At 43.2% G+C, this 65,046-nt stretch overlaps 2 protein-coding genes, 1 non-coding gene and 2 pseudogenes across 10 annotated transcripts; 3 read left to right on the top strand and 2 right to left on the bottom strand.

The window, feature by feature from the left end:
• Window positions 1-19,084: 19,084 nt before the first annotated feature.
• MGME1 (mitochondrial genome maintenance exonuclease 1) lies at window positions 19,085-37,701 on the bottom strand. 4 transcript variants are annotated; one of them, XM_045445389.1, is made up of 5 exons: window positions 37,489-37,701; window positions 36,264-36,843; window positions 31,774-31,990; window positions 20,844-20,976; window positions 19,085-20,453 (listed from the first exon to the last, which is right to left on the bottom strand). In XM_045445389.1, exons 2-5 carry the CDS (start codon window positions 36,775-36,777, stop codon window positions 20,292-20,294), a joined length of 1,026 nt encoding a protein of 341 aa, XP_045301345.1. In that variant the 5' UTR covers window positions 36,778-36,843; window positions 37,489-37,701; the 3' UTR covers window positions 19,085-20,291. The 4 variants fall into 4 exon arrangements, with proteins under 4 accessions (XP_045301345.1, XP_045301348.1, XP_045301346.1 ...); XM_045445392.1 differs by having other exon boundaries at window positions 36,264-36,846; window positions 37,181-37,700; XM_045445390.1 differs by having other exon boundaries at window positions 36,264-36,846; window positions 37,489-37,700.
• On the bottom strand, window positions 25,210-25,853 carry LOC123580540 (annotated as a pseudogene).
• LOC123581807 lies at window positions 33,998-34,095 on the top strand (annotated as a pseudogene).
• A 58-nt stretch (window positions 37,702-37,759) lies between the features above and the next one.
• Window positions 37,760-63,917, top strand: SNX5 (sorting nexin 5). Of its 5 annotated transcripts, none has more exons than XM_045445384.1 (14): window positions 37,760-37,913; window positions 38,160-38,235; window positions 49,470-49,574; window positions 50,712-50,822; window positions 51,608-51,729; window positions 52,901-53,024; window positions 54,389-54,484; window positions 55,666-55,771; window positions 55,859-55,934; window positions 57,132-57,171; window positions 57,259-57,345; window positions 58,703-58,862; window positions 61,868-61,953; window positions 63,724-63,917. In XM_045445384.1, the coding sequence occupies exons 2-14, from the start codon at window positions 38,188-38,190 to the stop codon at window positions 63,772-63,774; spliced, it is 1,212 nt and encodes a 403-aa protein (XP_045301340.1). In that variant the 5' UTR covers window positions 37,760-37,913; window positions 38,160-38,187; the 3' UTR covers window positions 63,775-63,917. The 5 variants fall into 5 exon arrangements, with proteins under 5 accessions (XP_045301340.1, XP_045301344.1, XP_045301339.1 ...); XM_045445385.1 differs by having other exon boundaries at window positions 37,807-37,913; window positions 38,156-38,235; XM_045445388.1 differs by lacking the exon at window positions 38,160-38,235.
• LOC123581787 lies at window positions 43,778-44,014 on the top strand. The gene has a single exon (XR_006704016.1). It is a non-coding gene; the product is annotated as a small nucleolar RNA SNORD17 (small nucleolar RNA).
• Window positions 63,918-65,046: the final 1,129 nt, after the last annotated feature.

Here is a 65,046-nt window from a genome sequence, read left to right as displayed (position 1 = left end):
TTGGTCACTCTTTGTGGCCGTGGTGTTACTGTGGAGATGCCTCTGGCTTTCTGGGGCTGGGACTTGCTGGCTGCAGGCACTTGTCCCTCCCTTGAGTCTGGCACTGGGGGAGAAGTGGAAAACACTGGACCGTGAGGAATGCTCGCTGGCCTGGCCCACGTCCTGCTCGTTTGGGAGGCATAGCAGTCTCTTTCGAGGCATGTGACTGCTGAGTGCTGTGACCTTTGGCTACCTGCACCTCCTCACCTGGGAGGCCTGGCCCCAGAGGCCCAGGAGGTTAACAATAAAGCCGACCTGAGACCTAGGTAGGGCAGAAGAGAGGCAACAGCCCATGGGGGTGAGGGGGCTGGCAAGGTGGTTTCCAGGGTCCTTCTGTGACTGGAGGGCTAGCAGGAAGGGCCCGAACCCTCAGGGCACCATGGTGGCCAAGAGAGAGATTCTCCCCAGTCCTGGAGCTGCCAGCACTGAGGGTTCAACCTTGGCTCCAGGACCGATTGCTGGCATCACATTGTGTTTCCTAATGCTTGACACAGAGGAGAGAGTCTAGAAAGCTTTTGATTTGCTTTTATCTGGGTAATTTTGACAACAAAAATGAGTATTCCTATAAGGGAATCTCTAAATGAGTAGTTATTTAGGGGCAGCTGGCCTGTGACACGGAGAATTGTGAACTAGCTGACACGACATTCTCTTTTAGCGATAGATTTTTATTTATTTTTAAACTTTTAAAAAATTTTTAAAAATTTTCAAATAAGCCAACATGGGGCTTAAACTCATGACCCCGAGATCAAGATCTGCAGGCTCTACTGACTGAGTCAGCCAGGCGCCTGGGGCAGATTTTTATTAAACAGAATTCTCTGGGTTGCAAGTGACAGAAACTCAGTTTAAAATGACTTGAACAGGAGCGCCTGGGTGGCTCAGTCGGTTAAGCGTCCGACTTTGGCTCAGGTACGGTCTCACAGTTTGTGAGTTGGAGCCCCGTGTCAGGCTCTGTGCTGACAGCCCGGAGCCTGCAGCCTGCTTCGGATTCTGTGTCTCCTTCTCTCTCTGCCCCTCCGCCACTTGTGCTCTCTCTTTGTCAAAAATAAATAAAATATAACAAATTTTTTCTTTTTTTTTAAATTTCAACGTTTATTCATTTTTGGGACAGAGAGAGACAGAGCATGAACGGGGGAGGGGCAGAGAGAGAGGGAGACACAGAATCGGAAACAGGCTCCAGGCTCTGAGCCATCAGCCCAGAGCCCGACGCGGGGCTCGAACTCACGGACCGCAAGATCGTGACCTGGCTGAAGTCGGACGCTTAACCGACTGCGCCACCCAGGCGCCCCTAAAAAATTTTTTCTTAATGACCTGAACAGAAAAGAGAATGTATTGGCTGGTAAGTCTAGGGTTGTCCAGCTTCAGGGGTGGCTGGATCCAGGTGCTTAAATCATGTTATCTTCACTCATCTTTTTCTCTTTTATTGGTTTTCCCACAGGTGACTTTTCTCAGGCAGCTTCAAGTGGGGGCCCCATGGCCACCCTGTGCTCTGGATTTCTGTCCCATAGTGCAGCAGCCCAGAAGAAGGGTTTGTCTTTCAGCCAAAGATCTTGGGCTGGTGCTTCTTGTCTGTGATTGGTCCGATTTGGCTTTCGGGTCCACCCTGAGCGGGTCAGCTATACCTCTGGTCTGGGAATAGGAAAGTGGTTCCCCAGCAGCAGAGCGGGTGCCATGACCAGAGAGGAAATGGATGTTGGGCAGGTTGTTGTCCTAGCTAAGACAGGCACAGCTGCTGTAACAAAGGTCCCCTACAAATTCTGGGGCTTAGGGAAGAAGGCAGATCATTTCTCACTTAGCAGCCCTGGATTGGCGGATGGTTTTCCTCTTGCCGTCACTCAGAGACCCGACTTCTCTCCTTTGTTGCTCTGCTGTGTCCTAGGACGTTTTTAACATAATGCCTGGGTGAAACTGGGTCTCTGTGGGTTTGGGCTGTTAGGAGGGTTGTCTTGGTTTGCTTTCTCCGCAGATTCTGAGGCAAGGGTTCAGATTCAAGTCAATGGGTTAGGAGGCGATCCCAGGAAGCATCTGTAGTGGGAGTGGGGAAGTGTGACAGGAAAGAGCAGACAGCCAATAAAGGGAGTTACTGCGGTGGCGCCTGGAGCTTAATCCTAGTGGAGATCTCTAGGAAACAAACAGGACAGATAATCTCCGTGCTGCCTCCCTCGAGAACATAGGAAACTGTTTGTCCACGAACCTCCCCATCCCTCTGGATTTAGTTGAGGGTGCTGGCATCGGGGGCATTCATTTCTGGGCCCTTCCAGTTTGCCCTGTGCATTGGCCAAGCATGTTTCCCACGTCAGGAAGAGCCCTCAGGTTACAGGGGTTGGCCATAAGCAGTCTCCAGCACGTAGAGCTGAATGCTGAGGAGACCTGAGGTGGGTGGTGCCGGGTCTGGAACAGGCGTGGAAGGGTCACACCTACTATGTGAAACTGCTGGCCCGGACACGGCACAGAGCCCTTCCACTCCTGTTCCGGGGTGAGGATTTTGCCATATTACCTTCTTGGCCATATGCCCTCATATGCTGGGACCCGGGAATGGAACGAGGTGGACGTCTCACAGTCTCTGCTATGGCAGGCAAAGCCAGCTGACATCCACCTTGGCCTTTGGCCCCCTCCCCCTACCAGTCCTGTCTGCGTGTCCTGCTCTCAGCCAGTTGTCGGGGAATCCAGCTAATGTGTCCAGGATCACGATTTAGGGGGCACTAGTTCTCAGGCTGGGGGCCTCGGGACCTTAGGTCCATGGATAGTGGGATAGCAGTACATGCGTTATGGTCAATATATTTTTTTTTTTTTTAATTTTTTTTTTTTTCAACGTTTATTTATTTTTGGGACAGAGAGAGACAGAGCATGAACGGTGGAGGGGCAGAGAGAGAGGGAGACACAGAATCGGAAACAGGCTCCAGGCTCTGAGCCATCAGCCCAGAGCCCGACGCGGGGCTCGAACTCACGGACCGCGAGATCGTGACCTGGCTGAAGTCGGACGCTTAACCGACTGCGCCACCCAGGCGCCCCATGGTCAATATTTTATATCCCTCACTGGAAACCACATATGCACTTGTACAAAGTCTCCCCAACAGTCCTTGCTTTGGGTTGGTACTAGGTCAGTACAATGTGGAAACTCATGCATCTGCTGGTCAGAAGTGCCTATTGGTGGTTCCTTTTGGAGAAAGGCATCTGTTATCAATTAATGGGCGTGGTTTGGATAAGTTTCTAGAAGTAGACCCTGAGACAGGGATTCTGGGCTAAATGATTTCCCTGGAGGAGGCTCTCAGGAGAAACCAGTAAGGAGGAGATGGAGCAAGTTACAACAGAAGAAACCAGGCGAAGATGTGGGCTCGGCTGGAGTCTAGCCTCAACCTGATCCCAGGGGAACTCTGGAGGGTGAATGCCACCATAGACGCCATCCCGCCTTGAGGCGGGGCGCCAGTCATTGGTTTTGGGTTATCTCTGGTGGGGAGGGGGAAAAGGACATGACCACTGGGCTGTGTAGCTGCCAATGCTCTCAGCAGCTGGGGGCTTAATCACAGGAATGGATTATTAGGGGTGAAAAACTTTGAGGTCCGTAGGTTCTAGCTATTTCTCCATGGACTATTTACTTTTAAAAAAATTGGTTTAAAAAAAAATTTTTTTTAATGTTTTTATTTATTTTTGAGACAGAGCATGAGCAGGGGAGGGGCAGAGAGAGAGGGAGACACAGAATCCGAAGCAGGCTCCAGGCTCTGATCTGTCAGCACAGAGCCCAACTTGGGGCTCGAACTCACGAACTGTGAGATCATGACCTGAGCTGAAGTCAGTCGCCCAACCAACTGAGCCACCCAGGTGCCCCCCGCAAAAATTGTTTTTTTGATGTTTATTATCTAGTTTTGAGAGAGAGAGAGAGAGAGCGCAAGTGGGGGAAGGTTAGAGAGGAGACACAGGATCCGAAGCAGGCTTCAGGCTCTGAGCTGTCAGTACAGAGTCTGATGCAGGGCCCAAAATCATGAACCGTGAGATCATGACCCAAGCTGAAGTTGGATGCTTAACTGATTGAGCCACCCAGGCACCCCTATTTACTTTTTGATAAGGGAACTCTTCTGGAGCTAAAGGAGCGAATCACTCATTGCAAATTATGTCATGTTTTGGGGAGAAATAAAAAACATATTAAAAGGCACACAAAGGGGCGCTTAGTGGCTCAGTCGGTTAAGCGTCCAGCTTTGGTTTCGGCTCAGGTCGTGATCTCATGGTTTTGTAAGCTCGAGCCCCACATTGGGCTCTGTGGGCATCAGGCAGTGCAGAGCCTGCTTGGGATTTTCTCTCTCTCTCTCTCTCTTCTGCCCCTTCCCTGCTCACGCTGTATCTGTCTCTCTCAAAAATAAATAAACTTGAAAAAAATGTATACAGTCTTCCTTCCGGACCTCTGCCTCATCTGCCAAGCCTCTCTACCATCATTTTTTAAAACACATTTTTGTAATGTTTATTTATTTTTGAGAGAGAGAGAGAGCAGCAGAGGAGGAATAGAGAGAGAGGGAGACACAGAATCCGAAGCAGGCTCCAGGCTCTGAGCTGTCAGCACAGAGCCCGACACGGGGCTCGAACTCACAAACTGTGAGATCGTGACCTGAGCCGAAGTCAGATGCTTAACCAGCTGAGCCACCCAGGCACCCCACCTCTCTACTGTCATCATCAACCACTGTTAGCTTCTTGTGTAACTTTTTAAAAATGTTTTTATTGATTTAAATACTCTCTACACCCCACACGGGGCCCAAACTCACAGCCCTAAGGTCAAGAATTGCACGCTCTTCTGACTAAACCAGCCAGGCTCCCCTTCTGTAAATGTCTTGAGTTTCTTCACTCACATATAAGCAAACAAGAATACAAGTATTTTTCTCCAGGTGTTTTAGAATTAGTAGATAGCATCATGCATCCTGTTCAGAACCTTGCATTTTCCTTTCAATAATGCATCTGGTAGGTCCTCCCATAATAGTACAACAAAGTTCTCATTCTCCGTTACGGCCATCCAGTCTTGTGTTGTATGCACGTGTCATAATGTAGGTCATCCCGTCTCCTACTGATGGGCATTTTTGTTGTTTCCAGTGGTTTGCTACTTTGAAGGGTGCTACAGAGAGTGATTTCATATGTATGTTATTTCGCATGTGTGCCAACCTATCCATGGGATAAATTCCCACAAAGGTACTTGTCGGGGCTAAGTCATATCCACCATAACACTGATTGACACGAAAAAATCTGCAGTCCCACCGGTGACATGTGAGAGCAGCCCTCTCCTCATTGGCCTGCCAGTCCTGGGTCACCATGGTTCAGGATTTGGGCCAATGTGATGGGTCTTACTTTACATGAGTAAAGTTATGCGTGAGAGAAAGAGGTTGAACGTTTTTGCACATGGTTAAGGGCCGTTTGTGGTTCCTTTTTCTGTGAACTGCCTTGAATGGCCATGTTTCTACTGAGCTGTTGGCCCCCTTTTCTGTCTAATTTCTAGGCGTTTGCTTGTTTGTTTATATCAGGAGGTTTAGCTCTTTGTGATGGAAGTTGCTGGCTTTCCTCCCAGGTTGTCATTTATCTTTTGATTTTGCTCATGCTGCTTTTTCTTGACCAAACAAAAGTTTTGTGATTTTTATGCAGTTTGCATCGGTCCATCTTTTTCTTTTATGGCTGCTAGAGATTGAGTCGTCGTTAGAAAGGCCTTCCCTCTCCAAGGTTCCATCGGAATTCTGTCGTGCCTTTTTCTAGGACTTTAATGGTTTCATTTTATCACGTATAAATCTTTGATCCGTTTGGACTGTTTCCTGGCGCATAGTGGGAGGTATAGATCCAACTTTATCATTTTCCAGATGGCTGACAAGAGATATTTTTTAACAGGGAGCTGGTCCAAAACACACCAGAGACGCTTTCTTCAGGAAAAGGTCGCGTGCCTCAGCAGAAGGTGTTGCAATTATAGTACGGAGCAGTTTTCTTTAATTAGCAAAGATTCGTTTGTTCAACAAGTATTTACTGAGTGCCTGCTGTGTGCCAGGTACTTTTCTAGATACTGAGGCTGGGGAAGAACGGACGCAAATCCCTGCCCTCTAGGAGCTCCTGTTTTCTTACGGGGAGACACAAGAAGTAAGCAAGTACATATACACAGTCTTAGCTAATATACAGAAAAATCAAGTTTGATGTTTTAGCTGCTCTGACCATGTAACAGACTGTGCCAAACCTTAGGGGTTCTTGGACCAGGGATTTGGGCAGGGCACATAGCAGGGCAAGGGGGTGGCTTTTCTCTGCTCTGTGATGGCCAGGGCCAGAGCTGGAAAACTCGAAGCCTGGGGCCTATGAACCACCTGAAGGCTTGTTCACTCATGCAGCTGGTGGTGAATGGTGGCTGGGGCCTTGATTCCTCCTCACATGGGCCTCCCCTTACGGTCTCTCCATGTGGGCTAGTTTGGGCTTCCTTTGACGTGATGGGCTACCAGGGAGAATACCCTAAGAGAGACAGAGAGAGAGAGAGAGAGAGAGAGAGAGAGAGAAGGCTGTATTGCCTATGAAGAGCCCACCCTAGAGTCCTGCAGTGTCCCTTTTGCCACATTTTATCTGGTAGAAGTGAGTTCCTAAGGTTGGTCCGTATTGAACGAATGGGAGGGGAGTAAGACTCCCTTTGGAGGGGAGGAGTGCTTCTAGAAGAGTCTGTGGGAGCATACACATTGCTATGGCCATTTTTAAAAAATGTGGACTGTCACATGTGGCAAGGAGGGCTGGGATGAGGATGCATAGGTGACGTTGGTGGAGATATTTGGCGTTTTAAATAGGGGGCAGGGGCGTGGCGCGTGGCTGGCAGGAGTGAGCACGCCCAGTGGTTACCTGGCAGAAGCCTTCCAGGCAGAGGGACCGGCAAGGGCACAGCCAGGAAGCAGGAGCCAACCTGACTAGTTTGAAGAGCGAGGATGAGTGTAGCTTAAGCGGGAGTGAGAAGAGATGGGGAGATAAACCAGGTCAGAAACTGGGGGAGCAGCCCCAGTTGCAAGCGTATTGTAAAGGCTTAGGCTTTTCCTCTCAATGAATTGGGAGACCGGTGAGAATTTTCAGCAGAGGAGTAACACGATCTCACTTACGTTTTAATGGGCTTGCCGTGGCCGCTGTGAGAACAGATTTGGAGGTGGGAGGCACGGGTGAAGTGGGGAGACCAGTCAGGAGGCCACTGCAAAAATCAAGGCAGGGCAGGATGCATACTGGGCCAGGGTGATAGTGCAGGGTCGGGGGAGGCTGGCCGGATGCTGGATGGGTACTTAAAAATAGAGCTAACTGGGTTTGCTGATGAATTGCATGTGGGTTGATGGACAGACCACACATCCAGGTTTGTCTGGGACAGTTCTAGCCTATACAATGAATGACACGGCACCCTAGTTATGAGAAGCAAGAGAGCAGGCAGGACCGGCTTTAAAGTTTCTGGCCTGGGCCATGGGGAGCATCGTGGTGCCATTCACCGAGATGGAGTGACCGAGAGTCGCTGGTCAGGGAGGAGCGGAGTCAGGAGGAATCAGAGACGTCCAAGTGCCTCAGGAGCACAAGGACAAGTTGAGCAGGTGGAGGGGTGTCGTGGGCGGGTCTGGGGTGGAGGCGGAACGTGAGTGTTGCTGGACCAGAGAGAGAGGAATAAAGAGGAATCCAGGAGGCTGGCTGTGGTCACACTCCAGCGATGACGAGAGCCCTGGGCACGCCAGGGCAGAAGGTGAGGTGTGCGGGAGCCCCGTGGAGAATAAGGAGCTGCCTGGGAGAAGAGGGGCCGCGGTGAGAGGCGGTGGGGGTGCTGTGAATGAACGTCTTTCTCAGGTAGGTGTGCCTCTTCGTCTCAGGAGACAGCGCAATCTGATCTTTTCAAAGTGACTTAGTCATCCTCATACATGTGGCCTGCCGTCATACCATTTGTAGGCATGGCATCCGTGGCCCATAGGTCTACGTTGGGGACTGCTCTGCTCTGTACCTTCCGTGTTCACTTGGAGTTTTCTGCCTCCCCTTGCTGGCAGGTATCGCTTTCCTTCTTGTCCTATCATAGCCCCCCCCCCCCCCCCCCCCCCTTAATCCAGGTCTTTCCAGGCCACAATTGCTCGATTGCTCGATAACCGGCTTATCGAGCACACTAGAATCATAAAACGAGGGGCTGTCCTGTGACCTTTAGTCACTATTGAGGCTGCTATGAAGGATTTCTTCCTTTCTTCTTCATTTTCCCCGGCTAATTGCTTACTGGAAGGTAACTTCTAGATAAGCATAGTGGGATTATAAAAGTTGTTTTGTTGCCAAATTAATTCAATAGTTCAGTATTTACTGGGCACACCCTCCCCACTGGACCTGTGAGCTAGACACGCCTGATTTCTCATTCATACAACAAACATTAGGGGGGCCTGCAGACAGAACAGCCCCAAAGCCCAGCCTGTTTCGAGTTTACAGTCTAGAGGGAAAAGGTAGACCCTAGAAAAGATAAATTAGTAAATAGCACGTATGGAGTCGGTGCTGAGTGCGTGGAGAAATCATCAGAGGAGGCGCAGGGAGAGAGCGAGGGGTGGAGGGTGCAGTTTAAATAGGGTGACCCTGGGAGGTCGGAGTGAGAAGAGGGAGTCTTGACCCGCAGTTGGGACCCGGCAGCGATACCAGGTGAGCACCGTGTACCTCAGCACATCCCGGGCCCCCCTCCCGGGCCAGCACGTCCCGATAACTCCCAAATCCTTCTCTATGGCCTGCGTCGCTGAGGCGGTCTGACGCCCGGCTGCCCCTTGACCTCATGGCTCACCGCTCAGCTCCTGCCGCAGCGGACTGTGCTCTCCTCACACACCCCAAGCACACTCCTGTCTCAGGGCCTTTGCATGCCCTCGGATCGCGCCATATCACTCCTCCACTTGATGCCGGTCTCTGCTCAGATGTCACACAATCAGTGAGGCCTTCTGGGTGGCTGGCCCCCAGTGAGCCCTGCCTCCCAGGGCCCACTGCCCTGTGCAGTCCCTTGCATGCACACACTGAGTATATGCTGGCCCTGTGACCCACTTGAACCAACAGAATGTCAGGAGTGAGGCTGTGCCAACTCTGGGCCTGAGCCATAAGATGGCCTGGCAGCTTCTCGTATTGAATTTGGGGAGCCCTGGGCTGCCATGGAAGAAGTCTGGCCACTCTGCTGGAGAGGCCATGTGCAAGGGCCATCTGGACAGGCCACCTGGACAGGGAAAGGGACCACCTGTCCCGACATTCCAGCAGAGCCCAGCCTCCTTGCTGTCCCGGCCAAGACGCCAGACATATGAGTGAGGCGTCTTGGATATTTCTGCTCAGTGAGGCCTCAGCCGACTGCAGCCCCAGCGAAAACCTGTGGGGAACAGCAGAACCCCTAGCCGGGCCCAGTCAGTCCACAGAATCTCAGGAGATCATAAAATGATGGTTGTTAAAACAACAGTCATCTTGAGGTGCTTTGTCACCCAGCTGTAGATCCTGGGACACTCCCTGACCACTCAAGCTGTAGCACCCTTCTGTTTCCTCTCTTCTGCTTTTGCTTCACCGCATTTCAAGTTTCTGGACACTGATACATACATGCGTTTGTTTATCACCATCTCTCCCACCGGACTGTAATCTCCATAAGGTGGGGGAATCGTCTTTGTTCTGCTCACTGCTTCCTTCCCGGAGCTCAGGACAGTGCCCAGCTCGTAACAGGCACTCAAGTGTATGAGTAACTCTTGAATGAATGAATAACAATGAATGAACGTGTTGAATGGATATAATAAATAGCCACTCTTCTACGATCAAAATAGCCTTGGTTTTAGAAGGACCCTTTTCTTCTGAGAAGAAAACAGCCAATCCCCAGCTCATAAAGGCACACACTGTTCCATGCGGTACCTCCTGCCACTGACCTTGGGCCTGAAACCTACATGTCTTCTACATGGAATGCTGATTGGAAAAGTAAGCTGAACATTTACAAATAAACAGCAACTTTAAGCAGATCCAGTTCTGTGTGTGGGGAGCGCCCCGTGTCCCCGAAGAGGGGGCAGGAAGCAGTAGCTGACACTAAGCCAGGCTCAGGAAGGGGCAAAGAGCACCCGGGTGCCAGGAGGAAGAACGTAGGGCCCTTCCCCCACTCCTCCTGATTCCCAGGGCCCACCTGCACCCCCTTCTCCGTGACAACTCCCCAGGAGTGCCTTCCAGGTGAAGGGGCAGATCTGTGTGGTCCCCACGGTCCGCACAGTTGCTATTTCGGTTCCCCCCTCTCTTCCACCGGCCTGACATTTTCCCAACTGATTCCAAGCCCAGTGCACCATTTTAGCTGACGTGGGTGAGCGTTTCGTGGGGACAGCAGATGGATGGGATGACAAATAGCAGGATGGTGGGGACAGCTGAGAAGTGCTTTTTCCTGTGCCAGAGCTGTTGGCTGTGCACGTGCTCCAACGTAGTCTAGACACTGCGGAAGCAGCAGCATGTGCTAAGGGACAGCGGGCAAGCTGGCTTCCATTTCTTTCTTTGCTGCTAAGCATCCTTAGCTACATCCAATCAACCAACTCACCAACTGTCCCAGAAGCGGACCCCGAGACAGTAGTTATTTGGCCCCAGGGAATGTGACAGGGTGGCGAGGAGGTGAGATAGGGGAGAGAAGAAAGGCAACACGGGGTGTGTCAGTGAGCAAGTGACCTCGACGGGGCTGTCCCACCTGTGGTGTGAGGAGGCGGGGCTGTTCATCCACCAACTCCTGTGTTTCTCCTGTTGGCTGAGGGTGGCTGCAGGGGACTTCCTCCATGGAACCTCAGCCTGCCCTGCCGCTGGACAGAACCTTCAGGCAGCTCTCAGCTTCCTAGGAGACATCTGGCTTAGTTCAGGCTACTCTAACAATGCACCATAGACTGGGTGGCTTATAAACTATGGAAATTCATTCCTCACAGTTCTGGGGGCTGGAAGTCCAAGATCAGCGTGTCGGCATGGCCAGGTTCTAGTGAACGCCCGCGTCCTGGTTGTGGACTGCCATCGATCTCATATTCTCACATGGTGGGAAGACGGCAAGCTGGCTCTCTGGCTTCTTCCTAGAAGGGCACTAATAATTCCACTCATAGGTCTCCACCCTCGTGACCTAATCACCTCCCGGAGACCCGGCCTCCAAATACCATCACACTGGGATTAAGGCTTCCACGTGTGAATTTGGAGTGACACAAACATTCAGTCCACCGCACCGTCATGTGGAACAGTTAAGTGCTGAGGGTGTACGGGTGGGGCGAGACAGGGTTCGCTCCGCCAACCAGCCCTGTCTGTCGTCTGCCCCAGTCGGGTGCTGTGCTAGCACTGGGGCAGAGGACTTTTTTAAGTTTTTATTTATGGATTTTGAGAGAGAGAGAGAGAGAATCCCAAGCAGACTCTGCACTGTCTGCGCAGAGCCCGATGCGAGGCTGAAACTCACAAACCATGTGATCATGACCTGAGCCCCGCAGTCAAGAGTTGGATGCTTAGCCAACTGAGCCACCCAGGCGTGGAGCAGAGGGCATATTAAACCAGATCCTTGCTCGTAGCCTAGTAGGGGAGATGGTTAGAAAGTAGACGAGGTGAACAGGGGCGCAGAGGCCTGCGTCAAATGCCGCGAGACACAGATCACCGCTGAGGGTACCGGGAACCTTTGCAGAGCAGGGAAGATGAGTGGGGGCTTGAGAGCAGATATGAATGCAGGGTTACATACGTGTAGAACTGCACTCACATGGCGGCTGCCTTCTGTGATGCTGAACACGTGGGATTCCTCACTAGCAAACTCTTCCTGGGCGTTCAGCACAGAAAGCTACACGGCGCAGGAGCGGGCGGAGGCCTCTCAGTCCCACATGTTCAGTAACACCTGAGGTGCCAGGCTAGGAGGGAGAGCTGGCTGATGGCCCTGGTGACAAATCAGAGGGTCCTGGAGCTGGAAGGTGGTTGGAGAGGCCACTGGCCCTGTCTCCCCAACTCATGTCCTACAACTGGCTGGGATTTGAAGACCGCGTGGGAGGGGAGCGTGCCAACATCTTGTAAGCTGTCCCAGTGGCTAGTGAGCGACCTCTCCCTTCCTCTATGGCCCGCCTCTTTGTGAACTTCTTTATGCCTAGCCTCGGGGAATATTCTCCTAATCTGCCCCATTTGTATACTACTTTACAGACTGAGATGCACTGTGATTTACAGGCCCTTGATTAGTTCTTACAGCAACTCAGTGAGGCAGGTATGATGATCCTAACTACGTTCTTCAGTTGAGGAACCCAGGGTCCCCCAAACGTCCCTTTTCTCTCCCTCCTCTTGCTACCCTTCAGAGGTCTCCTGGGCCTTCATGAGGGTGGGAAGTGATTCTCTCCTCCTGTCTCTGGTCTGGCCTTGTGTTTCCTAAATGACTTCAGACCGTTTCTGTACTGCATATTTTATGTGCTGCTGTGGAGAGAACACTGGTGAAAGTGTTAGCACGCGGTCAAAGTCTTCTATCCTGCTGGTTATATGGAGAAGAAAACGTCAGGTTTTCTTTGGCAACTTTTACTTGAAGACCCTCTTCTAACAAAGAGGTAGCGGGCCTCGGATCTGGCCTAAATAAGAACCTCAGTGATCCTCAAACATGGCCAAAATCCTGGCACAAGAGTGAAGTTTAGGAAATACTAGTCCCTAGTAGAGATTATTAAACTTGATCATTATTCGTTATCATAATAAAACAGTTACTATTGAATATCTGTTATATGCCAACAACTTTACATTTGTTATTTTTAAAAATTATTTTTGAGGGGCGCCTGGGTGGCGCAGTCGGTTAAGCGTCCGACTTCAGCCGGGTCACGATCTCGCGGTCCGTGAGTTCGAGCCCCGCATCGGGCTCTGGGCTGATGGCTCAGAGCCTGGAGCCTGTTTCCGATTCTGTGTCTCCCTCTCTCTCTGCCCCTCCCCCGTTCATGCTCTGTCTCTCTCTGTCCCAAAAATAAATAAACGTTGAAAAAAAAAAATTATTTTTGAGACAGCGGGAGAGAGAGCAGTGCGTGTGCCCGCGTGGGTAAGTGGGGGAGGGGCAGAGACAGAGAATCCCAAGCAGGTTCCGCAGCAGAGCCAGAGGCAGGGCTGGATCTCACGACCATGAGATCATGACCTGAGCTGAAATCAAGTCAAACACTTAGCCCACCGAGCCACCCAGGCACCCCTACATTTGTTATTTCTAATCCTTATAAAAACTTTATGAAGTCGTTGCCTTGCCTATTTACAGATGAGAAAACCAAGGCCCAAAGACTTTGGGTAACTTGCCTGAGTCACACCATCAGCACGGTAGATTGTAAACATGCCCCCAGTTCTTCCCTTCCCTGGATCCACACCCCTTTGCAGTGTGACTTTTTGGCTTTTCTCGTCAAGAAGTGATGAGTGGAATTAACGGCCCCCCGCCTCCTGAGAACTGGGGCTTCAGTGAATGTGACCCAGACAGGCTTGAAAAGCACAGTGCACTGGGGCTTGTTCTTTTGCAGCTCCTGGGAACCCCTTCCAGCACTGCCTTCTGAGCGAGCCCAGGCTAGCCCACTGGAGGATGGGAGGTGCAGGGCCAGGCATCTCCGTGGCCCCGGCTGATGTCGAGCTACCCTAGATCGACCTCAGCTCGGTCCCCAGACCAGAAGTGCCTAGCTTGTCCTCAGACTCAGGAGAAATAAGTTTGAAGCCACTAATTTTGGGGTGATTTGTAACTGCAAAGTGAGCTAATGATGCTGTCGGCAAGAGGAAGAGCTAGGATTTCACCTGGTTTGTTCTCTCTCTTGTCTTTCCCATTCTAGCAAATGACACCCACCTGCTCAAGCCCCGAACCCAGGAGCTACCCTTCATTTATACTTCGTCCTCACCCTGCTCATCCAAATGGCCAGGCAAAGCTCCCAAAGTATATCTCGGATCTGGCTCTTGCCCGGCATTTCCTGCCACCTCTCTTGCCGAAGCCACCATCAGCTCTCTCTCATCCAGACCAGGAGATGGCCAACATTTTCTGTAAAAGCCCAGTTAACAAATACCTCACACTTTGCAGGTCCTACAGCCTTTGTTGCAAATATTTAACTGCAGCCACAAACAATATAAAAACAAGTGGGTGTCGCTGTGTTCCAATAACACTTTATTTTTAGACAATGAATTTAGAATTTTTATAATTTTCTTGTGTCACTAAATAGTCTGCTTGTGACTTTTTTCAAACATTTCAACAATTTTTTTTTTTTACATTTTATTTATTTTTGAGAGAGAGACAGACCGACCACAAGTGGAGGAGAGGCAGAGGGAGAGGGAGACACAGAATTTGAAGCAGGCTCCAGGCTCTGAGCTGTCAGCACAGAGCCCAACGGGGCTCGAACTCAAAACCCGTGAGATCGTGACCCGAGCCGAAGTCAGACACTTAACTGACTGAGCCACCCAGGCACCCGTCAAACATTTCAAATGTGAAAACAGTCCTCAGCTCACAGACTGTACAGAAACAGGCAGCAGGCCGGATTCGGTGTCTGCCTGATGCTGAGGCCCCTGCTTTCGACACCACAGCATCTTCTTTCTTGCGGAGTTGGGAAGACTTGAGGGAGGATTGGGTTTAGACCCGAACACTTAGAAAATTAAGATCTGGCTGAACAAAGGGAGGAAGGGAAGTTATTTGAGGCAAAGGCATTCGCAAAATAACAGCTTAGAAATGGGCGTGAGCTGGGGGCACCTGGGTGGCTTAGTTGGTTAAGCGTCCGACTTTGGCTCAGGTCATGATCGGGCCATTTGTGAGTTTGAGCCCCGCGTTGGACTCTGTGCTGACAGCTCAGAGCCTGGAGCCTGCTTCGGATTCTGTCTCTCTCTGCCCCGCCTCTGCTTGCACTCTCTTTCTCTCTGTCTCTCAAAAATGAACAAACATTAAAAAAAAAAAATTTTTTTTTTTAAGGAAATGGGCACGAGCCTGCTGCTAAGGGACAGTCTAGATCAGCCCGAGTGGCTGTTTCTAATCACAGCTGACCTATGCTGCTTGTTGAGACTTTTTCTTTTAATATCCCATTAATTTAGTAACAGTACTTGATTAAATGCCTAAGGTTATATAACCTTTCAGTAACATTGCTTTATTTATACCTTTATCTTTCATGGAACATTTTTGTACAGATCTTTAAAAATGTACCTATGCCTTTGATGATTAACCACTAACATTGTCACACACTCTTAAATCTTTGTAGGCTATGATTTTAAAAGTCTTCACAGCAGACGGTCCAAGTGCCTGATTTGGAAGGGCGATAATTGGGACCCTGGTCACCCCTCTGTGGTGGTTTGAGGGAAGGAGGCTGATGCAGGCCCTTACTTGACCACTTGCCCAGGGGGGAGGTTAGGATCGCTCAAGGAAAGCCCACCCTGCTGGGAGCCACAGTCTCCTGCCAGTTTGTAAATAGCCTCGTTCCTAATTTATCTCACTCCTCTTTTCTGAGCCAGTGACCCAGATTCATTGGGCTGTGAGGCCGCGCTCACGGGGTTGAACAGACAGGTCTCCATGTTGCTGTGCCAGAGAAGAGGAGAAAAATCACGAGCTGCTTAAAAGTGGGGAAAGATAACAGAAGAACCCTCACACAGTTGCCTCAATTCCAACTAGACCTGTGGTAGTGATGCAAATGCCTAAATTAACCCCAAGATACAGGTAGGTTCACCGGTATTTGGCTTGTGCCACATAACTGCAGTCTGCTTTTCCCACCACTAGATGGCAACCCTGCTTTAAAGCAAATTTTATTCAAACAATAACGCTGTTCAAAATAAAAAGTAACTATTCTCACCCCATCATGTTGGCACAAAAAAGTCCTAGAACTCTTGGGTTAGTGAATGTGTGGGACAGCAGGGAATTTCAGAAAGCACCGGTGGAAGAGTGAGTTGATAGCACTATTTTGGAGGAATTTGGCGGTAATGTTCATGCTGTGCACATTATGTGACCCAGCCACGACACACGGAGATTTGATCATCTGATTATGACGATGACGGCTAACGTTTACTTTGTCCCCACTATGTGCCAGGCCCTGCCCTAAGTGCTTACCTCATTTGCTCCTTACAACTCTCCCGTCCCCGCCCCCCCCCCCCACAACTTACCAAGGAGGAATCCAGGCACACAAAGGTCAAGCACCTTGATCGAGGTTACAGAGCTATTAAGCGGCAGAGCCCCAACCTTCGCCCTGCTTCCACTACACTGCACGTGCCTCGTGTGCACCCGGAAACACACACCACACACATATAGGAGGGAATCCACTGCAGCAGTGTCTGTTAGCCTAAACAGTGCGTTAAGAGACAATAAAGCACGAGGGAATGCTGAAGAGCCGTTAAAGCCATGCACTAAGACCTAGAAGCGGTCAACTGGTACGCATCTCAAAATCAAATGCTGAGATAAAGTAAGCAAAAATCAAAACGAGGAAGCAAAACTGTATATAATTCATGGAGACCAACAAGGGGAGTAAAACTATAAAAGGACACACCAGAAAGGTATATACCAAATTTACGATGGTGTCTCAGGGGCAAGGGTAAATGGGATTTGGGGAACAAAAAGACAAGGGCTTTTAAATTCATCTGTAATGCTCTGTTATTTTCTCTCTAACCTACCTGTCTCTTGAGCAAAGAGGCAAAAGCTCAAAGCCTAGCCTGATCCAGAATATCATTTTTTATGATTGGATCTTTACAAATGCAATCCTCAAGCCTGATAACTGCTGTTGTCAAGCCACCACACAAACCTTTTCCTCCATCAGGGACATCTCCCCAGAGAGCTTTTCTCAAGCTCCCTTCTAGAGTAGAAATCACCTAAGAGGTTCCGAAGGTGAGACTTCCAGCGGCAGCAGCATATGGTTTTTGCTTAAGGTGCAGGACCCTGAGGCTGGAAAGAGGGGAGGGAAGAGGGAGACAGGGAGAAGTCAGTTCTAACTTGTACTTAGTGATTGATTTAAGACAGCGGTTCTCTTTAGGGCACCAGCTCCAAACAACTTAAGTGTTTCTTTTATTTAAAAAAATTTTTTTTCTTTAAGTTTATCTTGAGAGTGTGTGTGCATGCAAGTGGGGGAGGGGCAGCGAGGGAGAGAGAGGAGAGAGAGAGAGAGAGAGAGAGAGAGAGAGAGAGAATGAATCCCAAGCAAGCTCCTTGCTGTCAGCGCAAAGCCCCTCATGGGTTCCATCTCCGGAACCATGAGATTACCACCTGAGCCGAAACCAAGAGTCGGGCGCTCCACCAACTGAGCCACCCAGGCGCCCCTGAAGTGTTTCTTTTAAAGTTCAAACTATTCCCTTGCTTCACTGTTTCTTGTGTGTGTGGGGGGGGGGGGGGGGGGGGAGGGGAGGGGGGCGGAGGGCAGGTTATAATCAAATGTTTAATTGCTCAGGTGGAAAGACACAGTGATTCCAACAAATTACCTCCCTCCAACTCCATTTAAAGCCAGTAGGCAAACTGGTTACCTAGAAACACAATGACTTACAACTAACCCTCTTCCTGTATTTACCAGAGTCAACACATATGAAACCACAGGTCATATGTTGACAAGTTTTCCTAGAACTCTAATAGGTTTATAGAGGTTAATGCTCTCAGATTAAACAGGGATAATGGCTCCGAGCAAGAGGCCAGGTCTGGGGGTGGGGACGGGGAGGGCAGAAGGCATAATTTTAGAAAGATTTGAAAATTGGTTTTTAGTGCCAGCATGGACCTTTTGTCAGCAGCTGAGTGCACTAAGAATGTAAATTACGGAGGAGAAGGCTATGTGGGTAGCTTTGAACCTAATGGATTGTCTCAAAGCCGAAGACTGTAATACTGTGTCCTGTACTGTAAGGAAGCCTCCTCACAAAGCAATTTATACCTCCTTTTAAAAATATTTTAAGCATCCTCAATCAGAGAATCCCTCATCACAAATCTTGTTTCATTTCACTGGAGTTAAATATGCCATATCACTTAGGGGAACAATTGGTATCCACAGTTCAGTAACATACATAGTAAATTATTTTTTTTAAGTTTATTTATTTAGAGAGAGAGAGAGCATGCGCGGGTAGTGGAGGGGCAGAGAGAGGGGGAGAGAATCCCAAGTAGGCTCCACTCTGTTCAGTGCGGAGCCTAACGCTGGACTCAAAGTCACAAACGGTGAGATCATGACCTGAGCCAAAATCAAGAGTTGGCTGTATAACCGACTGAGCCACCCAGGTGCCCCCATAGATGATAATTCTTGAAAAATTATCTAGTTAAGAGACGCAGATTTGGCTTTCTCCTCCTATGTGTTAGTGGGGAAACAACTTTTCATTGACATTTCCCTCTCAAGAGGACTGCGACTTCTTGAAGTAGTGACATCTGAGGAATATCAGGATTGTAGTGAGGAACTGGTGTGTCCCTGGGTTTTTCAGGGAAGCCTGCCCAGGGATCAACCCTCATTGTTCTCATAGAACCGTCTGCCTGGTCAGACTCGGAGTCTTTCATGGAACTCTTCGCGCCATTAGCTTGGGAGACTCTTGATGCAAAGTGATAGGTCCAAGGTGCATTTATAGTAACCCAAGAGAACCGTATTAAATGAAGTCTTGCTGGGCCCTGGTCTCACAGGGTGGCAAAATCTGTTATAACTTTTAATTAGCTCACTTGATTTTTCATTTTGGAAATGACAGGCTACGTGAGTATCTGCTGCTTGGAAAGAATGCAGAGGTGTATAGAGTCAGTGAAAGGTCTCTCTCAACCCTCCTCTCTCCTACCTGAACCTTACTTTCCTTGCCAGGTGACCATGGTGGACAGCACCTCCTTCTTGTGTGCACTTACAGAGGACACATACCAAAGCTACTGAGCCAGTAGCAAACATGTGAATTCTGGGCGCGCCCGGGTGACTCAGTCAGTTAAGCGTCCAACCCTTGACTTCGGCTCAGGTCATGATCTTGCAGTTTGTGAGTTTGGGCCCTGGCTCTGCGCTGACAGTGCGGAGCCTGCTTGGGATTCCCTCTCTCCTCTCTCTACCCCTTTCGTGCTTTCTCTCTCAAAATAAATAATTAAACCTAAAAAAAAATTGTGATTTCTGAACTTCTAAAACCAAATCTAAACAATTTCCAGGTTTATGAAATTACTCTAGAAACACACAAATCTAAATAAAAAGAAACAGAAACAAAAGCTTCATTACTTTACTCACATCTTGTATTTTATTTCTTACAATTAATAGCTAAGAAAAAAGTGATTCTAGCACCCTATTATTTTAAGACCACAGCTGTCACTTAAATGCTAACCCATCCCATAAAACAGGGAACCTTCCCCCAAAGCTACACTGGCCATTTATTCAAGTTTCCTGATCCCAGTGACAACTAATAATTTTTATTACTTATCAAACACAGAAAAATTAGATTATTGTTCTCCCTAGCTGAAAAATCTCACAAATGATACTTTTTCTCTGTGCACATGGTTCACTGACTCAAACCAGAATAAAGCTACTAAAATATCTATAGTTACGCATCTCAGACTGGGGTCTGGATACCTGTGGGAGTTATTTAGTGTATGCTAGGGGGGCCTGGCAATGATGCTCCATCTTCCCAGAGAGCAATGCTTATTTGAGGCTAAGGACTCACATATTTATTTTCCAAAAAAGTTAAAAGGAAGCTTTTTTTTCCCCAAATGAAATATATAGAAAACTTCAGGGGCGCCTGGGTGGCTCAGTCAGTTGAGCGTCCGACTTTGGCTCAGGTCATGATCTCATGGTTCGTGGGTTTGAGTCCTGTGTCAGGCTCTGTGCTGACAGCTCAGAGCCTGGAACCTGCTTCAGATTCTGTGTCTCCCTCTCTCTGCCCCTTCCCTGCTCATGCTCTGTCTCTGTCTTAAAAATAAATTAAAAAAAAAGAAAGAAAACTTCAATATATAAAACCAGTTTTAGGAGGCTGCACTGGCAGTAGGAGTTGGCTGATGCAAGTTCCCCCACCCCACACATAGCCTGGGGGCGTGTGGCCCCTTCCCTCCCAGGGTACCCTGAGGGAACTTCTTGCACACCAAGCCTCACCCTCTCCAATCTCAATTCAATGACTGGGCATCCTCCTTGGGATAACAGAAAGTTTGCTGGGGAGTCCAAGGGACACCAATGCTGTGTGAGTCCTGCTTGCCCTTTTCCAGGTAAGTGACAGACCTTACTTCCTTGTACTTTTTTTTCATATGCTCAAGTCCAACCTTTAAAATCTAAACTCTTCTGGCTTTTCAATCTTTTTGGCTGTACTACATTTCAACAAATACTTCCACTTGTGTAATGAAGCTCTTAGATCCTGTCACATCTCTACAGTAAATAACAATATATCTTCCCAAACTGTGAGGAACTACTGAATGTTCCCAAACAGTGTCCTGTCCTCTAATCTGGTTTCTGAATATTCTGGTTCTTTTCCTTCTTCGTATATTCTTCTAGTCGAAGAAGCCACTTGGCCCAGTACTGGGAACAGAGCTCAGTGTCCATGAAATGGGGGTGAGCAGGGGATCCATCCTTGTAGGCAACCACAATTAAGCCACACTGAACCTAGGAAGAAACACAGGGCAGTTCCAGTATTTATACGGTAGGGCCAGAGTTGATGTTCATTTCCGTTTTGCTTCAGGGCAAACTCGGAACAAAACAATCTACAATAATATCTCCTAACGGTTTCGAAGATGGGTTGATGAAAGATTGTATCAGGATACATAAGAACACAAAGATGACAAATAAGATATCCAAGAATGGACTGTAAACACTAAAGCACTATTAGCAATGACAGAAAGCTCAGGAACAGAGGGAAGTGCTTCTTAAGGTGGTAAAAGGACAAGGAATGGAGTAAACAGTGGGACACAAACAGAATAAAAATCATAAGGAGTTAAATGGCCATACATAAGCATTGACCAAGGCTTTACATAAGCAGAGGTGCAGTGTCCTGACCTGAAAGCTGTAGTTGGCATCATTATTTATGGCACCAACGTAGGCCACAACCTGCAGCGGGTTGTCAAATGTATTTCGGATATAAGGTTTTGGTTTCTCTGATGTTTTCCAATCAATCACACACAGCTTGCCCCTAAAGAGGAACCAAAGGAAGTCTTAGTAGGTAACCGTCTAAACTGAGAAACCCTAATAGGTTAAGCCTCTTCTCAGGTATAGTTTATTATCACTCAATGACCTCTCCCCACTTTTCTTTAAAAAAAATTTTTTTTTCCTTTAATGTTTACTTATTTTGAAAGAGAGAGAGAGAGAGAGGCAGAGGCAGAGAGTGAGAGGCTCCCAAGCAGGCTCCGCGCTGTCAGCACAGAGCCTGACGTGGGGCTTGAACTCAGGAACCGTGAGATCATGACCTGAGTGAGTCAAGATCAAGAGTCGGACGCTTAACTGACTGAGCCACCCAGGCGCCCCTTTCTCCACTTTTCAAAAAGACAGCGGCCCTGATCTCTACTTCTGAGGATTAGAGAAGTGTGATGTTCTCTTTCCGATGAGCCCTATACTCAGCTCAGTGCCGGGCCTGCCAGGGGTGTGATGGGAAGTGCTTCCTGAAGTACCCGGCTGACAACGACAGGGGCAGGCCCATGTGGAAGTGCTAGGGGACTTTTCCACAGTTCTAGTTTCTAAACTTTCTCGAAATTCCTTTGGACCCTCATGGCTTCCTTTTCTTTAACAGTTGACAGGGGAATTGAAACTATGTCTCTATCACTATCTCAGTTGATGAAGCACAACAGATCAGTAGCAAAGTCCCCATCATGAAGGATGAAGCATAGTGCTTCAGAAATCCTCTTGCTCAGAAACCAAAGCTGAGGCTAAAATCTGTTAGCATTTAATAGGCACCAACTATAAGCAGAGATACAGATAAGAAGACCTGGTCCCTGCCCTGAAAGTTTACACACAGGGCAGGGTGTCTTCCTAGTAGGGATATTGGGAGGGGGGGGGGGGAATTCCTGCCAGTTTCTAAAGAAAGTCAAATAACCAGTGCATTCTCCCCATTACCCCTCTCCTGGTGGGATTTTATACTTGCCAAACACAGAAATCAGAAGGATCACAGGGACAGTAGACTGACAACTGGTGACTCCTTGTTCAATCTTTCATGATTTCAATTTTTAAAAAATTTTATTTATTCTGAGAAAGAGAGTGTGCACGAGTGGGGGGGTTGGGGATAGAGATAGAATCCCAAGCAGGCTCTACACTGTCAGCACAGAGCCCAATGTGGGGCTCGAACTCACAAACTGTGAGATCATAACCTGAGCCAAAACCAAGAGTCAGCTACTTAACCGTCTGAGCCACCCAGGGGCCCTTCATAACTTCAATTTCAAAACCAGCGGTCCAAACAGAGATTTTGTACAAAGTATGCATGTTACGTACCTGTGACCATAGCTCTAGAGTTACAACCTATGCAACGTATTTATAAGTCAGCCTAGAGTAGCATTGTCTAAATGAAATAAAATGCAGGCTACGTGTTATTTCAAATTTTCTAGTAGCTACATCAAAAAAGAAAAAAGGAAACAGGTGAAATTTTAATGTCTTATTTAACCCAACATACCCCAAATTTGATCATTTCATTATGTAATACGAAAAAAATTATTAATGGGATACCATACCTTCTTTTTTGTACTAAGTCACTGAAACCTACTTTGTCCATTTACAGCATACCTCAGCTGAGATTGGCCACACTAAGTATTTAAAGGCCATATGTAGCTAGTGGGTATTCTCTTATATAGTGCAGGTCTAGAGGTAGTTTTACTATTTCTGTCAAACTTTGTAATATTACAAAACGATTATAATCTATGCAAATGAAGAGAGGGCCCCAGTAACCCCAGAACCTCAGTTCTCAACCTGGAGCAAATCAAAATACCCTAAAATAAAGATTTCTGATATGGACCACTGTCTCTTGCAAAACATACTTCATACTATAACTTGCAGAACTTAATAATGTGGAAAAGATTTTTAGTAGTATAACTCCAAATTAAAACTGAACAAAGACAGTTCATAACAAATGAAAAGATGTTCAGTCTAACCTAAGTGAAATGCAGACTGAAATTATGAGATACAATGTTAATAAGTTATATCTAACACTGTGTCATTAAAACTGTGCAGAAATAAGCACACCTTCATCTGGGAAAACTTACAATGCACATACCCTTTAACATAGCAATTTCCTTTTTAGGTACCTGCTGGAGAGAATGGTTTGATACCCTGGGGATAAATGCCTGGGAAAATGTCATAAAAGTGACAAATGCCTGGAAAATTTAAGTATTCATATCCAGGCCTACTTCAGACTAACTGTATATATCATCCACCAGAACAAACCAGCAAATGAACCTGTGCGCCTGCCTAGAGAAACTCTCACAACAGTATACAAGGAGACACGGTCACTGCTGCAGTTCGTGACTGTGGAAAACTGTGACAGTTCAGACTGGGAAAACTGAATTTCCCCAACAGGGAAATAGATGTGGTTCATTAGTAAAAAGGAATACCAAATAAGTTAAAAACAGAGAACAAGATCAAAATAATCATGCTAACAGCTACTGAGTAGATAGTATTCATTTTAAGTACTATACAGAGAATGTCTCATTGAGTCTCTATAACAACTCTATGAGATAGATCCTATCTTTTGTCTTATTTTATTTTTTTCTTAAGTAGGCTCCATGCTGGGTGTGGAGCCCAACACCGGTCTTGAACACACAACCCTGAGATCAAGACCTGAACGGAGATCAAGAGTTGGACGCTAAACCAACTGAGCCACCCAGCGCCTGTCCTATTTTACAGATGAACAAATTGAAGTACAGAGAGCCTAAGTAACTAGCCTAATGTTAAGATGAAAAGCCAGAAATGAAACCCAGCCAGCCTGGCTCTCGACTCTCGTATCTTACCAGCTTTGTGATAAGACATATCTAGAAACTTCTATGTATTGTGACTATTACAGACGTGTATGTAACAATACACAGTGGTGTGTGTATGCAGAGTAGACTGGCAGTGTACCTGTGCATGCATTATACAGTGTTGTGGGTGTGTTAAATAATATAGGAAGTAGCCTAGAAGGACACAGTAGCAAACTTATCACAGTGATTGTCCTTGGCCAGGGGTCTATGAGAGGAGATAAGAGGTGGTTATAGGTGATGCGAGCTTAATTTATGTTATATTTAAAAAAAATTGGAAGCAGATGTGACGAAGTGTTAATAACTGCTAATTCTGAGTGGTGGAAAATTATTAAAAGAGAAAAGGATGTTGCAGATCATATAAACTCTAATAAGGATCTCTAGAATGTTTTCAGAATGAAAAAAGCAGGGTTTGGCACTGTTAGTAAGTGGGGGTGGGGACCAATGATAGTGCATGCAGTCATAAAAATATCTCAGGATCACAAGAACTTTTAACCAAAGGTTAAAACCAGGATGGGGGTAGAGGATTCTAGGAGGATGGAAGAGTAGGACGCACCAGAAATCTGTAGGCCCACCTTGACAACAATTGCAATGGCAGAATCTGTCTGACCCAATTATTGGAAATCCAGAGGCTACTGAAGGCTTGGATGGTAAACTGTTGGTGAATTTCGGTCAATTTCAGCTCTTAGCAGCTACCCATCCCCCTCCTCCTCATGAGGCAGGCAGCTGTGCACATGATCCTGGAGCAGGGCGCACATAGCTCGTGGGAATGGGAGGGGACACAAAGGACCCCTTCTCCGTGTTATCAACACGGACTGCAGTTTCTGTTCACAGAGGTGTAGACAAGAGGAGGGTAGCTATTGTTATTGCAACTCCACCCACTGCTGCAAGCCCCTCTCCTTCCACCTGCCTGACTTCCTGGGGATTTAAAGGGCCAACGCACATTTTTTCCACCCCTTCATTTTTCTCTTTTTTCCTTTTTGGGAATTAGATGCTAAAGACTACAACATCCAAAAGCAACTGCATATATGCGGAAAATTAAAAAGTGACAGTAACTGTGCATGTCCAGGGAGAGGCACAGGCTCAGAAAAGACCTGAGAAGACCTAAGTTTATACCTCAGACTGATCCTTAGGAAAGAACCTACAACAACACCCCCCCCCCCCAATAAAAACAATGAACAAAATCTGGCAAACCCAGGGGTAGAGGGAGAACCTGATTTCCAGAATTACATACTAGATTCAAATGCCCAGTTTTCAATAAAAAAAGTCACAAAGCATACAAAGAAACAGGAAAGTATGGCCCATTCAAAGAGGAAAAAAAGCAATCAACATAAATTGCCCCTGAGAAAGAGGTGATAGCAGATCTAGCCAAAGACCTTTTTGGTCTTAAAGATGCTCAAAAACTTCAATAAAGGTAAATATACGGGCAATTATAAAAGCAAGTATTATTGTAACAATGGTTTGTAACTCCACTTTGTTTTCTACAGTTTAAAACAAAAAACTTGAAGCAAGCAGACAAATTTATTCTTCTCAGGTTGGTTGATCATACAAATCCTGATCAACGTTTAATGAAACATCAGATAGCATTGGCTCATCATGTTCTTCCACTCTGCTCAAGTGAGGTGCCCCATACAGATCATTAATTTCAACTTGTGTTTTCTGGGGTCGGCTGCTGTATCTATCCTCTGAATGTGAAACATCTTCACTCTTATTTTCTATACACATCCTCATCTCCTTCTCTAATTGTTCTTGAGCTCTCTACAGTTCTCCTGTTCATTTTCTTGCATTTCCAACTCCAGCTGAACTATCAGCTATTGCTGCTGAAACATGAGCTCCTTTTACTTAAGTCTCTCCCCCACTTCAGGCTCCATTGGAGCTAGTTCTCATTCATGCTCCAAGTCGGCCATTTTCTTTTGTCTCAGCTGCTCCGTGGTTACATTTTCCTTACACCTGTAAATCCCAATACTACGTATTGTATTGGATCCACTAGGCAAATTCTTGCCACTTCTACTAGACCACGAGTTAGACATGTTCCAAGGTACTTTTGATGGTATGTTGACTCCCTCTCTAACTCTTAACCTTAACCTGCCAACTGCACATATATAAAGACAATTTTGTGATATCAACAACTGAAAGGGTTAGGGACAGAGCTGTCAAAGGAGCATAGTCTGTGTATGCCATTGAAGTTAAATTGGTATAAATTCAAATCCAAGCACTATAACTGGGATGTTAAATGTAATCCCCATGGTAATCAAAAGGAAGATAGCTATAGAATATACACAAAAGGAAATGAGAAAGGATTTGAAATGTTTCATTACAAAAAAGGAAATAAAACACAAAAGAAGACTGTAACATACAGGAAATGAGACCAAAAAGCTATAAAGCATGTAAAAAATAAACAACAAAATGAAAGAAGTTCTTCCTTGTAACTATTTTTTTTTTTTTTTTTAATGTTTATCTATTTATTTTTGGAGAGAATCCCAAGTAGGCTCCATGCTATCAGCACATAGCTAGACGCAGGGCTCGATCTCATGAACTGTGAGATCATGACCTGAGCCGAAAATCAAGAGTCAGATGCTTAACTGCCTGAGCCACCCAGGCGCCCCATTTACATTTGGCAGAATGGATAAAACATATGATTCCACTATATGCTGTCTACAAGAGATTCACAGTATAACCAAAGATACAAATAGGCTGATTGTGAAAAGATAGAAAAAGATATTCCATGCACATAATAACTGAAAAAGAGCAAAGGTGGCTCTAAAACCAGACAAAACAGTCTTTATTTTTTATTTAAAAAAAAAATTTTTTTTTCAAGGTTTATTTATTTTTGGGACAGAGAGAGACAGAGCATGAACGGGGGAGGGGCAGAGAGAGAGGGAGACACAGAATCCGAAACAGGCTCCGGGCTCTGAGCCATCAGCCCAGAGCCTGACGCGGGGCTCGAACTCACGGACCGCGAGATCGTGACCTGGCTGAAGTCGGACGCTTAACCGACTGCGCCACCCAGGCGCCCCAAAACAGTCTTTAATAAAAGGTTCAATACATCAAGATATAACAATTATAAACATTTATGCATCTAGTAACAGACTAACAAAATATATGAAGGAAAAACTGAAAAAAGTTGAAGGGAGAAATACATTTCTTTCTTTCTTTTTTAAATTTTATTTATTTAAAAAATCTCTATACCCAACATGGGGCTTGAACTCTGACTCTGAGATCAAGAGTCGCATGCTCTTCCGACTGAGCTAGCCAGGTGCCCCAAAAACAGTTCTATAATAATAGTTGCAGACTTCAATATCTATTTTCAATAATGGGTAGAACAAGACAGAAGGTAAGTAAGGAAATAAAGGACTTAAAACAACACAATAAACCAACTAGATTAACAGACATATAGCACTTGCTCCCCAACAACTGAATATGTATCTTTTCAAGCACACACAGGAATTTTCCAGGACAAACCATATGTTAGGCCATAAAGAATAAGTCTCAATATATTTAAAAAGATGCCATACAAAGTATCTTCTCTAATCACAAGATTAAGTTAGAAATCAATAACAGAAGTAAAACTTGAAAAAAAGTCACAAATTTGTGGAAATTAACACAATCAGCCAAAGAAAAAAATCACAGGGGAAATTAGAAGATACTTAGAGATGAATAAAAATGAAAATACAGCATACCAAAACTTAAAGAACACCATCCTTTTAATACTGTAACAGTATTACAGAAGAAGTATATAGCAATAAATACATTAAAAAATAGGAGAATTAAATCAATATCTTAACCTTACAACTAAAGGAACCAAAAAATGAAAATGTACACCCAAAGCTTATAGAAGGAAATAAGAGATTTAAGATAATTGAAATACAGAATGGGAAAACAATAGAAAAAAAAAAGCACTGAAACTAAACATTGGTTTTTTGAAAAGATGAACAAAATTGACAAACTTTTAGCTAGATGGATTAGAAAAAAAGAAAGACTCAAATTCCATAAATCAGAAATGAAATTGGGGACATTACTACTACTTCAGAAATAAAAAGGAGAAGAGTACTATGAAAAATCATATGCAAACAAGTTGGATGAACTAGATGAAATAAATAAATTCCTAGAAACATAAAACCTACTAGGACTAAGTCATGAAGAAACAGAGTATCTGAATAGCTCTATAATTAGTAAGGAGATTTCATCAGTAATCAAAAATCTACTAGCAAATAAAAGCTCTAGACCTGATGACTTTATGGGTGAATTCCACCAAACATTTACATAACTAATACCAATACCAACACTTTTCCCCAAAAATTGAAAAGTAGGGAACTCTTCTTGACTCACTTTATGAATCCAGCATTACTGTGATACCAAAGCCAGACAAAGACACTCTGACTGCAGAACAATAATCCTTATGAGGGGTGCCTGTGTGGCTCAGTTGGTTAAGCATCTGACTTTGGCTCAGGTCATGATCTCGTGGTTCGGTTTGTGAGTTCAAGCCCCACACCAGGCTCTCTGTTGTAGCTTTGGATCCTTTGTCTCCCCACTCTCTGCCCCTCCCCCACCCTCTCTCTCAAAAATAAATATTACAAAAAAATAATCCTTATGAACGCTGATGCAAAAATCCTCAACAGAATACTAGTAAACCAAATTCAACAACATACTAAAAGGCTTATACACAATGACAAAGTGGGCTTTATTCCTGGAATGCAAAAATGATTCAACACAATGAAAATTAACCAGTGTAATATACCTTAACAGAATGAGGAAAACTACATAATTACCTTAATTGATGAAGAAAAATTAAATATCCTTTAATGAAAAAAATACTCAACAAGCTAGGGATAGAAAAAAACTACCTCAACATAGTAAAGGCCATATATGAAAAACCCACAGTAAACATCATACTCAATGGTATGAGACTGGAAAGTTTTCCTCTAAGATCAGGAACAAGGCACAGCTGTCTGCGTTCACCATTTCTATTTAACAGCATCTGGATATTCAAGCCAAAGCAAGTAGGCAAGACAAAGAAATAAAAAGCATCCAAACTGATGGGGCTCCTGGGTGGCTCAGTCGGCTGAGCGTCCGACTTCGGCTCAGGTCATGATCTCATGGCTCGTGGGTTTGAGCCCCATGTCGGGCTCTGTGCTGACAGCTCGGAGCCTGGAGCCTAGAGCCTGCTTCGGATTCTGTGTCTCCCTCTGTCTCTGCCCCTCCCCCACTCGTGCCACGTCTCTCTCAAAATAAATCAACATTAAAAATCTTAAAAAAAAAAAAAAAAAAAGCATCCAAACTGGAAAGGAAGTAAAATTATCTCTGTTTGCAGTTGACATGATCTTTTATATTAAAAATTGTAGGAGCGCCCAGGTGGCTAAGTTGGCTAAGCATCCGCTTCTTGATTTTGGCTCAGAACGTGACCTTGCAGCTGTGGGATTGAGCCCCATGTCAGGCTCCGCACTGAGGGTGAGGCCTGCTTGGGATTCTCACACTCTCTCTCTCTGCCCCTTCCCTGCTCATGCATGCACTCTTTCTCTCTCTCAAAATAAATAAAAATAAGTTTAAACAAAAAAACTCTATAAAGAATTGACACAAAAACTGGTAGGACTATATAAATAAATTCAGCGAAGTAGCAGATACAAAGCCAACACAGAAAAGTCAGGAGCATTTCTATACGTAAACAATGAACAATCTGGAAAGAAAATTACAAAACAATTCCATTTATAATAACATCAAAATGTATAAAATACTTGAGAATTAACCCAGGAGACTAAAGACTTCTACAATGAAAACTACAAATCATTGCTGAAAGAAATTAAAGGCATAAATGGTAACATATACCATGTTCATGGATTAGAAGATTTGATATTGTTCAGATGTTCATACTACCCAACGTGATATACAAATTTAATATAATCTCTATAAAAATCTCAACAACAATTTTTGCACAAATAGAAAAACCCATCCTAAAATCCATATGGAATCTCAAGGGACTCTGAACAGCCAAAACAACCTTGAAAAAGAAAACTGGAGGACCCATACTTGATTTCAAAACTTACTACAAAGCTATAATAACTAAAATAGTGTGGTGCTGGTATAAAGACAGATATATAGACCAACAGAAATGAATAGACAGCCCAGAAATAAACCCTCACCACACACAGTCACATGATTTTGGACGATGGTATCAAGTTTATTCAATGTGGAAATGGCACTCTTTTCAACAAATGGCCCTGAAGAGTGTGGCTATCCACATGCAAAAGAATGAATTTGGACTCCTACCTAACCCCATATACAAAAATTAACTCAAAATGGATCCATGAACTAAAGGTAAGACTTAAAACTACATAAAACACTTAGAAGAAAACACAAGGCCCAAGTTTAATGACACTGGATTTGACAATGATTTAATGGATGTGACACCAAAGGCACAGGCAACAAAAGAAAAACTACAGGAAAATTTTTTAAAAATTGTGCATCAAAGGATAAAGATAAGTCAGTCACAAAAAGACAAATACTTTGATTCTACCTACATAAGGTACTTAACAGTAGTCAATCAAATTCATAGAGACTGAAAGTAGAATGGTGGTTGCCAGAGGCTGGAAATAGAGGAGATTACAATGATTACTTTAACGGGCCCAGGATTTCAGTTTTATAAAATGAAACGTCCTGGAGATGGGTGGTATTGATGGTTGTACAACATTATGAATGTATGTAATAATACTCAACTGTATACTTAAAAATGGTGAATTTTATGGTAAATGTTATGTTATATATACTTTACCACATTAAAGACCTTTTTTAAAAGAAAAAGTGGGGATGGGAGATTTACTTTTAATAGCTTGGATTAATCAAATGCATATATTACCTATTAAAAAGTGTTTTTAAAATTTCTGAAAACTTAATTTTCAGAAATGTTCAATGTTCATATTCTTAACGTTGATGCTTTTCACTTAAAGAGCAGAAAACAAACGTCAGCACTGTGTACAGCGCGATTAAGCGTTTGGCATCATGAACTTCTTGTAGGCCTTGGGTAGAACTGATCGAATGGCGGCCTTGGTTAATCTAAAGGGCAGCTAAAAATAGCTTATTAAATTTCTAGGCACATAGGCCTCCTTACAGATACAAAGCAGCTATGGCACAAAACTGGTTGCCTAAACAGTTTCCAGACTTAATGAATGCTCTGTCAATTTTTTTTAATTCAAATTTTAACTAGAATTCTAAGAGTTATACTCACAAGTTTTTCCCTATCCTTGTGTATTGCATCCTTTTTTTGGAATAGGGATATCTGCAGGTTATACCTCCCGTTGGAATATGGAATAAGTGGGAAAAACAGTAACACAGCAGCAATTTAAAAACCACAGGAAGCTTTAGGAAGCTCAGAGTTCCTATCTATGTCAAACACTGCCTGGAAGCCAGGAAAAGAGTTAATTTTCAGGGCCAATAGATAAAGGTGCTATTTTTAGGGGAATGGGGAAACAGAATGCAGGAATCAAATTGGATGTTGCAGCTGGTAGTTTGCTTGGGCTTAGGGGAGGCGGAACATGCTGGATATTGAAAACTTATACCTTTTCTCCAGCAAATACTTTGATTTTGGAACACAGATTTACAAGAATTAGGAGGCTCTTCCTCCTATATCTGTCCTTACTTCCTGCCCCATACCCAATTCTTTTTTTTTTTTTTAATTTTTAATTTTTTTAGAGAGAGAGACAGAGGGAGAGAATCTCAAGCAGGCTCTGTGCAAAGCATGGAGCCTAACACAGGACTTGATCTCATGACCCTGAAATCACGACCTGAGCTGAAATCAAGAGTTGGATATTCAACTGACTTAGCCACCCAGGCGCCCCCTGCCTCCAGTTCTTTTACGTATCATATAGGTTTTGACTTCACAAGACTACACCTTGGAGCAGGAATTCAGAGGAAGAAACAGTATTTGATAGGCATCATCAGTTCCACCCTGTGTTAATTTATCTCCACACTTCAATGGAAAAAAAAAAAAATCTAATACTTACTGATACTCAGCCACACAGTCCAGCAGACCTACATACTTTAAGGTCTCATGTTGAACAGCACTTTCAAGAGCTCGCACTCCACTGACATCTTTCAGAATATGCTGGACACTTTCGACATATCCAGATTCAAGATTCTCGTCTCTCTCTTTCAAGTCTCCTTGGGGTGAAAGTATGCTTTCCAAGGCTTTATGGAACCGTTTCCCTTGTAAAAATATGTCTGAAAAGAAAATCAGGGGAAAAAGAAAAACAAATAAGAACAAAGCTAGTACTAAAAGACAAATGCCTTAAAACTTGTGAACAGTAAAATTAGAAATTACATAAAGTACCTTTAAAGTGACAATCCCTAAAATACACATTTCAGCCTCTTGTGAAACCTGAGAATCGTGCTTTGAAAACCAAAGGGACTGAAATAGCTTGAACAATAAAATTCATTAAAATAAAGAATTTCAAGGATTAGGCCAAAGCTGTAATTGAAGATCTGGGGGCAATAGGACCACACCTAGTTTAGGGTACTGTGAATTTAAGTATCCATTAGTGTAACTTAACTGGTTGTGATAAGTAATTATTGGAAATTTAAGGAACTTTGCTTCTGTTCACAATTCTTTTTACAATCAACACTTAATGAATACAGGTGGGGGAATCCTTTTACTAAGGCTTAATGAATGGCAAGGAATGAAATCAAGGCATATACAAATTAAAAACAACAAATTGGATGTTTTGGAACTTGGGGGTGAGGAGAAGAAATATGTAACACTCTTCTGCATTTTTTTTTTAGGGCAAGAAGAGCGTAATTTTTTCCTGAATTTTTTTCCTCATATGCTTAAAAAAATTTGACCTATAGTTGCCATACGTTATATTCATTTCAGGCACACAACATAATGACTTGCTATCTGCATATCCTCATACACTTTCAAGAAAAGAAAACCAAACATATTTAACAAACCCAAGAAGTTCTATGTATTCACTTGACTCTTGATAAGGGAAGGAGACAAAGAAGAGGCACTGTGCTAAGCAGTGGCCTTGGCACTTTCAAAATATTATTTAACTTTCAAACACAACAGCCCAGCAAGATAAGAATCATTACTCCAAGTTAATGAATGAAGCCTACACAGTGCTGTTAATTTGCCCCAAAGCAAAAAGGTGGACTAGCAGCTTGGCACCAGAGTCCATGTTCAATTCCGGTCTGTTATACAGCACAGTGAAGAAGGCAAAATCAGGGACCATCATTTAGATACGCACAGGAGCAGAGTAAGAAATATACATGCTTGGAGACACCCATAGAAAATGAGGAAAACAATCTCATCCACTAAGGTAATAGCAAAACCATATTACATTTGTCAACTATTGTTTTACCAGGATTTTGAAAGGTCAGTTTTACCACTGACAAAAAAAATGGAATCACTTCTGGGGAATTACTTGGAGAGTTCAATGAAATTCAACTGAGAAACTTGAGTTATTACACTCCAAATGTACTTGGCTCAATTGGACTTACTAGCATATGAAAGGCCTACAAGAAATTTAAGACAGATGGAATTAAAACCTAGGTAAGAGTACAGTATTCATCTATACATTAGCTTAATGAAAAACACAAACATGTTAAAAACAGGAAGAAAAAAATCCTACTTTATCAACTGCCAAGCAAATAAACTCATTCTCCACTGCAGACTTAACCCCTGGCTGGGTTCTTCACACAGAAGAGGCAACGAACATCGGAAGCTAGATTACAGGATCCCTTAGATTGTAAGGCTCAGAAGTCAGCCAGTCAGAGAAAATTAATATGTAATTTCACTCATACATGGAACTTAAGAAACAGAACAGACGAACATAGGGGAAAGGAAAGAAAAATAAGAGAAAAGAGAAAGGCAAACCATAACAGACTTTTTTTTTTTTTTTATTTTGAGAAGGAGAGAGAGCAAACGAGCACGAGCAGAGCAGGGGCAGAGAATCCCAAGCAGGCTCTGCACCCGCAGCTCAGAGCCCAAGTAGGTGCTCGATCTCACCAACCATGAGATATGACCTGAGCTGAAATCAGGAGTTGGACACTTAACCAACTGAGCCACCCAGGTGCCCTGAGACTCTTAAATACAGAACAAACTGAGGGTTGCTGGAGGGGTGTTGGGCTAAATGGGTGATGGGCATTGAGCAGGACACTTGTTGAGATGAGCACTTGGTGTTATACCTAAGCGATGAATCACTAAATTCTACTCCTGAAATCATTATTATAATCGCTTCTCGGCCTTTTGGCTAAGATCAAGTGTAGTATCTGAAATCATTATTATACACTGTATGTTAACTTGGATTTAAATGAAATTAAAAATTTTTTAAAAAGAAAAAAGATTGTAAGGCTCAGAACATTAAATATGATTGATTTTGTCAAAGTAAAATTTAAAAGGCATACATTTACTGCAGAAAGCATTAAGTCAGAGTATTCATTAAATTAAAGGAACGAAAGAAAAAAAATCCATGAGTCTCCAAGATTCTGACTGATAGAACCAGCAGGATTAAAAACTCACTGTAGCAAAAAAAAATGAAGAAACCCATCTTTTCCACTATGATCAACACATATAAATCAAAGTCAAACTTTGTTACCCTTGGCAATCTTCAAAAGGTAAATTGATGCTTGAGAAACTGACCAAATGTTTGACAGAATGCCAGCTCTGGGCACTTCTCTATGCTCTAGCCTTTGGGAAGACCAGGCGGAAAGGAATTTATCAATACACTACTTAAAAACTGCCTCTCCTGACGCATTAATCAATTTAGCGGGTTAGGATATGCTCTTTTTCTTTCTTTTCTTCCTTTCTTTTTTATTGGTTGAGAGGATCAGGACACTAATCTTCATGTGATTGCCCCCTTGAGGAAAAAAAAAAAAAAAGCAATCCCCCCCACCCCGTTCTTTTTTGTTGTTGTTTATTTTTTTGAGAGACAGAGTGCAAGCAGGGGAGGGGCAGAGAGAGAGAGGGAGACATAGAACCTGAAGCAGGATCCAGCTCTGAGCTGTCAGCACAGGGCCCGAACCCACAAACCGCAAGATCATGCATGACCTGAGCTGAAGTCGGATGCTTAACCAACTGAGCCACCCAAATGCCCTGATTCTGTTTCTTAAAACTGATCCTGAGTTAACTGAGAAACACATCCGAGTAATAATCTAGATCAACAAAGTTGATTATATGTAAAACCACCAAAGTTTTCTCTCTGCTTTGGGATGGTGGAGCTCGTTCACATTCCCCACAGAAATTCCTTTCCTTTATCAAGGAGGCCCCAGAGCACTTTTTTACTCTGCCAAGGGCTACAAGTTCTAGGTTCCCACAAGTCCTAGCAGGTTTCTGCGTTTGCTTTTCTGATTCAGTAATTCCAGGATTCCCACAGCTATGACATTCCAGATTTAAGGAAAATGAAAAACAACTTCCCATGTGGAAACAACGTCAATTCTAAATTCTTGTGGTACAAATAAAAAACTTAAGATGTCATTAAAAGATGTTTTTATGTTGCTTGTTTAGAAAACAGAGAATAGTTTAGATGTTGTTACTTATTATCTAAAGGCAGGTGGCCCTTGCATAGATTCTTGGCCCCACACAGCTGAGGAATGTTTTAAGAGATTAGGACCTTGAACATTTTTGCCATATGCAGGTACAACCTATATAAATACTTAACAGATGTGACCACATGTTTAATGTGATACCCACACACAGTTTTTCTCTAAGGTGCCTAAAAAGAAGTACATTACTCCTAAAATTAAAAATGGACGTGCTCTGTACCACCTACTAGGGGTACACATAACTGCTCTGGGAAGCATCGGCTAAGGAATGATCGATGTAAAACATAGCTCTAACAAAAAAAAACAACTATATAATCTTGATGGGGACCGGAGAGTTCACCTGTGCCAATGGTCTTTCGTCTCACCTTGCTTTTGAATGGAACCTGTTTTTAAGGAAACTATTCTCCTCACTTGTCTAAGAAGTTAATAAGTTAGGAGTTGAATGCTAAAGTTTACTTATTTGCAATTACCAATCAAGAGCATCTATTATCTCAACTTGCCGAGATCTAAACAACAAATTATGTGTTTCAGCTTATTGCCAGTCTTTAAACTTACATGTCAAAGAGGAAAAGTAGAGCAAGGGGGTATTTCCTAGATTCTGAATAGCATGCCTAGCAAAGTAGAATTGTTATCAGGTGACTGATTCCTTAATCAGAGAAATCAGGCAACTCCAATACTCAAGTTTGTAGCTTATGAAACAAAATAATTTTCTACATAATTTGGTCAAATACTTGATCCCTGTGCTTCAGTTTCATCTGTGAAATGGGAATACTAGTATCTATGCTTCACAGGGCTGTCATGATTGAGTTAATATAGAGTGCTATTTAATGCTAATTATCATTTTAAAGTAGCGCCTCACTAGTTCAGGTCAAAAAATACCCTCATTCTTTTGATACCAGTGCTCTATTTTCTAGAAAACATAGTAACCATACAGAATCAGGATTGAGAAAATTACTTGAAGAATATTCTGCAAAGCCATCTTCTCCCAATTCCAGAATCATCCGCTGTTTCCACCTCTCCAAGTAGAAAATCTGTTCTGATGTCATGGTCTGTTGAAGGACCTTGGTCACACTTGGAATCGTGTTTCTTTGCAAAGGGATTCTCAAAGGAATTGTAGGAGTACTTGTTGCATTTGGTTTCATGCTTTTCTCTGGATTGAAGAGAGGACACCAGTTTCCTGGAACTTTTGCCGCCTCATCTTGCTTTGGGGGCTTACACTTACTCACAGGTCCATACAGTAAATTATCCTCCTCGAACAATGATTCTGGAGTCTGAGCAAGGCCTCTGGATGACAAGACAGACTGTACTAAATCAGAATACCTTCCTTGGTCCACTTCTTCATAAGGGTTCACTTTTTTCTTCCGGCTACAGGAATAAGAGGAAGTGGAGAAATCCACACGGGTCCTTGGTTCTACAGAAAACCCCTTTGAACTTCTGAGCTGCCGGCAGATGGTCTGAAACGCCTTCATCTTTAGATGCTTTTTCACTTCCCTCTAGTCTACTAGCAATATTAAGGGCCTTTTATTTTTGCACTCCTACTAAAAAGAAAAGTGGCATTAGATACCAAACGTATTAAATATTTAAACCGCCAAAATGAAAGCCGCATTAGCATAAAGCATATCAAATTGTATTCCATTAAGCTTTTTCGACGTATTTGGACAAAGCTATTTCCAAAGAAAGACTCTCTTTGCCAGGAAGGACAGTACTTGTTAAATGTGAAACGCTACAGCTTGGGGCAAGACGTCCCCGATATTCAATCATAAGAAACGGGACGCCTAGAAAGGGAGGTGTGTGTGAGACACACAAAAGCAACGCTCCAGCCCGTCCTACAGCGGCCACCATGGTCACGGTTAATCACTGATCCCTACATACCAGGCTCTCTGCTAGGTATTCCGGGCGGAGACTTCTCATTTAAGCCCTTACACGCTTTAAGGTGGGTACTACTGCGACACTGTTTTACAGATGTGGAAACTGAGCTTCTGAAGGGTCCCACCAGGTCCGAGCGGGTAAGCGGTGGTCAGCGGGGCCCACCAACGTGATCCCCAAAAGGCGGCCTCCGCCTCCGCCCTACGTGTGGAACCACGGGGTGGGGACTGGACGGCTGCGGCCCCTCGTGTGGAAATCGAATTTAAAGAAGAGAAGGCTTAAATAGAAGCCCAGCTCACGCCACCGGTATGTACCTCTGAAGCCACCACACTTCGCTGAACTTCCAAAGCGCCGACAACCACTCGGGACCCGTACTTTCCTCGATCCCGCGCTTGGATCTCGAGTTTGGCTCCGCCCAAAGGGCGGTGGTCCCGGCATGCACTGCGAAGCTCCTACTCCCGCAGCTAGCCCCTCCTTCACTGCCATAGACTCTCCCGCGATCCGTGGGGAATCCCTCCTCTCAGGCGTTAGCGCGGGCTCCTCCAAATCGCGCCTTTACGCTCTCACGATATCTTGTTACGTCACGGATGGTCGCCATCTTGGACTCTGGCTGAGTAATAAATTCTCCCGCACGAGAGAGCGGGCTTTCTTGACACGTGCTTTGCTGGGAGAGCGTCTGCTTCTCCGCGTCCTTCTCGCGGCCCTGCGGTCGGTGGTTTCCGCGTGGCCCGGAGCGAGGGTAGGCCCCGAGTAGCTTTTTTGCCCGGCTCCAAGATGGACGGCAGCGGGGACGGGGGAGGCCGTTCTGGGGGAGCACGTGGCGCGCCGCTGGCCTTTCCCGGGGCTGCTGGGATGGTGGAGGAGTCCGGAGGCCTCCTGCCGCCGTCGGTCAGGGAGGCTGGCGGAGGCGGGGCCGCGGCCGCCCCTGAGAGGCGCCCCCGAGGCGGCGGCGGCGGCCCAGTCTCTTCTTTCCTCGCACAGCCAGGCGGCCCCCGCTCGAGTCCCGCGTCGCCATGGCCGCGGTTCCCGAGTTGCTGCAGCAGGAGGAGGACCGCAGCAAGGTGAGGCCCTCCTCGCTCTCATGCTCCAGGACGGGAGGCCCCGCCGACCTCCCAGACCCCCACATTCCTTTCCCTGTCCCCCGGGGACTGCTCGTGCCGCCGTGTCTCCCCGCGAAAAGCCCTCCACGCGGGGGTACTCGCCGGTCACCGCGCGCCCTCTGTTTCGTCCCCTTTAAGGGCTGTGCCGGCCCTCACTGCGGACCCGAGGCTACAACCAGAGTCTCGAGATCGGTGTCGGTAGCACGAGCCCGGGTGGCGGGTACCGAGAGCGCGCGGCGAGTCCCCGGAGCTTCTCTCTGGAGACTCGGGAATGTGCTCTCACGTGTAAGGTTGTGAAAACTCTTAGCAGAGACTGAACAGTGAAGGTGAAATCCACCTGACATGCCGCAAATGGCATAATTTGGTGCCGTTGCCTACAAACTGACCCCTCTTCCCCGCCCCCCTCACTTTGGGAAAGGTCTCTTTGGCCCAAATACTGGGGAAATTCCGTCAAGTCCAATCTGACGCTTGTTCCTCACAACTTTGTAAACGCCAAATGCGTCACTAAGGGAATTCTGTGATTTTTAGTAGGCGCTCTCCAATACTTACTGAACTTGGTTTTTTACTTTTAAAATCTTGCGCGTTTATGTAAACCGTCCCCGTGCCCCCTAAATCTTGAGGTCTGAAGGGTAACTGTTGCAGTAAATTCAGGGTATTATGGCCAAGTAAAGATTTAGAGGCCAGTCTCTGCTTATTACTGGCATTTACACTTAAGATAGTTTGGCAATTTGTAGAGGTGGGTGCGAGCCGCGACGTTATGTGCAGATGAATCATCACCAGGAAAGTTTTTCTGACCGAAAACGAAAAAAAAGAATACAAGGCGCTTTCAAATGTAGGTGACCTGGAAGGCACCTTAGAGTTACACATACTTAAAAGTCAAAGACATTCTTTGATCCACAGCACGTTTGGAGACACTTTCATGTAGTCAGTAGCGAAGTTAACACAGCTAGCTGGATTCTTCCAACAAAGTTCTTGTTGTCGTGTGTGTTTAGTTTTTTCCTCTTCTTTTTTTTTTTTTAATGTGTACATATTTTAGTGTTTATTTTTGAGACGGGGGGCAGAGGATCTGAGGTGGACTCCAGGCTGACAGCGGAGAGCCCCTAGGGGGTCTGGGACTCAAAGGTGAGATCATGACCCTAGCCACCCAGGTGCCCCTCACTGCTCTGTTAGTTATTGAAATGTAGCTTTGTGTGTGACAGTAGAGTCTTGATTGGGGTAGTTTTTTTTTGAAATTTGAAATAAGTAAACTTACCTTTCTTTTTCTTTTTTTTTTTTTTTTTTTTAACTAAGAGGTAAGTGGGAACTTGAGACCATGATTCTTTGTAAAATACAGCGGTAGTTTTGTCTATAGAAGTTTAGGTGTTGAATAGGAATTTTGACAGCAATTTGACTTTATTTCTATCACCTGATACCTCTTCCTCCAAAATCTGTTTTATTACAGCATTTTAAAAGGAGTTAACTCCTTCAACTATCTTCCTGTTACCACACTAGATTGTAGCTGGCTTTTAAAATAATTTTCCCACCACGCTGATGTTCCGGCAGAATTGGAAGTTTATAAAGGCTGTTTCCTGCCTGTTGGTTTTAGTGGGTGCAGGCGAGGATTATACGGAATTTTCCTGATTTTTTTTTTTTTTTTAATTACAGAAATTGGGAAATAATAAAGCTTAGTAAAATGCTACTCTAAAACTCAGTTTTATTTTGCTTTTATCTGTGATGCTTAGCCCCGTGCTGTGGATCAAGTCTAGGTGGTTTTCACTATTGAGCAAGAGGGAGTTTGGGACAAGTGTAAAAAAAGCCCAAACAAACAGGAAGTCAAATCTTAGGCAAACTATCCTCTTGCCATAATACAGCCTTGTTAGTCAATTGAAATTTTTTACATTTAAAACAAATTTTTTTTTAATGTTTGTTTATTTTTGAGAGAGAGAGCATGAGCAGGGGAGGGGCAGAGAAGGAGGGAGACACAGAATCTGAAGCAGGCTCCAGGCTGAGTTGTCAGCACAGAGCCCAATGTGGGGCTCAAACTCAGCGAGCTGTGAGATCATGACCTGAGCCGAAGTCGCCGCTTAACGGACTGAGCCATCCAAGTGCCCCTGAAATATTTTACATTTTTAAACTGAAAATGTTCTAAGTTTAAATATTCTGATTATTTTGGGATTTACATGAGGATAAGGGTTCATGGGGTTTAGGTCCACTAGTTAAGTAGGGAACGTAAATGATTCTTGAGGGTTTTGAATGCTTGTACAGCAAGTGCTCTTTTTGGCTTGTTCAGCAAAACTAAAAGGAGTATTGGTTTGTATTTGGTAGCCTGATATTTCCGTTTAGTTACATCCGTTAGCTGAAGGTTTTGGGATTTGTCTCCTTTCCCCGAAAGTAGTTTAGGAGAAGAGATACATGATTAATTTTGTTTTTTTAACTAGTCCTCAACTGATAGTAAAGATTATATCTTGGTCTTTAAATTCAGGAAAGTAGGTTTTTCCCAAGTTTAGTTCCTGAAAAAGTCAACTAAGGGATTAACACCATTAGGCCTTCTCTTCATGATAAACTAGTAATGAGCTTCCCTGCTCCCCAGAGATCCCTGGTGTCTGGAGTTTTCTGTGATGGGTAGAGGAAAATAATTGGAGATTATGCGGAACCTTTTTTCTGCAACAATGATAGTTAACCCTGGCCTTTAGTTATTCTGTACTTTCTAGGTTCTCTGAGGCTTCCCTTTGCCAAAAAGTCATTAAAATAGCTGGGCAGCATGTTTGAGTTTCTACTCAGGTTCAGTGTGTATCTTTCTAAGGGTCCTCATTGATCTTGGATTTTTTTTTTTTTTTTTTAATGATTCTTAAATTGCTACTGGACTGAAGCTTAACACAAAAGCTTTGCAAGAGCTAGGTGATACCCCTCCCCACCTACTGCTGTTACAACTTGGTCTTTCACTAGTTGGTTATATGGACTTTGGGTGGATGGTGTCTCCTCAGAGCCAGTCATTAATATTTGAGGTAATGCTCTGGTTTGCAGCGAGTTTTTCTTTAAACTGTTGTGGAAGTTGTAGGGATGCTACTCTGCTCCAGCTTGGATGGAAGAATGACCTACAATTTGTGTTAGTATAGGAACAGTCTTGAACTTTTAACAATACTATAGCAAGTCCAAACTTAGTAATTTTTGTGGACTGGAGTTTATACTAAATGACTTCATTTTTCCTTTAATTTTCTAAGCTTGGGAAGCATGACTTATCAGAGCTGCCCACACCTTAGTTCTGGATCAGTAACTTGCACACAGTGTCTTAGGATCCTCATTTGTGAATGCCACTTTAGTAGGTCATAATCTCACTTTTTTTTTCTTTTTTTCTTTTTCTTTTTTTGTGCTATGGGAAGAAATGGCCAAGGGAGAATTTTCTAGATTCTGAGGTTAAATTTTCGTTTGGTGAGACTTAGATTATGTCTAATATAGAGCTTTAGTTTAAGGTGGGATTTCTCAACCTGAGTACTATGGCCTTTTTGGTCTTGGTAAGTTTTTGTTGTGGTATGTACATAGTAAATGTGTGTTTAGCAATATCCCTGGCCTCTACTACTCCCTTCTCTCGAGTATCGAGAGTAAAATTACACATTGCCAAATGTCCCTTGACTGAGAATCACTTGTTAATTCTTCTCTCTAAAATGGTGTGATATGAGTGGGTTAGGTCGTGTTAGAGGCTAAATACTTAGTAAGCCTATTTCAAATCTTGTCAGATCTAGGACTGATAAATTCTAAGGCAACAATATGCTATATAAAATATAAGCGTTGTTGACCATTTTTGAAATTAACTTTCCCCCCAGTATTGAGGAACCAAAGATGGTTAAAGGTGGTTTTCTTCAGCAGCTTCTGGACAATTAAAGGTTACAAAGGGGCACATAAGTGTTTACCATGATGGAGTTCAGTGCCACTTTGGACAGTGGAAACCTGAGGCTCTGATGACAGCACTTGCAGGACATTTTGGGCTGGGATCGATTGAGTTACTTTTTTTTAATTTTTGAGAGAGAGAATGAATGGGGGAGGGGCACAGAGCATTCCAGGCAGGCTTCTCCTGACACAGTGCAGAGCCCAACACTGGGCTCAAACTCACCACTGTGAGGTCATGACCTGAGCCGAAATCAAGAGCTGGAGGATTAACCGACTGAGTCATGCAGGTACTCCGGTTATTGAGTTACTCTTAAGAGTATCTTTCTCCTAAAAGAGGGATGTGGAAATCATCAGCTGTTTCATATCCCAAATGCAAGCCATAAATACACAGAGGGGAGTGTGTAAGTTGTAGTTGAAGGCACAAAGGAATGACTGAACTACCTTTGCTTTAGAAATTGGGTCTTTGGCTTGACTTCCCTCCCACTTCTCCTTTAACAAATTTGTTGTGATATTTTAAGGTACTACTGTGTGGTCTGGAGAGGAAGGGTAATTTTCTCAAGATAGTTGCTTATGTTAACCTGTGGTATGCGTTTTCTGCCTGAAGAGTTTACGATTTACGTCTCTTGGTGGGTCAGACCCATAAGTTTTCATTCTGGTCAGTGTGAATCATGAAAAGTACAAATGTAGGTGTTACCACTTGCAAAGCTTTTATTTGGCTTTTCCATGGAGGGCAGTACAAAGCTTGAACATTGGTGCTGATGGGTCCCAGGGAACTGGTGAGTTATAAAAGTGAAGAATTGAAATCTTTGTATCAGAATGATCTGGGAAACATGTCCTACTTCTGACACAAAGCAGAAGAAATCCCACCATGAAGCAGGCGACCTCTTTATATGCTTTTTGTGTCTCAAATTTAGATGACACAAGCTTAACCTCAGTTCTATCCATGTTGCTGAACCATCTGCATTGGTGGTGAAGGTAAATTTTTTTATTCTTAAACCTATTTCTATTTCATCTTGGGTTGATCATAAAGTAAGATCATAAGGATAAGGTGGTAAATGTTTCTGAATACTCTCATCAACATGAGTAATGTGTAAAATGTCAGGTTTTGGAGAGCTGTGGACATAGTAGACTAGGGAACTGCTGGGAGGAGTCTTGGTGGGGATGCAGAGGATTTGAGCTTTGAATGAATTTGTTGGAGCTACTTCCTCTGTAGCATTGGTGTTTTGCTTCCCAGCAAAAGATCTGTACAGATCTCAACTCATTTGTTTGTGAACTCCTTTGAAAAAATAATCCAGGTATCTGGCAAGTAGGTGGATTTTTTTTTTTAAGTTCTTTTTTTTAATGCTTGTTTATTTTGAGAGAGTGAGAATGAATGAGGGTAGGGCAGAGAGAGAGGGAGACAGAATCCCAAGCAGGCTCTGCAGTTGTCAGCCCAGAGCCTGACCTATGGCTTGAGCTCACAAACCCGTGAGATCATGACCTGAGCCGAAAGCAAGAGTCACACTTAACTGACTGAGCCATCCTGGTGCACCAGTAGATGGATTTCTTGAAATGAAGGTATTTAAGCTGATAGATAATACAACTTAATCTCTTTCTGGTTCCTTGTTGGGATTTGACTAGTTCATAGGCTTGCAGCTCTGTGAAGTGATGATTCAGTTTATCCATTCGCTGAGTGCGCTGCACTGACCTTCTTCCAAGCCTCGGTTCCTGTTCTAGGAACTCGGAGCTATGTAGCCTCTAAATGCCCTGCAGTCTGCAGTGTTCTACTGTGGACAGCTTGTGTGTTGGTAGACTACCGGTAAGAATGGTTGGTGTCAGCAGGGGTGGGGCCCTCTGGGTCCCATCTCACCAAGATGAGTGGTGGAAATCTGATCACTTGCTGCAGCCCTTTATCTAGTTTTTAAAGCATGTGACTAACTTCCATAGCTATTATCTATGTTGGTAGCCTGAGATTTTCCAGAAGTCTTTGGTTCCATTGTCTTTGAGGATTAAGATATAATATTGGCAGGCCTGAATTATAGGAAGGGGAGATCCAATTGGTGTGAGGGAGGAAGGAGGCAGGAGATGAAGACAAAGATCTATAAAAGCAGAGCTCCTACGTTGCTTATAGTCCATTGAATTGTTTTTTATGCACCAGTGCTATGATGAAAAGCTGGGCTTGAATGCAGATAATAAACAGGTTTTGGTTACCTTTCAGGATAGAAGAAAACTAACAATTGGAATAGCAATACTTAAACCATAAAGAGGGTTTTGGAGGAGGATATGGCATTAGAATTTCTCTAATAGAGCACTTCCTAATGAACTGGAACCATAATACAGTATGTTTCTTAAATATATTTTTTTAATGTTTTTATTTATTTTTGAGACAGAGGCAGAGCATGAGCAGGGGAGGGGCAGAGAGAGAGGGAGACACAGAATCTGAAGCAGGCTCCAGGCTCTGAGCTGTCGGCACAGAGCCCGACGCGGGGCTCGAACTCATGGAGTGTGAGATCATGACCTGACCTGAAGTTGGACGCTTAACCGACTGAGCCACCCAGGTGCCCCGAGTATGTTTCATAAGTATCATGTGAGTCTTGCTTTCAGAACTAATGCAGATCTAGAGTGTGTCTGCAGCTGAGCATTTTTGGATTTATTTCCTCACAAATAAGTATTGGGCTATGTAAGGTATCCTTACCTTTCTAGCTGAAATAGCCTGTTTCTTGGTTCTTGTGATCAGAATGAAAATCTGATTTACGAGGCAGGCTTCTTGCCTCCGTTTTGGCTCCATGCTGTTGACACCATTCATGGATGACTTGTCATATTGGCCCTCTCCCTGAGACAGGTCTTAGTTCTGTAGGCAGTGGGAAGGATAAAGCAAAATCCTTAGGAAAAAGGAACAGTTTGAAGGGAAGACATACTGATGTCCCATGTGCTAGCGTATTCAATTCCTTATTATGTACAGAATAAGTAAGATTTATTTTTATTTCCAAGGTTTTATTTAAAATTTTTAATACTGGTTTCAGGAGTAGAATTTAGTGATTTATCACATATAACACCCAGTGCTCATCACAAGTGCCCTCCTTAATACCTATCACCCATGTAGCCCATCCTCTGCTGCAAAGCTAGTTAGATTTAATGGTTATTCAGCTAGTCCCCATTCTAGCAGAGCACAGTTACTGTGGAGATAATTTCTTTTTGTTGTGTCTTGTCGTTTTGGCTGCATGGTGCTAGTTTAAACTGGAGTCTGTAGTCCCCATAACATTGATATTTTCTGTAAGTATTTCTATTCTCCCTGTGGATTCTGAATTTCAGAATCTTCCCTTCTGTGTTGTCCAGTCACATAGGTACCCTTTGCCATCTGTAAGCCATTAAACCATTTGAAGAAGGAGATTTGCACTTGATGCTGTTTGTACCAGAGTGAGTCATAAATGAAATTTGCACCAAAAGTGGTTTTTAGCAGCTCAGAGCTCTGCAGAATTGTCCTGTAACCAGTGTCAGGTGCCCCAACTGTGAAGGTGATGATCAGGTGAGGAAATGCACAGGGATTCTTTATCAGTTTTTCTCCTTTTCAGGTTCTCTTACCGCAAAATTTACATTCAGAAACTTAAATTCCATTGTTTGAGACTAGGCAAGGTTTTTATTTTATTTTTTTTTAAGCTTATTTGAGAGAGCACGCAAGCAGGGGAAGGCCAGAGAAAAAGGGAGAGAGAATCCTAAGCACAGTGCAGAGCCTGATATAGGGCTTAATCTCACAAACTGTAATATGACAATCATGATGTGAGCTGAAATCAAGAGTTGGAACCTTAACTGACTGAGCCACTGGGTGTCCTGAGAGTAGATACCTTTTAATTAAAAAAAAATTCTTTTTAATGTTTGTTCTTAGAGAGAGAGAGAGAGACAATGCAAGTGGGGGAGGGGCAGAGAGAGAGAGAGACCTCAGGGACACAGAAATCCGAAAATCCGAAGCAGGCTCCAGGCTCTTAGCTGTCAGCACAGAGCCTGACATGGAGTTTGATCCCATTGACCTCGAGATCATGACCCAAGCTAAGATTGGACACTTAACTGACTGAGCCACCCACGTGCCCCAGAGAAGATACCTTCTAAATTCACTTCTCAGGAGATACCTGAGGGAACTGGGAAACAGAAAAATTATATGCCTGCTCTCAGATCTGCAGTTTGCCTCCTTAATGATTTAAACAGCCATTTTAGGCATTTTGATATCTGTGGCCCAAGTCAAAGACTGACATGTTGGCCTGCAGTGCTAAATAGTACTCTGAATTCTTACTTGGGATAGAGGTGGGTGAATGGGCGAAAGTATATGAAGGGATGCCATCCACGCCTTATACCCTCCATGCTGGTGATTTATTTAGCACGTACTGTGGCTTCAAGCTGTGGAGAGTTAGTTTTGTTGACTAAGGAGAAGAAAGAATGCTGACCTTTTAATCACACTTGTGCTTCCGGAGTCAGGATACAGTGCTGACTTAAAAGCTTTGAACATTTCACAACTTTTTACTCCTTGATGATTTATCTTCGGTATCTGGAGGGTTATATGCTTCAATACAAGAAAGTTGATTTAACTTGTGAATGAGAACTCTTGAGTTGGTGATGGATGACCTGAATGCTTAGAATTTTGCCGGTATCCCTTTTTAGACAACTCTTTAATGCACAGATACAGACTTACTGTGCTATCTGGGCTGTTTTTGTTTGGTTTTTGATGGTTAAGACTATCATGTCAGGTGGTTGGATTTTTGTTTGAATCCCTTCCTGGGGCAGTGTATCCAGGCAAAAATGATTTCTTGCTGGAGAAGCTTGGGTCCTTGATATCCTGCTATGGTGGAAAGTCTTTTGAAACCTTTAGGGGTTTTTGCTATTTCTCTGTGTCCTCACTGCAAAAAATGAAATTTGTATGCTGACAAGAAAGGAAGGCGGTAACATAATAGTCTGGAGTTTTACCTCTGTGTGGTTGAGAGTATAGGAAGAAAGGTGAAACCAGAGTAACTTTTAAAAAAAATGTTTGTTTTTGAGAGAGAGAGACATAGACACAGAATCTGAAGCAGTCTCCAGGCTCTGAACTGTCAGCACAGAGTCTGAGTGTGACTGGAACTCGTAGCCATGAGATCATGGCCTGAGTGGAAGTTGGAAGCCTGATCAACCTAGCCACCCAGGCACCCTGAAACCAAAGTAATTGTTCTGTGGAACAAAAAGCAGTTGGGAAAGTCCATTGTAGCTTTGACTATAGTGCTTAAATGAATTCCATTTACTAGATTACATTCCCCTGGGGTCCTTCAATCCTAATTCACAACGTAGTCTGTGTGCAGTTTGTAGGCTCATAGAGTTTGCTTGGCTTGTAGTGAGCTAAAATGGAATTGTCTGCAGGTTAAAAAAAAAATTGACTGGAAACCAGGATTTGTGACTTCTTCAGGAACTGGAATCTTAGGCACCGTAGCAGTTGTTTAAATGCACCTTAGACCTGTTCCAAGGGCTACTCTACCTTTCTAGCAGTATTTCTGGACTCTTTTATACCTGGCCTACTTTATCTCCTAAACTGCCGGACACAAACATAAGATAGACAGGATGGCCAGTATTCTCTGCAATCAAATTCAGTGTGTATTTTGAGATCTTTTTCAACATATTTGCCCAGTGGTAAGTTAACAGAAGGAAGGAAGCTTTTATCAGACATATGTCAGAGTTGTGATAAAGTGAAGTGTCCCTGACCTTGGGGCTTTATCTTTGTTTGCAGAGATCTCATAAATGGACATGTGAAAATTAAGCCAAACAAGCAAATATTTCATAGGAGTCATCAAGAATTCATTCTGAAGAAGTGTTGAGGCTGAGATGTCAGGGACTGTTAAAGTATACTGTGATTTTATTAATATTTGATGTTTGAATTATTTCTTAGAGGAGAGCCACTGTTCCAGGGCTGCTGGTTTTTGCAATTTAAAATTTTTCTTCGTTGCAGTGCTTAATGGGAAAGGGGGAGTACTGGCAGCTTTTAAGATAGAAAAGAGAAAGAAATAATCCATGCGTTTTTTTTGTGTGTGTGAATCCATTTTTTGGTGTCTTTGTAGGCCTGATTGAACTAGATTTTCTAGTTTCAGAAGTCAAACCTTGGTCTTGAACTTTTTATTTTGAGGCAAAGAGTCCACCAGGACATACATACCTTTGTATTCCCTGTTCTCTCATTCTCTTGATGCCAGTCTTCACTTGGCATTCTCCAGGTGCAGTAATCTAGAGTGTTGTGACATGTTATTTCAGCACTAGTTTCCTAGTTGGGTGGAAGAGGGATGAGCTGCTTATGCTGGTGCGCTCTCAGGCCATGTTTGTGTCGAGTCTTCAGATTGACCATCAGCTTGTCTGCTTTAAAAATTAGGAAATTCATTATATTTTAAGTTTAGTAGGAAAGCATTTTAGCCACTTTTTCACAACAGTGAAGTTCTTCCAGTTTTCTCCCCCCAAATTCTTAAACTGGCAAAAATGTGTTTTGGGGTATTATTTTCCTCTGAATTACCAACTCACAGAATCAGTTACTTTGATTTCCAGGGCAGTGTTTTCACATTTGTCCCTCGTGTAACCACAGTGGGATTTTATAATTCACCTCTTGTGTCTAGATTTCTCACCTCTTTGAAACAATCCCTGAATATAAATTGGTTCACTCTTGAGCTGGATTTTTCTGTCTACTCAGGAATCTCATACCACTCTACTGTTGTTCTCTATGTCTTCTCTTTTCTTAGTTTCTAACTTCTTTCAGTTCTGTGTACTATCGGGTTAATGCCTTTTGAATGTTATTTGTAGTTTGGGCATTTATATGAGAAGTTCAAGCTTTCATTCTATCTAGTTCAAGACTTCTTACTAGTACAGTTGAAGTGTTTGGTTAAATGTATTTTTCACATAGACCTAAAATCATGTAGTTGCTTTGTTCAGATTACATAAATATTTTGGACCTACCTATCTGCAGGTTTCCCCGCAATTTCAAATAAACTTAAGAGATATCTCAGCTGACTTTGTCATAAATGATCTTTTTTTTTTTTTTTTTTTAATTTTTTTTTTAATGTTTGTTTATTTTTGAGACAGAGAGAGCATGACCGGAGTAGGGGCAGAGAGAGAGAGGGAGATACAGAATCTGAAGCAGGCTCCAGGCTCTGAGCTGTCAGCACAGAGCCCGACGTGGGGCTGGAACCCACAGACCGCGAGATCATGACCTGAGCCGAAGTCGGACGCTCAACCTACTGAGCCACCCAGGCACCCCAATGATCTTGTATAGAACACCTTTTAATTACTAGCTTCCATTTTTAGAAGGATACTTTTTAACACTACAGTGAAATTGAGACTAATAGCCAAAAAATGTATTTCAGCTGAGATCTGTATCTGTGGACCTGAATGTTGATCCCTCGCTTCAGATTGACATACCTGATGCACTCAGTGAGAGAGATAAGGTCAAATTTACAGTGCACACCAAGGTAAGTGACAGAATGACTTCAGTAATCAAAGCAATGTTAGGTTACAGCCTTGTGATTCACAGTGATGAAGAGACCTCCTCAACTGAAATGGTTGCTTTTTTTTTTTTTTTTTTTTTTGGCAGTGTAGAACTACTGCTGAATGAGTACATCCCTCATCTTGCTTGTAGTGAGCATCAGATAAATGCTCTTGGTTCAGCATTTTCCACTCTGGTGGAGCCCTTGGGCTGTGGGTATTGCTGATATTGTATATACTCTGCTCCATGAGGAAGCCGAACCAGACAAAGTGATACAGGTGGAGCTGCCTACTAAACAGAGCACATCTTCCACCTTTGTTTTTAATTAGCATGCATGAGAAGTGCTTGCTTTCTCCGTATTTACTAAATTATTGGCCTTTGCCCCTCCTGTTTCTTGTGATTCAGAACAATTTCCAGAGTTTTAGTTTGACAAAGGCAATATGCTAATCTGAAAAACATGGAAAGTAAATGTAATTTTGCAGAATCCATCCTTTCTGGAACATGTTCAGCCTCCTTTCTCCTTCCATACAAGTTAAAATGTATTGAATGCTTGTCTTATGCCAGGCATTGTTGAAAAGGGTTTATTTACCTTTATTTTATTCATATTTATTTAGTTTATTTATGGATTTAATTTTCTCTTTACAACAACTTTATGATAGTATCTTATTATCCCTATTTTACAGATGAGGAAACTGAGCCACATGTTTAAAGAAAGTAAATGGCTGAGGCACAATTTGAATTAGGCAGTTTGATGCTAGATACAGGCCACCTCTGGCATACAGACCTGCTGTCTGTATGTAGGGTCCTCTCCCATGTGGTTTTCTTTTAATACCTTGGTGGCTTGATTAGCATGCCTCACTCAGGAGGCAGTGTGACACCTATGTGATTATATCTGCCTAAGTTGACCTCAGGTGGAGTTTTGTGAAAAGAATTCCTTACAGAATATGTTGAATCTTAGCTATGATTTTAGCGGGAAGGTCACGTGTTGCTGCTTTTGTTCTTTACTGAGTCTCACTGAGATGTTTTATTACGCAGAATTTTCCCATAGCGCAGCCCAGGAAATCCAAACCACTTTATCAAAAAGTGGTAGTTACCAATTAACTTCTTACTCTGCTCTTTACAGACAACGCTGCCCACGTTTCAGAGCCCAGAGTTTTCTGTTACAAGGCAACATGAAGACTTTGTGTGGCTACATGATACTCTTATTGAAACCGCAGACTATGCTGGGCTTATTGTAAGTGCATTTTAGAAAATCAAACAAGTCAGTTTCTTCTACCTTATTGTTCATTTTGTTTAAAGAGACTTTTACCCACTTTTTATAAGGGGTTGTGAAAACTGATTTCATCTACCAACTAGAGCAGGTGTTATTGGTAAAGGCTAAAAACATGAGAATGGTGTTATAGCTGTGAGGTGAAGCGTAGTCTTATGACCTGTATAAGAGAAGAGGCTAAACGGTTTCATGATTTGAATCTTCCCTATCTTTGGGTTTGGGGTTTCTCTGGTACTTTCAGCCATCAAGAATTGATTTCTAGGAAAACCTCAGTAGTGCTGATGGCGTACATTCAGTAGATTTCTCAAAAGTGTTGTATCTGCTCAAGGAGTGAGGGAAGCCGTTGTCTTTGTGTTAACAAAAGTAGTATTGAAGCCTGTGTTTGAGAATATTCTCTTCACTCAAAATTAGAGTTGTTTCCTTTAATATCTAGAGACTAATATTGATGGTGCTTCATCAACTTCATTTTAGCGCTGATTATAGTATATATATTTTAAAGTTAAATGGAAGCAGGCTGATATTATACCCTATCAGTCGTCCATCATAGGTAACCTGAACAAATGCTTGCAGTCTGAGTGCCCAGGTGTGGGTAGGAGATTTCTTTTTTATATGGCCAAAAGGAATCAGGTTAAAAGAAAAACAGAGATTGACCTGTCAGCCCCACTGGGATGGCTGCCTTCTATGCATAGGCACTGAGTAGAACACCACCGGGACAAGAATACTCTCAAGTTAATCTGCTTCCCCTACAGATTCCGCCTGCTCCTACAAAGCCTGACTTCGATGGCCCTCGAGAAAAGATGCAGAAACTGGGAGAGGGTGAAGGGTCTATGACCAAAGAAGAATTTGCTAAGATGAAGCAAGAGCTGGAAGCGTAAGTGGATTTTCTTGACAGGACGGTGTCTTTTGAGAAAAAAGTGGTGATGTGTACAGAAATCAGGAGAACCTGGCAGCTTTTCCAAAGTATGGCAGTTAATTAGTGGCCCAATGCTGTCTTGTAGAACTACATTTTGCAGTTTGTACTTTAACTTTGATTCTCTGGGGGCCACTGACACTGGATGGACCCAGTTGTTTCCCCCCATGTAGACCATACTCGGAATGCTGGTCTGGCATAGTGAAGTAAACCTTTGTCTTTATAGATAAAGACTCTCAGGCTGCTGATAATGTACAAAGCCTTACTCCCTGTAGTTTAGTTACTGGAGTTATAACTGAAACTAGATTGCAGTGATGGCTCTTTCAAGGCAGCACTCTGAATAATAATCATATTGATGGTTTGAAAGAAGCCCAGGTTCACAGGAAGCATATTTTAACTTGGTTATAATTTATTTCAAACAAAAATGGATTCTTTATTCTCTATCACGGTTGGGGGTTTGCATTAAAGTTTCTTATGAAATTATTGTACTTCTCTCTTGACTCCCTCCCCCTTCCATAATCAGTGTGGTGCCCGTTTCAACAGCTCTCTTCTGTGCCTTGCCCTACGCATGTCGCTACTCTCTAGGGCCAGTGCTCATACGCTTCCAGGTACTAAGTCATTCCCCGCACATGGCTTGAGTGTCTATCATGGGCTGTTCTGAGCATAAAGCACTGAATGCAGCCAACTGAAGTCCTACCATTGAGAAGTTTAGAGTGATCTTGAATACCCAGATTGAGATGAAGTCACTTTATAATGTCTAATAATTCTAAGGCTTAGTAGATAGACTTCAGTGCTATGTACTTGGCTACAGGATTAAAGGGTTTTCATTATTTTACAGAAACCATGTTCTGTGGCTGCTAAATACTAGCACTGATTGCATGTAGGTTTGGACTTTTTGTAGACTTGCTCAACTCTGGTTATACTTTACTTTTGCCCTTCTTTGGGTTCGTTCCACAGATTCCCAATTGGCAAATGCTGTATTACCTAATTAGATATAAAGTTATACCAAAATGTTTTGGTCCAGTTCAGGTGTTTCACTTAGTGGTATGAAGCAGAACAGTGATAACCAGGACCAGTATTGGTCGTTGAGTCAAGTGGTGCCAGTTGAATTCCTTGTGTGCTTCTCTTCCAGTGAGTATCTTGCAGTCTTTAAGAAGACTGTGTCCTCTCATGAAGTCTTTCTGCAGCGGCTCTCCTCTCACCCTGTTCTCAGTAAAGATCGCAACTTCCATGTGTTCCTGGAATATGATCAGGATGTAAGGCATTTTTGTTCCATTTCCATGATCCAGTGAAAACACACATGACCATATTTTTAAAAATATGCTTGAAGGGCCCCTGTCTGGCTCAGCTGGTATATAACATGCGACTCTTTTTTTTTTTTTTTTTTTTTTAATTTTTTTTTTCAACGTTTATTTATTTTTGGGACAGAGAGAGACAGAGCATGAACAGGGGAGGGGCAGAGAGAGGGAGACACAGAATCGGAAACAGGCTCCAGGCTCTGAGCCATCAGCCCAGAGCCTGACGCGGGGCTCGAACTACCGGACCGCGAGATCGTGACCTGGCTGAAGTCGGACGCTTAACCGACTGCGCCACCCAGGCGCCCCTATAACATGCGACTCTTGATCTCGGTGTCATGAGTTTGAGCCCCATGTTGGGTGTAGAGATTGCTTTAAAAAAAATAAAAATAAGACATGCTTGATATATTTTCTGAAAAATTGACTTTTAAAGTACTGAATTTTTTAATGGCATAATGGAATCCTTTCTTAGATGCTGTTTCCCTCTGCCCCATAGATCCATTGTGTAAGACATTTTTAAAGATGCTACTTAAAGATTTTTACTTTTTATCCCCCGGTTAATTTTGGGATTATTAAGAGGAATTTTGATTCACATTTTTTTTCTCCTTGGCTACCTGTTTGTTGGAAGGAGTCATATGCTTTGCCCTTTTTTTCCAGTGTTAGTTTTTTATTACTTAATATGCGTGAAGCAAGCCCTGACTTAAAAATTTCCTCAGCATTTTTTTTTTTTTTTAAGTTTATTTTGAGAGAGGACAAGCCGTGGTGGGGGTGGAGGGCAAAGAGAGAGAAGGAGAGAGAATCCCAAGCAGGCACTGGTGCTGTCAATGCAGACCTGACACAGGGCTCAGTCTTGTGAACTGTGAGATCATGACCTGAGCTGATACCAAGAATCAGATGCCTGACTGAGCCACCTAGGCATCACACTTCAGCATCTTCTAACCAGTGAGTTTCAATAATTTAAGGATTTAGAGGCCACAAAGACATGCCTGGCTAGCTCAGTCATAGAGCATACAACTCTTGATCTTTGGGTCATGAGTTCAAGGCCCAGGTTGGGTGCAGAGCCTACTTTAAAAAAAAAATTAAAATAAAGGCCAAGACTTAGTGCTAAGTAGCTTCCCAAAATAACTTTAGGTCATGCTTTTAGAATTATTGCTTGTATTTAGGTTTGGCTGTTTATTTGATATTTTAGATCTAGTGGTAAGATGGAAGTATCTTCTGTGTGTGCCTGTGTTAGTAAACAGTACCACTTAGAATGTATTTAGGGTTTTTTAAAGATTTAGAAAAATGTGTGTGCCATAAACTGTTCTTTTGGATTCCCCCCCCAGCTAAGTGTCAGGCGGAAAAATACCAAAGAGATGTTTGGTGGCTTTTTCAAAAGTGTGGTGAAAAGTGCTGATGAAGTCCTTTTTTCTGGAGTTAAAGTAAGTGGCTTTTAGCTGTTGTAGAAAATTCTGACTTCGTGTGAATAGGTGACCTTTTATTTTTTCAGAAGAGCTATTTGTGAAACAAATGGTATTAACTTCACAGAAATTAGTTTTTTCAAATTTTGGTTTTTATCTACTCATTGAATTTTCACTTATTCTCTTAAAATACCCTGTTCTCTCAAGGAGATAAGAACCTTCACACACTTAATTCTTCCATTTTCTCCTTTTCTGTAAACAAAGCAGTTGTTCAATTATTTTTAGAAAGAAAATAAGCTACAGGATTAGTATTTCATGCTATTCTCCAGAACTACAGTGTCCACTTTGGTAGTCTCAGCCACATGCAGCACTTGAGCACTTAGCATGTAGTTACTTAGTATAATTAAAGAACCAGATTTTTAATTTTACCTATGTGTTGGGTTTTAAGAATTTCATAAGAAAAGAATATAAAGTATTAAAAGTAGTTTCACCTCTTTTTTTTTTTTTTTTTTAATGTGGCTACTAGAGATTTTTTAAATAGCACATGTGGTTCACATACTTCTGTTGGACAGAGCTGTTCTAAAAGACCAAATTGACATACAAGTCTCCCATTTACCCTGGTGATAATTAATCTCTGACTCTTCAACCCCCTTCCACTGATGGTTACCATCCACTGAGTTACCATCTTGTGTCTGACTTTTACCACTTTTGTTGAGGGCTTGAGCAGGGAGCCCAGAGTACAGGTGCTGGGTGGAGGGCATTGTCAAAAATTTGTAACTCTAGGACTTCATCCTTGCCGTGTTTTAAGGTGTGTCGGGCTGTCCTATACCCACACATTGCTGGATGTTTGGCATCCCTGGCTGGTATGCACCAGATTTACCCCCCATATACACAGATGTGGCTAGGTTACAGTGTAGGCAAGAACCACTTCTCTACCAGGATTGCTGGATCTTAGTGCCAGAGTTTTCCTGGGCATTGTTGAATGACTCTTCAAAGTGGTTTTCTCTGTTGACATTTCTTGCCAGCACTTGGGTTTTGCCAATCTTGGGTATGAAATGCTGTTTTGTCAGTTTGGATTTCCCTGATCCATAGAGGTTAAAGTTCTTATGGATGAACTTATGTCCTTAATGTTTCTTTTGATACAAAATGCATTCATATTCTTAAGAGTTTTGCTTCTTAAATATCTTCTTTTCCTCTTTTAGGAGGTAGATGACTTCTTTGAGCAAGAAAAGAATTTCCTCATTAACTATTATAATAGGATCAAGGATTCATGTGCAAAAGCTGACAAAATGACCCGATCTCATAAAAGTAAATACCATTTACCCACTAGCCACCTTAGCTTTGCTCAGTGTGCCAGCTTTGTTCATATAAAAAGAGCTGCCCTTATTTCTGCAGATGTTGCAGATGACTATATCCACACTGCAGCCTGCCTGCATAGCCTGGCTTTAGAGGAGCCCACGGTCATCAAAAAGTAAGTTTTTCTTGGAAAAGCATTTTCCCTTTCCGTTAGTCAAAAACTCCTGGGTGGTATAATGAATAATGACTATAATAATTTCACTTCTGCTTTTGGGTGCCAGCTCATCAAGAGTAGATGATCGTCTCCAGCACTCAAATCTTATCTACCCTATGAATGTAGACAGATTTAAGGTGTTTGTTGGGGACTCGGGGCACCTCTATACCAAACATGGTAGCTGTTGTCAAAGCCTTTATTTTTGTCAAACTGTCTCCATTTTTTAATTGATTTGCTTTAATTTTGGAGTTGTCTCTGAATGAAGTTTGCTTGTATGTTCTGTGGCAAATGGTGCTTTGTCTGGTAATGCCCTAGACTTAACCTTTGTTTTGGTTAAGGTGGTCCTAAGGGTAATGCAATGACCCCAGTCAGATTTTTGAGCTTTTTTATATGAACTTTTCACAGTTTCTCCATCCTGAGCATTTCTGGTGTGAGGTTGTATTCTACTTAACACCTAGGGCTTGGTATAACAGGTATAACATTTCTGATTTGAAGGTGGAAGTCAGGCTAACAGCAGAACCCAGGTGAAATAGTAGCTTTTTGTTTTGTTTTAAAAATTTTTTTTTTCAACGTTTATTTATTTTTTTTGGGACAGAGAGAGACAGAGCATGAACGGGGGAGGGGCAGAGAGAGAGGGAGACACAGAATCGGAAACAGGCTCCAGGCTCTGAGCCATCAGCCCAGAGCCTGACGCGGGGCTCGAACTCACGGACCACGAGATTGTGACCTGGCTGAAGTCGGACGCTTAACCGACTGCGCCACCCAGGCGCCCCTTTTGTTTTGTTTTAAATAGTATATTTATGGCTTTGGGATACCCATGGTGGTGGCTCTTTAGAACCTGCCCTTGGTTAACACAGCTTTGGCATTGGTTAAAGACTATCTTGGGACATGGTTTCTGCATGGCAAGGTGGCTGAAGGGGCGGCAAGAGAGGCCTATACCCATGAGTGTGGCACTGTCCATGTGTGCTCAGTTCTGTAACTGTCCTCACTACTAGATTGCGCCAATTGGTGATGAAAGTGCTGCTTTGATAAACTGATTGTAAAGCACTAAAGGCTAGGACTCCTGCATTTACTCATTCATGTCTTAAGAGTATTGATAAGGTCCTGTTTCCTACATGATTTTAAGACCATCTGCCAAAATCATGTGTGTATTTTCAGGTACCTTTTGAAGGTTGCTGAGCTATTTGAAAAACTTAGGGTAAGGATTTTTATATTGGTCTTCATAATATTTTATAATCTGTAGATGTCTGCTTAGGTGATAGTGACTTTTACTTTTTTTTAATAGAAAGTAGAGAGTCGAGTCTCCTCAGATGAAGATTTAAAACTGACGGAACTTCTCCGATACTACATGCTCAACATAGAGGCTGCTAAGGTAAGTAAGACAGGAGTTCCTGCATTGGAGTAATTCGGGACCACCTTGCCAAACTGAGAGACATTTGAATTACCATTAATTGAGTTCATTCAGGAATAGCAAGGGATTTGCAGTTTGGGGAAACACATGCTATAGCAAGGTACAGGCAAGTCTGTTCAGTGTTTGGGCTGGGCTTGTATTTAGGAGAGTGAAAAAGGGATGTCCAGCCAGAGTCCAAGCAGTAATCCTTTGGCTTGTATCACTTAAGAGCAGTAGGGGTGATGCTGAGTTGATCAGATAGTAATTTGGGGGATCGTAGGATATTGGATATGGGTGTAACTGAACACACACCAAAAGGGCTATTTCTGAAGGAGAAAAGGTTTTGGGGTTTGTGAGTGTTTATTGAATTGCAGTTACTGAGTCATAAATCATTACTTACCAAAAGGCAAGACTAAGTGGTAAGCAGAATGACCATTGGGAACGAAACATGGATTCACTGGGCATAACACTAAACAAAAATATTTAAATTACTCCTGCTGAATCAGGCAATGTAAAATTAGGGAAAATAATCATTAGGAAGTAGGAATTCATTATTTCCCTTATAGTCCTTTTATTTTATTTTATTCATTTGTCTTTTGGCATGTTTCCTGAGTCTTCTATTTGGATATATATATATATATATATATATATATATATATATATATATTACATTAGATTGTATCTCATTTTCTATTTTAATGGACTTAAGAGCTGATGATAAACACAGATTTTTTGAGTGAACACAAGAACACATAATTGTATGTTGAATCTCACATATCTATCAGATTTCAAATACGGAGGTAACTTGTACTTTGCCATAGGTTGCAAATAGTCTTTATTTCAAATGAGAGCCTGGGGTTAGACTCCTCAAGGCAGGACTTGTGGGGCAGGGTTAGAGGAAGCTTCTTCCTGCCTCACTGCCTAGTTGTGTTCTAGCAGTATCACTGGATGCACCCAGTAGTGCCTGCCTGTGTTTCAGTAGAAGGTGGTTAATTTTCTGAACTTGCTTTCCGTGACTGAATCAACTAAAAAAAATCCTTTAGTTTTCACTGTTGGGTTTTATTTCTCGATCCATATAAAGAATTCCAAAACCTCTCGACAATGCCATAAGAATTACTGTTCCCAGCCTAATCTTGAGATTAAAGAAAACATAAAAACATGGGAGGGGAAGGTAGAAGTGGATTAGATTGTTGCCATCTGACATTTCAGGCAGTGCACTGACATCCACGGTACTTGGGCTGGTTTTTAGAGTGGTTCAGGTACTTGGTCTTCCTGTTGTGTTCTCTGGTGATTTTTCAGGATAAGTTTACCATGTCTTTTCTGTTAATTTTCTTCTCAGGATCTCTTATACAGACGCACCAAAGCCCTCACCGACTATGAGAACTCAAATAAAGCATTGGATAAGGCCAGGTTGAAAAGCAAAGATGTCAAGTTGGCTGAGGCACACCAGCAAGAATGCTGCCAGAAATTTGAACAGCTCTCTGAATCTGCAAAAGAAGGTGGAGCAGGGCTATTCTTTACTTTTTGCTTTTTATTTGGAAATAATTTCAAGCTCACAGAGAAAAGTTGCACAGAAAGTAAAAAGAACACCCATATATTCTTTACTTGGAGTCACCTAGCTGTCTAGTTTGCCCCTTCTGCTTCATCTCTTGCACGTGCACCCATGCTGCCACGTTTGTGTTTATAAATACACGTGGGGTGGTCTTTTCTTTTTTAGCCATTTGAGATTAAGTTGTATGTATTATGGTCCTTTTATCCCTAAGCTTTGTTGAGTATTTGTCTTACATCCCTATAGTACACTTACCCACTTTGGTAAACTTTAATACAACACACTCCAACCTGCTCTCTCTATTCTCATCTTATTGTTGGCCCTAATAATGGCTTCCCGTCTGGGGTTGCCATTAGGTTACCATTGCTCTTGTGTCTCCTCTAATTTGGAAGGAACCCTTCTCAGGCCCCCACCCCTTCACCTTTTTTTAAAATGACATTTGCCTTTTTGGAGACCATAGTCTCTACAAACAGTGTTCTTCATTTTCAGATGGTCTATTTCTGCAACAAATAGGTTCTAGTTATGCATTTCCAACAGAATATTCTGTGAGTAATGTGTCTTTCGGGTGTCACATCTGAGGGCATGTTCTGTTCGTTTTCTCCTCATTTGTGGTGTTAATTTCTTTGCTGTATAGTTAATACCCACGTCACTAATCAACTGTGTGAGGAGACCATTTAAAAACCCTGCAGATAGTTTCTCCCTAAATTTAGACTGTGTTGAGTCTTGCCTGAGCCAGCTCCTACTGTGCTGGTTGCAGAAAGACGATTCCCTGCTCCCCAGTTCTAGTGTTCTCTTCCCAAGCCTTTGGCATCATCATCATCCATTAAGCACAAGCCTTCCCTTCTTTTGCACATTTCCTTTCTTGTCATTGTTAGTCATGGGTTTCTATTTTGGAAAATAGTTTTTAAATTCATTATTGTAGTCCATTATTTTGGCGCTCAATTTGTCCAGACTTAGGGGGAAGCACCTTTAAGTTGGCATGTCCTATATCTTCTCTAGCCCTAGAAATCACCATTTCTTCCAGAGGTGTAGGTTCTGTTTAGTTACAGAATTGTGACAAGATTAGGGTGTTGAGTGTGCTCATTTCTCCTGGGGTGTCTCTCTAGGCCCTTCAGGAGACAGAGCCAGGAAATGGAGGGGCGTGTAACTCTCTCCAGGAGTCATGGTGGCGATACAGTTCCAGTCCACAGGCCGCAGGGTTCTTTTTTGCCTTATCTCATTCCAGAGTAGGGGGGATTATGGCTTAACTTTATTGGGAGATAGTGTTCCATTTCCACAGAACAGGAGTGTGGATTGTAGTCTTTTCCTTATTAGGCGCGGGGCAGAGGGATGGGGTGGTCTAACCTGCAGTTCTCAGGAGCCATGGAACATGCTAGAGCAAAAGTCAAGAATGTGTCTTCCTGAATGTAATTATAGTGGTAACTGTACTTGATTCACTCCCAGACCTTGGCTTTCTGTGACAAATCCCTAGCTCATTTTAAGACTGTTTTCTCAGAATTCCCCCTCCCCGCAAACCTTTGGTTCCAAAATCCAGGCATATCTGAAAACATCCTGATACTAGCAATAAGCAATAGAGTTCTTGTCCTTTGTTTTGTCTTGGCTTATGTTTTCAGTACTATAACTTAGCTGTAAGGGACAGAGCTTCTCTGTACAGAAATCTTGCAAAAGCTATGCTGATATGCTCATGTGGCCGTCTTTTGGATTCTTTTGAAGGAACCTTCTTGCTGCCATAGTAAAACAAATTCTTGTCCTTTGTTTAATTAGCTAATTTTAGGTGTTTGGGAACAAACTTCAAAACTGTGGAGTTGAAATCTTAGATTATTATGTAGGTCAAAGTTTGGTAGCTCTGACAACTTCAGAGAGGATTAAGGAAAAACTACAAAACTTTAAAGTGGTGCCAATTTAGGCCTGTCCTGATTGCCTAAGGTTTGTCCATGTGTTGTTGGATTTTTATCCTCTTTATTCAAAAGTGTAAGCCTGGATGTACTATATTTAAAAGTACAGTGTTCTATAGGATACTGCAATGAATGGATCTTAACTTGTTTACCTCTGATCCGAGTTCTTTCTAAACTTCATAGCTGAACTGATGAGTTAGTTGAATGAGCATGGTACAAGTGATAGTGTGGGCAGGCATCATGGGTGGTCTGACAGGTTAGTGATGAGTCCTGGTCCTGGGTGCAGGCCTAGAGGCGGGAGGTGAGTTTATCTGGACATCCAGAAAGACCTGTTTACTATATCCAAGGTAGTGTTACTAACTTATCATTGTAAGTGTTCTTGCAAGTTTTTACTTTTTCATGTGGCTGCTTTCGTATTTCTTTTGGTTAGTGCTGCACAGACCTGATACAGGAGGGTATGTTTGCTCCTGAGGACTAGAGCACCAGCTTGATCTGGGAGATTTGAGCAAAGGAGTGGTGGTTCTCGTGGAAAGAATCTGAGGGAGGAAGTACTTACTTTTGGCTTACCCTGGTTTCTAATAGGGCAATAGTCCTGAACAGTATTTGGCAATAGAAAGAATAGATGTAAAGGTGGCCTGTTGTACAGATCACACCCACAGAGAAGCTGTCTGAACATGAGTGGTCATTTGAAAGTTTAAAAATAATCGTTTAAAATAGTCATTGGCGCAGGTATGTATGACTCACGACCTTTCCCGGCCCTCTTTCCACAAGCACTGGGAGTTAAGAGGTTTGGGGCAAGACTGACCATTTCAGAGATTCTCCTAAGTAGTCCGTGGCATTATCTGGATTTTGATGTTCAGTGATTGAGTGCGGTGTTCATTTTAAAGGCAGTGGCAGGCACGTTACTACGTTGTCCATAAAATGTCAGGTGTGGGTCCCAATCACTGAGGTAATAAAAATGTGAGAAAATGCGTGTATCAAAGCTTTGAAGATTGTAAGAATGATATTTGGAAGTTAAAGATGAAAATTGTTCAGCTTTTGTTGGTAAACTCTTTTGCAGAACTAATCAACTTCAAACGAAAGAGAGTGGCAGCATTTAGAAAGAATCTAATTGAAATGTCTGAACTGGAAATAAAGCATGCCAGGGTAAGTGTTTTCCTTCACATTAAGCCAGAAGCTTTTTAGGGTTCAAGTTCTTTCCCAGTTCACTGTCCCAGTGTCATCAGGCAGATGGGGTTTGCTTTGTGTGTGTGTTTTTAATATTTATTTTTAAGCGAGCGTGCATGAGCAGGGGAGGGTCAGAGGGGAGCGGGGCAAGGGCAGGCTCCACCCTGACAGCAGCGAGCCCATGTGGGGCTTGAACTCATAAACTGCAAGATCATGACCTGAGCTGAAGTTGGAAGTTCAACTGACTTGAGCCCCCCAGGCGCCCCTGCGTGTGGTTTTAATCTGTAATGTAGGTGGGAGTTGTTGGAATATTTTTTTCTGCTTGCAAGCCAAAATTCTATAACTTATTGATGAAATACTGCTTTTGAGAAGAGCATATACTTGTCTTCTGATACTAATTTCTTTTTTGTTTAGGAAGGAAAAACTTCCTTGAATATTTAATGTCTAGCTTAATTTAATACAGAAAAAATGGAGAACAGTGATCCTCAATGTTAGATACACATTAGAGTCTACTTAAGGAGCTTTTAAAGACATTTTGGTGCACAGACCAATTCACTCAGTTTCTGGGCATGGCTTTTTCGGTGGTTCGTGGATACAGTTGAGTTTGAGCACCAGAAATGCTGTAAGGCCCAAGACAACAGGGTCAGCAGAGAGCCACTGGAGAAGGGGGAGCAGTCACTGGCCAGTCGTCATTGGTTAAGCAGGAAGACCTTGAACATATGTGTGTATTTTGAATTTCTTAGACTGTAACATTTACTTCTTAAGTCCAAGTCCTGTTGTGTATGAACTTTTAAATTGGGGTTTTAGAGTGTCATGTATACATAAATCATAACTGTAACATTCCAGACCTTTTTAAAGTTTATTTATTTGAGAGAGAGAATGTAAGGGACGGGTGGAGGGGAGGTGGAGGGAGGGAATCCCAAGCAGGCTCCATGCTGTCAGTGCAGAGTCTGATGCAGGGCTCAATCTCCCAAACTGTGAGATTGTGACCTGAGCCGAGATCAGGAGCCGGATGTTCAACCAACTGAGCCACCCAGGTGCCCCTCATTTCTTTTCTTTTTTTTTTTTCAACGTTTATTTATTTTTGGGACAGAGAGAGACAGAGCATGGACACGGGAGGGGCAGAGAGAGGGAGACACAGAATTGGAAACAGGCTCCAGGCTCTGAGCCATCAGCCCAGAGCCTGACGCGGGGCTCGAACTCACGGACCGTGAGATCGTGACCTGGCTGAAGTCGGACGCTCAACCGACTGCGCCACCCAGGCGCCCCCTCATTTCTTTTAAAATGAGAACTTTTCTAAAGCAATTTGTGCTAGGTCCTATATGAATATTTATCATTTATAATCTCACTCATGAAAATTTGTAGCAACTTTTTATCTGGTCTTTCCAAGGCCTTCAACTTCAAAGAACAACTCTTAGATAGCATTTAGGTTAAGTCACAGTAAGCAGAATTGGTGTGAGTGCATTGAGAGCAAACCTCGGGTGGAGGAGGTGCTGGATGGCCACCACTACCTTCAGTGGTGAGCCTCTCCAGGCTGCAGTCCCAGACCCTCAGAGGGGAGGAACTTGACAGCATGAAATTGGTGTGCAGGTTGTGATTTAATAAAGAATAGGACCAACCTGGTTTGGCAGGCTTCAAATCTCTTGTGAAAAGCTTTAAGTTGGTGGGTTTGAGTTTACTTCTTACAGATATGTAGGAGGTCTGGAATGTAAAACGATTCATTGGTCTACCTTGACTTCTTTCTTCCAGAACAATGTCTCCCTCCTGCAGAGCTGCATTGACTTGTTTAAGAACAACTGATCTGCCTTTTCTCTGAATGAAGGACACAAATGTGAAAGAAAGCCAGCGTCACTTGCACTTAAATCATTACCACAGAAGATTTATTACCTTTGACTTTAGTTTAAAATTATGTGAATAAATATTTTGATTTCTAAAAATCTTAACACTTAACCATGTTGGTTTAAAAATACTTCTATTGCATGCTACTTGGACATAATTAATCCTTTCCTTATGCATTTAATACCTCAAAGTGGGCAGAATCTAAATGCTGGGTTCTCCTGTAAATTTGTCTTTAGTTCTTAAAGAGTGCAGGAAACATGTGCCTTCTGGAAACAAGTATAAGCAGTTGCCTGGCACATGTTGTCTCACTGTTTCATGTGCCCATGTCCCTACAATTTAGAGTAGGTGCCAATTACAGCAAATAAGTCAGCTGCTTGTTACAGGTAACAGACATTCCATTCCTTAATTAAGGTGATTTTTTTTCTCCCTTCTTATGGTTCTTCAGTCACCTAAGTGATTGCACTGTAATAGCAAGATCTCATTTGTCTTTATATACCATTTGCAGCTTCATTTTTTGGTAGTTTGGTAAATATTTGAGGGGAGAGAAGTATCTTAAGGTTATAAAAAACAAATAATACGGCCTATTTTAGAAGATGGCCATTCTACATTAAGAAAGATGTGAATCCCTTCCCTGACCATAGGGGGTCTGTGTGTGTGTGTGTGTGTGTGTGTGTGTGTGTGTGTGTGGACTTTTTATAAAGTGTATAATAAAATAATAAATCATGTTACCACATGGAGTGTTTTTGTGGAAAACAAGGCCCAAGTTGCCCCAGGACTGCAGTTGGTGCTCGCTCTTGATGGTGGTGAGGGCTTCAAGGTCTCTGTCCACATCTTCCTGGCCTCTGTTCTAATATTCATGTCTCTTGAGACTATTAATGGCCAGTTTTTTGGAAGGCCCTCAGATCTGCTCATGGTTTGATTCAGGTTTGCATTTTTTGACCGGCTCAGAAAAGATGTGTCTATCCTATATTTGGTGATGACTGAGCACTTAAGGTAGCGCCTGCCATGTTCCCCTGTGAAGTTTCACATCTTAACCTTTGTAGTTAATTATTGGGAAGAGACTTGGAGACTGTGAGAGGTTTACCCACCATGTTTATTCTCTGTTCTTCAATTAGTTGTAACTGGTATGAGGGTTGCAGAACACTGATATTTGAACACCATTGGGAGCATTTTTCTTTCATTGGCATCGGAAGTGTCACCTCCCCATCTGCCACTTTAAAATTAGCCAGGTAC

The sequence above is a fragment of the Leopardus geoffroyi genome, chromosome A3 (genome assembly GCF_018350155.1).
Source record: "Leopardus geoffroyi isolate Oge1 chromosome A3, O.geoffroyi_Oge1_pat1.0, whole genome shotgun sequence".
Lineage (NCBI taxonomy): Eukaryota > Metazoa > Chordata > Mammalia > Carnivora > Felidae > Leopardus > Leopardus geoffroyi.
This window is presented reverse-complemented; position numbering and strand designations above follow the sequence as displayed.

Excerpts from the sequence above, each read along its gene's own strand:
- MGME1 (XM_045445389.1), bottom strand. The coding sequence starts at position 36,777 with ATGAAGGCGTTTCAGACCATCTGCCGGCAGCTCAGAAGTTCAAAGGGG. Across the intron at positions 31,991-36,263 it reads CTTTGCAGAATATTCTTCAA|ACATATTTTTACAAGGGAAA; the intron begins GTAATTTTCTCA and ends TTTTCTTTTCAG. Across the intron at positions 20,454-20,843 it reads ATGCCAACTACAGCTTTCAG|GTTCAGTGTGGCTTAATTGT; the intron begins GTCAGGACACTG and ends GTTTCTTCCTAG.
- SNX5 (XM_045445383.1), top strand. The coding sequence starts at position 38,188 with ATGGCCGCGGTTCCCGAGTTGCTGCAGCAGGAGGAGGACCGCAGCAAG. Across the intron at positions 51,730-52,900 it reads ATGAAGCAAGAGCTGGAAGC|TGAGTATCTTGCAGTCTTTA; the intron begins GTAAGTGGATTT and ends CTTCTCTTCCAG. Across the intron at positions 61,954-63,723 it reads TGGAAATAAAGCATGCCAGG|AACAATGTCTCCCTCCTGCA; the intron begins GTAAGTGTTTTC and ends TCTTTCTTCCAG.